Consider the following 72,089-nt stretch of genomic DNA (forward strand, 5'->3'; position numbering starts at 1 on the left):
AAATTGATTTCTAAGGCTTGGGACCTCGGAATTCATCTCCGACCGGCCCAAGTCCCATATTTTACTGCGGACCTCCCGGGATCGTCGAAACACAGATCCAGGTCTATTTGCTCAAAATGTTGACCAAAGTCAACCAAAAATCAAAATTTTTAACTCCAGAAATTTTTATTTCTCATTTTTTTTCACATAGAGGGCTTTCCGGATATAGGTCCGGACCACGCACACAAATCAAGGTGAGGTAAAAGGGAGGGTTTTAGGCCTCAGAACACTGAATTTGTTTCTAAAACAAGTGATGGCCTTTTGGGTCATCACATCCTCCACCTCTAAAACAACCGTTCGTCCTCGAACGGACATAAGAAGGAAGTACCTGAGTCGGGAAAAATATGGGGATAAAAGCTCTGCATATCGGACTCGGACTCCCAGGTCGATGCCTTAGTAGTCTGACCTCTCCACTGAACACGAACAGAAGGGAAACTCTTTGACCTCAACTGACGAACCTGCTGGTCTAGAATAGCTACCAGTCCTCCTCATATGACAAGTCCTTGTCCAACTAGACATGCTAAAATCTAACATGTGGGATGGATCGCCGTGATACTTCCGTAGCATGGACACATGAAATACTGGATGTACGGCTGATAAGCTCAGCGGTAACGCAAGTATGAAAGCCACCCCCTACTCGATCAAGAATCTCAAATGGGCCAATGAACCTAGGGCTAAGCTTGCCCCTCTTCCCAAATCTCATCACGCCCTTCATAGGCGATACCCGGAGCAATACCCGCTCACCGACCATGAATGCCAAATCACGAACGGTCGGCATAACTCTTTTGCTTGGACTGAGCTGTACGAAGCCTATCCTGAATGATCCTGACCTTGTCCAAGGCATCCTGCACCAGATCCGTACCCAACAACCGAGCCTCTCCCGGCTCAAACCATCCAACTAGAGACCGACACCGTCTACCATATAAAGCCTCATAAGGAGCTATCTGAATACTCGACTGGTAACTGTTGTTGTAGGCAAACTCGGCTAAAGGCAAAAACTGATCCCACGAGCCTCCAAAGTCAATGACACAAGCTCGGAGCATATCCTCCAAAATCTGAATAGTCCACTCGGACTGCCTGTTTGTCTGAGGATGAAACGTTGTGCTCAACTCAACCCGTGTGCCCAACTCTCGCTGAACTGCTCTCCAGAAATGTGAGGTAAACTGCGTACCTCGGTCCAAAATGATAGACATGAGCACACCATGAAGATGTACAATCTCCCGGATATAAATCTCAGCTAACCTCTCAGAAGAATAAGAGACTGCCACAGGAATGAAATGTGCTGACTTGGTCAGCCTATCAACAATAACCCACACTGCATCGAACTTCCTCTGAGTCTGTGGGAGTCCAACAATGAAGTCCATAGCGATACGCTCCCACTTCCACTCAGGAATCTCAATCTTCTGGAATAAACCACCAGGCCTCTGATGCTCGTACTTAACCTGCTGACAATTCAAACACCGAGCCACATATGCAACGATATCCTTCTTCATTCTCCGCCACCAATAATGATGCAGCAAATCCTGATACATCTTCGCGGTGCCCGGATGAATAGAGTACCAGGAGCTATGGGCCTCCTCTAAAATCAACTCTCGGAGTCCATCCATATTAGGCATACAAACTCGACCCTGCAATCTCAAAACTCCATCTTCTCCTAAGGTAACCTGCTTGGCACCTCCGTGCTGCACTGTGTCTCTAAGGACACACAAATGGGGATCATCATACTGCCAATCTAGGATACGCTCCAATAAAGAAGAACGAGCGACTGTGCAAGCTAACACACGACTGGGCTCAGAAACATCCAACCTCACGAACTAATTGGCCAAAGCCTGAACATCCAAAGCAAACGGCCTCTCACCGACCAAAATATAAGCAAGACTGCCCATACTGGCTGACTTCCTACTCAAAGCATCGGCCACCATATTGGCCTTTCCGGGATGATATAAGATGGTGATATCATAGTCCTTTAATAGCTCCAACCACCTTCTCTGCCTCAAATTTAACTCCTTCTGCTTGAATAAGTACTGCAGACTCTTGTGATCCGTGAACACCTCACATGCCACGCCATATAGATAATGCCTCCAAATCTTCAATGCGTGAACAATGACTGCTAAATCCAAATCATGGACCGGATAGTTCTTCTCATGAATCTTCAACTTCCGCGAAGCATAAGCAATGACCTTGCATCCTGCATCAACATCGCACCAAGTCCAATACGAGATGCATCACAATAAACTGTATATGGCCCTGAACCTGTGGGAAAAACCAACACTGGTGCCGTAGTCAAGGCTGTCTTGAGCTTCTGAAAGCTCGCCTCACACTCGTTCGACCACCTAAACTGGGCACCCTTCTGGGTCAACCTGGTCATCGGGGCTGCGATAGATGAAAACCCTTCCACAAACCGACGATAGTAGTTTGCCAATCCCAAGAAACTCCAGATCTCTATAGCTGATGCTGGTCTAGGCCAGTTCTTGACTGCCTCGATCTTCTTCGGATCAACTTGAATACCCTCTGCTGATACAACATGACCCAGGAATGCAACTGAACTCAACCAAAACTCACACTTCGAAAACTTAACATACAACTGACTATCCCTCAGAGTCTGAAGAACCACTCTAAGATGCTGCTCGTGCTCTTCCCGGCTGCGGGAATAGATCAAAATATCATCAATGAAGACTATCACGAATGAATTCAAGTAAGGCCTGAACACTTGGTTCATAAAATCCATAAAAGCTGTTGGGGCATTTGTCAACCCGAATGACATCACCAAGAACTCATAATGCCCGTACCGAGTGCGGAAAGCTGTCTTAGGGACGTCGGATGCCCTAATCCTCAGCTGACGGTAGCCAGATCTCAAGTCAATCTTTGAAAATACCTTGGCACCCTGAAGCTGATCAAACAAATCATCAATCCTCGACAATGGATACTTATTCTTGATTGTAACCTTGTTCAACTGCCAGTAATCTATACACATTCACATCGATCCATCCTTCTTTTTAACAAACAACACTGGCACACCTCAAGGCGAAACACTAGGTCTAATGAAACCCTTTTCAAGCAAGTCATGCAATAGCTCCTTCAACTCTTTCAACTCAGGTGGGGTCATATGATACGTCGGGATAGAAATGGGCTGAGTGCCCAGAGCCAAATCAATGCAGAAGTCAATATCCATGTCGGGTGGCATACCCCGCAGGTCTGAAGGAAATACCTCAGGGAACTCACGAACAACAGGCACAAAATCAATAGTAGGAACCTTGGCACTAAAATTACGAACATATGCCAAATAGGCCAAACACCCCTTCTCAACCATATGCCGAGCCTTCACATAAGAGATAACACTAAGGGTAGAATGACCAGGAGTCCCTCTCCACTCTAAAAGAGGTAAACCCGGCAAGGCTAAGGTCACAGTCTTGGCATTACAGTCCAAGATAGCGTGGTAAGGTGATAACTAGTCCATCCCCAATATGACATCGAAATCAACCATGTCCAAAAGTAACAAATCTACATGAGTCTCAAGACCCCCAGTCACAACTACACACGAACGATGGACTCGATCTACCATAATAGAATCACCCACCGGTGTAGACACACAAAAAGGAGCACTCAAAGAATCACTAGGCATGGCTAGATACAGTGCAAAATAAGATGACACATAGGAGTATGTAGATCTTAGATCAAATAAAACTGAAGCATCTCTGCTACAAACCTGAACAGTACCTATGATAACTACTTAGAAGCCTCAGCCTCAGGCCTGGCTGGTAGAGCATAACATCGTGGCTGGGCCCCACCACCCTGAACGACATCTTTGGGACGACCTGCTGCAGGCTGGACTCTACTTCTAGCTGCCTGACCTCCACCTCTAATACCTCTACCTCCATCTCTAGCATCTCTACCCCCACCACTAGCTGGCGGAGTGGGCGGCGGACCACCTGGTGCCTGAACCATAGCACGAGAACCCTACTGCTGCGACTAAGTACCCACCAATCTCGGACAAGCCCTCCAGACATGACCATACTCACCACACTCAAAGCATCCACCTGAGTGTTGCGGCTAAGGAAACTGAGACCGACCCTGGTGACCTAAATGACCACCTCGAAGACTCTATAGCGGTGGTGCACTGATAGGAGCTGGTGGTGCACTGTAGGACTGCTGATCAGAGTATTGCATATGAGAACCATGGCCATTTAAAGCACCGTGAGAAACCTGAAGTGCTGACTGAAAAGGCCTAGGAGGATGGCCCCTACCATACAAATCCCTGCCTCCAGATGAGGCACCACTGAATTTGCCTGAATGACGAGGCCTCTTGTCTGACCCATGACCACCTCCCTGCGACAGAACCATCTCCACTTTCCTGGCCATATTGGCCACCTCCTAGAAAGAAATCTCACTCCCTGTCTCCCTAGCCATCTGAAGTCGAATCGTCTTAATAAGCCCCTCAATGAACCTCCTCACACTCTCTCTCTCTCTGTGGGAAGTGTGATAAGAGCATGACGATCCAAGTCGATGAATCTGGTCTCATACTGAGTAACAATCATAGAACCCTGCTGGAGACACTCAAACTGCCTCTGATAGGCCTCTCTCTGAGTGATAGGGAGAAACTTTTCCAAAAATAGCTGAGTAAACTGCTCCCAAGTCAAAGCTGGTGTTCTGGCTGGTCTAGCCAAACAGTAGTCTCTCCACCAAGTCTTGGCCGATCTCGATATGCGAAAAGTAGCAAAATTGACCCTATTGGTCTCCACTATCCCCATGTTCCTGAGAACCTCATGACAACTGTCTAGATAATCTTGGGGATCCTCAGAAGATGCACCCCTGGATGTAGTAGTGAAGAGATTGGTGAACCTGTCCATTCTCCACAAAGCATCGGCAGACATAACTGCTCTATCACCGGTCTGGGCTACCACACCCGACTGAACTGCTCCAACTGGTTGAGCTGCTGGATTCTGAAACTGGGGAGCCATATGCTCCGGAGTGCGAGTAGCAGGAGTCTGGGCTCCTCCTCTAGCCTGAGAGACAGTTGGTGCTACAGGAAGCAAGCCTGCCCGGGTGACACTCTCCATAAGGCCCACTAGACAGACTAGAGCATCCTGGAGTACTGGGGTAGCAATAAACCCCTCTGGGACCTGAGCTGGGCCCACTGGAACTGTCTGGACCGGAACCTCATCATCAAAGTCAACTTGAGGCTCCGCCACTAGTGTTGCTGCTCTAGGCTGAGCTTTGCCCCTGCCTCGGCCTTGCCTTCTGCCCCTCATGGGAGCTGCTGCTGGGGGCTCGAGCTGCTGATCGGTGGATAAGGAAGCACGTGTTCTCGCCATCTGCGAAAGAACAGAGTAGAAATTCAATTAGCATTGAGAAACCAAACCGCACGATAAGAAAGAATAAATATGAAGTTTTTCCTAACTCTATAGCCTCTGAGGGATAAATACAGACGTCTCTATACCGATCCCTCAGATTCTACTAAGCTTGTCCGTGAATTGTGAGACCTATGTAACCTAGAGCTCTAATACCAACTTGTCACGACCCGGATTTCCCACCCTTGGGAGTCGTGATGGCACCTACTCGTGAAAGCTAGGCAAGCCACGTATTATAGAATCATTAACTCTTTTATTTAGCCCTTTTAACAATTTAAATTAACATGCGATCAATAGTGAAATATTAACGGTAAATAAATACATGCGGAAGACTTAATCTGAAAACTTAGCCAAAACCAGTATGGCAATACCAAAATACATCTCTACCCGGAATACGGTGTCACAATATCACAAACTATCTACGAATACTACATACAAATGTCTGGAAAGAAAAGTACAATCTGTCTCGGAAGAAAATGAAAACAGGATACATATAAAGATAGAAGAGAACGTCGGGCCTGCGGACGCCTGCACGACTACCTCGGGATCTCTAGCTGGACTGAAGGCAGCCACCCAAAGCTACGGTCCAAAAGCTGCCGCTCTGGGATCTGCACATAGTGCAGAGTGTAGTATCAGCACAACCGACCCCATATGCTGGTATGTGCCTGGACTAACCTCGGCGAAATAGTGACGAGGCTAAGACCAGACTACCAAATAAACTTATGCAGTTATATAATATGCAACGGAAAATAAAACAGAAATAAACAAGTAAAGATGGGAGGGAGTACATGCTATGAGGAAATATCAATACCAACAGTAAATTGAGAGAAAGGCATAAGGACAATTTATAATTTACAGCAAAACAATAAGGAACTCGCAACCAATCTATAAACACTTCGTATTATCAATTGTTGTGGTGCGCAACCCGATAAAAAATATAATAACACTATAGCGGCGTGCAACCCGATCCATATCATTTATCACTGTTGTAGCGTGCAACCCGATCCAATTATATTATTGTTGCGGCGTGCAACCCGATCCAATTATATCTTTGTTGCGGCGTGCAACCCGATCCAATTATATCATTGTTGAGGCGTGCAACCCAATCCAATTATATCATTTTTGCGGCGTGCAACCCGATCCAATTATCTAGTCCAATACCAAATCACAAATAGAGTCCTGGCAAGGGATCAATAAAGAAACAACACTATCCCGGCAGGGGAATTGACAGTATAAGTAAATACATCCCGACAAGGGAAAATCATCTATAACCAAACTTGTTCCAACCTATAACTACCTCAACTAGCACCAATACTCAATCATAAGTAATTTTCACGAGAATAATCATAATCCTTGATCAACACAGAGAACCAACAACTTAGGCATTCGCAGTGATTATTAAGAATACAACAATTTCAATTTAAGACTCACGGTCATGCTTGACACCAACGTATAGATACTTGTCACCATGCTTATACGTCATACTCAACAAGTAACACGTAGCAAATAGGACACAACGCCTAATCCCTCAAGCTAAGGTTAGACCAAGCACTTACCTCGATGCCACGAACACAATTCAAGCCTCAACTATTGCTTTACCTCTTGAGTCCACCACCAACTCGCTTGTATCTAGCCACAAGTTACTTAATAATATAAATGAGTTCTAAATGAATCAATTCTAATGCATGGAAATAAGTTTTCTAAAGTTTTTCCCAAAAAGTCAAAATTCGACCCCGGGCCCGCTTGGTCCAAACCCGAAATTCGGACCAAAACCCGATTACCCATTCACCCCCGATCCCGGATATATAATTGGTTTTGGAATCCGACCTCGATTTGAGGTCTAAATCCCTAAATTTCAATATTCTTAGGTTTTACCTAAAATTCCCAATTCCACCATGAAAACTCTAGATTCTAGGATGAAATCTTGTAAAAAAAAGTTGAGTGATGAAAATTAGTTAGAAATCATTTACTAATGTTTTGGAGAAGAAAGGTTGTTTGAAAAATCGCCTCTTATGTTTTTGGGGGTTTTGAAAAATGAAAAATAACTAAAAATCTCGTTTAAATATATCCCTCTCAGACCCCCCTGTGCGGACCACACAAAAAGGAGTGTGGCCACGAAGCTCACAAGGTTGACTGCAGTGATCGACTTTAGTATTTTGGTAATAACTTTCTTTACAGATCTCCAAATTGTGTTTTCTTTAACTTTATGGAAACTAGACACGAAGGGCTACAACTTTTGTTTTTGAATTATCTCATAATTCCTTGTAAATCAAAAGATATAAGCTTACGAACTCAGACCAGTGAACTTGTGCGGACCGAACAAAATCGAGTGCGGCTGCAAAGCCCCCACCGCGGACAACACAAATTCAATGCGGACCGCACTGGCGGGTTAAGAGATTTGCACTTCTCTGAACCTGAAACATCCATATTTTAAGCCTAAGATATCCCGGAACCTACCCGAAACTCACCCGAGCTCTTGGGACTCCAAACCAAATGTGCATACTAACTCAAAAATATTATATGGACCTACTCGTGCGATCACATCATAAACATCATAAAAATAACATGTAAAACCATGGATTAAACCTCAAAACTCATCATTTTCATCAAGAACACTTAAAGTTCATAACTCTTCAACCGGAAGTCCAACTCAAGTTAAATAGACTCCATTTTTCACCAAATTTTATAGTTATCATTCAAATACTATAACAAGTTTGTATCGGGCTCCGGAACCAAAATACGTGCCCGATACCAATGGTTTCAAACATTAATTCTTTTCTTCATTTCTTGGATAATTCGGCAAAACAATTTCTTTCATAAATTGATTTCTAAGGCTTGGGACCTCGGAATTCATCTCCGACCGGCCCAAGTCCCATATTTTACTGCGGACCTCCCGGGATCGTCGAAACACAGATCCAGGTCTATTTGCTCAAAATGTTGACCAAAGTCAACCAAAAATCAAAATTTTTAACTCCAGAAATTTTTATTTCTCATTTTTTTTCACATAGAGGGCTTTCCGGATATAGGTCCGGACCACGCACACAAATCAAGGTGAGGTAAAAGGGAGGGTTTTAGGCCTCAGAACACTGAATTTGTTTCTAAAACAAGTGATGGCCTTTTGGGTCATCACATCCTCCACCTCTAAAACAACCGTTCGTCCTCGAACGGACATAAGAAGGAAGTACCTGAGTCGGGAAAAATATGGGGATAAAAGCTCTGCATATCGGACTCGGACTCCCAGGTCGATGCCTTAGTAGTCTGACCTCTCCACTGAACACGAACAGAAGGGAAACTCTTTGACCTCAACTGACGAACCTGCTGGTCTAGAATAGCTACCAGTCCTCCTCATATGACAAGTCCTTGTCCAACTAGACATGCTAAAATCTAACATGTGGGATGGATCGCCGTGATACTTCCGTAGCATGGACACATGAAATACTGGATGTACGGCTGATAAGCTCAGCGGTAACGCAAGTATGAAAGCCACCCCCTACTCGATCAAGAATCTCAAATGGGCCAATGAACCTAGGGCTAAGCTTGCCCCTCTTCCCAAATCTCATCACGCCCTTCATAGGCGATACCCGGAGCAATACCCGCTCACCGACCATGAATGCCAAATCACGAACGGTCGGCATAACTCTTTTGCTTGGACTGAGCTGTACGAAGCCTATCCTGAATGATCCTGACCTTGTCCAAGGCATCCTGCACCAGATCCGTACCCAACAACCGAGCCTCTCCCGGCTCAAACCATCCAACTAGAGACCGACACCGTCTACCATATAAAGCCTCATAAGGAGCTATCTGAATACTCGACTGGTAACTGTTGTTGTAGGCAAACTCGGCTAAAGGCAAAAACTGATCCCACGAGCCTCCAAAGTCAATGACACAAGCTCGGAGCATATCCTCCAAAATCTGAATAGTCCACTCGGACTGCCTGTTTGTCTGAGGATGAAACGTTGTGCTCAACTCAACCCGTGTGCCCAACTCTCGCTGAACTGCTCTCCAGAAATGTGAGGTAAACTGCGTACCTCGGTCCAAAATGATAGACATGAGCACACCATGAAGATGTACAATCTCCCGGATATAAATCTCAGCTAACCTCTCAGAAGAATAAGAGACTGCCACAGGAATGAAATGTGCTGACTTGGTCAGCCTATCAACAATAACCCACACTGCATCGAACTTCCTCTGAGTCTGTGGGAGTCCAACAATGAAGTCCATAGCGATACGCTCCCACTTCCACTCAGGAATCTCAATCTTCTGGAATAAACCACCAGGCCTCTGATGCTCGTACTTAACCTGCTGACAATTCAAACACCGAGCCACATATGCAACGATATCCTTCTTCATTCTCCGCCACCAATAATGATGCAGCAAATCCTGATACATCTTCGCGGTGCCCGGATGAATAGAGTACCAGGAGCTATGGGCCTCCTCTAAAATCAACTCTCGGAGTCCATCCATATTAGGCATACAAACTCGACCCTGCAATCTCAAAACTCCATCTTCTCCTAAGGTAACCTGCTTGGCACCTCCGTGCTGCACTGTGTCTCTAAGGACACACAAATGGGGATCATCATACTGCCAATCTAGGATACGCTCCAATAAAGAAGAACGAGCGACTGTGCAAGCTAACACACGACTGGGCTCAGAAACATCCAACCTCACGAACTAATTGGCCAAAGCCTGAACATCCAAAGCAAACGGCCTCTCACCGACCAAAATATAAGCAAGACTGCCCATACTGGCTGACTTCCTACTCAAAGCATCGGCCACCATATTGGCCTTTCCGGGATGATATAAGATGGTGATATCATAGTCCTTTAATAGCTCCAACCACCTTCTCTGCCTCAAATTTAACTCCTTCTGCTTGAATAAGTACTGCAGACTCTTGTGATCCGTGAACACCTCACATGCCACGCCATATAGATAATGCCTCCAAATCTTCAATGCGTGAACAATGACTGCTAAATCCAAATCATGGACCGGATAGTTCTTCTCATGAATCTTCAACTTCCGCGAAGCATAAGCAATGACCTTGCATCCTGCATCAACATCGCACCAAGTCCAATACGAGATGCATCACAATAAACTGTATATGGCCCTGAACCTGTGGGAAAAACCAACACTGGTGCCGTAGTCAAGGCTGTCTTGAGCTTCTGAAAGCTCGCCTCACACTCGTTCGACCACCTAAACTGGGCACCCTTCTGGGTCAACCTGGTCATCGGGGCTGCGATAGATGAAAACCCTTCCACAAACCGACGATAGTAGTTTGCCAATCCCAAGAAACTCCAGATCTCTATAGCTGATGCTGGTCTAGGCCAGTTCTTGACTGCCTCGATCTTCTTCGGATCAACTTGAATACCCTCTGCTGATACAACATGACCCAGGAATGCAACTGAACTCAACCAAAACTCACACTTCGAAAACTTAACATACAACTGACTATCCCTCAGAGTCTGAAGAACCACTCTAAGATGCTGCTCGTGCTCTTCCCGGCTGCGGGAATAGATCAAAATATCATCAATTAAGACTATCACGAATGAATTCAAGTAAGGCCTGAACACTTGGTTCATAAAATCCATAAAAGCTGTTGGGGCATTTGTCAACCCGAATGACATCACCAAGAACTCATAATGCCCGTACCGAGTGCGGAAAGCTGTCTTAGGGACGTCGGATGCCCTAATCCTCAGCTGACGGTAGCCAGATCTCAAGTCAATCTTTGAAAATACCTTGGCACCCTGAAGCTGATCAAACAAATCATCAATCCTCGACAATGGATACTTATTCTTGATTGTAACCTTGTTCAACTGCCAGTAATCTATACACATTCACATCGATCCATCCTTCTTTTTAACAAACAACACTGGCACACCTCAAGGCGAAACACTAGGTCTAATGAAACCCTTTTCAAGCAAGTCATGCAATAGCTCCTTCAACTCTTTCAACTCAGGTGGGGTCATATGATACGTCGGGATAGAAATGGGCTGAGTGCCCAGAGCCAAATCAATGCAGAAGTCAATATCCATGTCGGGTGGCATACCCCGCAGGTCTGAAGGAAATACCTCAGGGAACTCACGAACAACAGGCACAAAATCAATAGTAGGAACCTTGGCACTAAAATTACGAACATATGCCAAATAGGCCAAACACCCCTTCTCAACCATATGCCGAGCCTTCACATAAGAGATAACACTAAGGGTAGAATGACCAGGAGTCCCTCTCCACTCTAAAAGAGGTAAACCCGGCAAGGCTAAGGTCACAGTCTTGGCATTACAGTCCAAGATAGCGTGGTAAGGTGATAACTAGTCCATCCCCAATATGACATCGAAATCAACCATGTCCAAAAGTAACAAATCTACATGAGTCTCAAGACCCCCAGTCACAACTACACACGAACGATGGACTCGATCTACCATAATAGAATCACCCACCGGTGTAGACACACAAAAAGGAGCACTCAAAGAATCACTAGGCATGGCTAGATACAGTGCAAAATAAGATGACACATAGGAGTATGTAGATCTTAGATCAAATAAAACTGAAGCATCTCTGCTACAAACCTGAACAGTACCTATGATAACTACTTAGAAGCCTCAGCCTCAGGCCTGGCTGGTAGAGCATAACATCGTGGCTGGGCCCCACCACCCTGAACGACATCTTTGGGACGACCTGCTGCAGGCTGGACTCTACTTCTAGCTGCCTGACCTCCACCTCTAATACCTCTACCTCCATCTCTAGCATCTCTACCCCCACCACTAGCTGGCGGAGTGGGCGGCGGACCACCTGGTGCCTGAACCATAGCACGAGAACCCTACTGCTGCGACTAAGTACCCACCAATCTCGGACAAGCCCTCCAGACATGACCATACTCACCACACTCAAAGCATCCACCTGAGTGTTGCGGCTAAGGAAACTGAGACCGACCCTGGTGACCTAAATGACCACCTCGAAGACTCTATAGCGGTGGTGCACTGATAGGAGCTGGTGGTGCACTGTAGGACTGCTGATCAGAGTATTGCATATGAGAACCATGGCCATTTAAAGCACCGTGAGAAACCTGAAGTGCTGACTGAAAAGGCCTAGGAGGATGGCCCCTACCATACAAATCCCTGCCTCCAGATGAGGCACCACTGAATTTGCCTGAATGACGAGGCCTCTTGTCTGACCCATGACCACCTCCCTGCGACAGAACCATCTCCACTTTCCTGGCCATATTGGCCACCTCCTAGAAAGAAATCTCACTCCCTGTCTCCCTAGCCATCTGAAGTCGAATCGTCTTAATAAGCCCCTCAATGAACCTCCTCACACTCTCTCTCTCTCTGTGGGAAGTGTGATAAGAGCATGACGATCCAAGTCGATGAATCTGGTCTCATACTGAGTAACAATCATAGAACCCTGCTGGAGACACTCAAACTGCCTCTGATAGGCCTCTCTCTGAGTGATAGGGAGAAACTTTTCCAAAAATAGCTGAGTAAACTGCTCCCAAGTCAAAGCTGGTGATCTGGCTGGTCTAGCCAAACAGTAGTCTCTCCACCAAGTCTTGGCCGATCTCGATATGCGAAAAGTAGCAAAATTGACCCTATTGGTCTCCACTATCCCCATGTTCCTGAGAACCTCATGACAACTGTCTAGATAATCTTGGGGATCCTCAGAAGATGCACCCCTGGATGTAGTAGTGAAGAGATTGGTGAACCTGTCCATTCTCCACAAAGCATCGGCAGACATAACTGCTCTATCACCGGTTTGGGCTACCACACCCGACTGAACTGCTCCAACTGGTTGAGCTGCTGGATTCTGAAACTGGGGAGCCATATGCTCCGGAGTGCGAGTAGCAGGAGTCTGGGCTCCTCCTCTAGCCTGAGAGACAGTTGGTGCTACAGGAAGCAAGCCTGCCCGGGTGACACTCTCCATAAGGCCCACTAGACAGACTAGAGCATCCTGGAGTACTGGGGTAGCAATAAACCCCTCTGGGACCTGAGCTGGGCCCACTGGAACTGTCTGGACCGGAACCTCATCATCAAAGTCAACTTGAGGCTCCGCCACTAGTGTTGCTGCTCTAGGCTGAGCTTTGCCCCTGCCTCGGCCTTGCCTTCTGCCCCTCATGGGAGCTGCTGCTGGGGGCTCGAGCTGCTGATCGGTGGATAAGGAAGCACGTGTTCTCGCCATCTGCGAAAGAACAGAGTAGAAATTCAATTAGCATTGAGAAACCAAACCGCACGATAAGAAAGAATAAATATGAAGTTTTTCCTAACTCTATAGCCTCTGAGGGATAAATACAGACGTCTCTATACCGATCCCTCAGATTCTACTAAGCTTGTCCGTGAATTGTGAGACCTATGTAACCTAGAGCTCTAATACCAACTTGTCACGACCCGGATTTCCCACCCTTGGGAGTCGTGATGGCACCTACTCGTGAAAGCTAGGCAAGCCACGTATTATAGAATCATTAACTCTTTTATTTAGCCCTTTTAACAATTTAAATTAACATGCGATCAATAGTGAAATATTAACGGTAAATAAATACATGCGGAAGACTTAATCTGAAAACTTAGCCAAAACCAGTATGGCAATACCAAAATACATCTCTACCCGGAATACGGTGTCACAATATCACAAACTATCTACGAATACTACATACAAATGTCTGGAAAGAAAAGTACAATCTGTCTCGGAAGAAAATGAAAACAGGATACATATAAAGATAGAAGAGAACGTCGGGCCTGCGGACGCCTGCACGACTACCTCGGGATCTCTAGCTGGACTGAAGGCAGCCACCCAAAGCTACGGTCCAAAAGCTGCCGCTCTGGGATCTGCACATAGTGCAGAGTGTAGTATCAGCACAACCGACCCCATATGCTGGTATGTGCCTGGACTAACCTCGGCGAAATAGTGACGAGGCTAAGACCAGACTACCAAATAAACTTATGCAGTTATATAATATGCAACGGAAAATAAAACAGAAATAAACAAGTAAAGATGGGAGGGAGTACATGCTATGAGGAAATATCAATACCAACAGTAAATTGAGAGAAAGGCATAAGGACAATTTATAATTTACAGCAAAACAATAAGGAACTCGCAACCAATCTATAAACACTTCGTATTATCAATTGTTGTGGTGCGCAACCCGATAAAAAATATAATAACACTATAGCGGCGTGCAACCCGATCCATATCATTTATCACTGTTGTAGCGTGCAACCCGATCCAATTATATTATTGTTGCGGCGTGCAACCCGATCCAATTATATCTTTGTTGCGGCGTGCAACCCGATCCAATTATATCATTGTTGAGGCGTGCAACCCAATCCAATTATATCATTTTTGCGGCGTGCAACCCGATCCAATTATCTAGTCCAATACCAAATCACAAATAGAGTCCTGGCAAGGGATCAATAAAGAAACAACACTATCCCGGCAGGGGAATTGACAGTATAAGTAAATACATCCCGACAAGGGAAAATCATCTATAACCAAACTTGTTCCAACCTATAACTACCTCAACTAGCACCAATACTCAATCATAAGTAATTTTCACGAGAATAATCATAATCCTTGATCAACACAGAGAACCAACAACTTAGGCATTCGCAGTGATTATTAAGAATACAACAATTTCAATTTAAGACTCACGGTCATGCTTGACACCAACGTATAGATACTTGTCACCATGCTTATACGTCATACTCAACAAGTAACACGTAGCAAATAGGACACAACGCCTAATCCCTCAAGCTAAGGTTAGACCAAGCACTTACCTCGATGCCACGAACACAATTCAAGCCTCAACTATTGCTTTACCTCTTGAGTCCACCACCAACTCGCTTGTATCTAGCCACAAGTTACTTAATAATATAAATGAGTTCTAAATGAATCAATTCTAATGCATGGAAATAAGTTTTCTAAAGTTTTTCCCAAAAAGTCAAAATTCGACCCCGGGCCCGCTTGGTCCAAACCCGAAATTCGGACCAAAACCCGATTACCCATTCACCCCCGATCCCGGATATATAATTGGTTTTGGAATCCGACCTAGATTTGAGGTCTAAATCCCCAAATTTCAATATTCTTAGGTTTTACCCAAAATTCTCAATTCCACCATGAAAACCCTAGATTATAGGATGAAATCTTGTAAAAAGAAGTTAAGGAGTAAAGAAAATAAGTTAGAAATCACTTACTAATGTTTTGGAGAAGAAAGGTTGTTTGAAAAATTGCCTCTTATGTTTTGGGGGTTTTGAAAAATTAAAAATAACTAAAATCCCTTTTAAATATACCCCTCTCAGACCCCTTGTGCGGACCGCACAAAAAGGAGTGCAACCGCGGAGCTCACATGGTTGACTGCAGTGACCTTCTTTAGTATTCTGGCCATAAATTTCTCTACAAATGTCCAAATTGTGATTTCTTTACCTTTTTGGAAACTAGATACGAAGGGCTACAATTTTTGTTTTTGAATCATCTCAAAATTCCTTGTAGATCAAAAGATATAGGCTTCCGAAGTTGGACCAGCGAACCTGTGCGGATCGCACAAAATCGAGTGCGGCCGCAAAGCCCCCACCGCGGACAGCACAAATTCAATGCGGACCGCACTGGCGGGTTCAGAGATTTGCACTTCTCTGAACCTGCAACATCCATATTTTAAGCCTAAGACATCCCGGAACCTACCCGAAACTCACCCGAGCCCTCGGGACTCCAAATCGAATGTGCATCTAACTCAAAAACATTATATGGACCTACTCGTGTAATCACATCATAAAAATAACATGTAAAATCATGGATTAAACCTCAAAACTCATTCATTTTCATCAAGAACACTTAAAGTTCATAACTCTTCAACAGGAAGTCCAACTCACGTCAAATAGACTCCATTTTTCACCAAACTTCACAGTTATCATTCAAATACTATAACATGTTTGTACCGGTCTCTGAAACCAAAATACGGGCCCGATACCAATGGTTTCAAACATTAATTTTTTTCTTCATTTCTTGAATAATTTCGCAAAACAATTTCTTTCAAAAATTGATTTCTAAGGCTTGGGACCTCGGAATTTATCTTCGGGCATACGCCCAAGTCCCATATTTTACTGCGGACCTCCCGGGATTGTTGAAACACAGATCCAGGTCCGTTTGCTAAAAATGTTGACCAAAATCAACCAAAAATCAAATTTTTAACTCTAGGAATTTCTATTTATCATTTTTTTTTCACATAGAGGGCTTTCCGGATATAGGTCCGAACCACACACACAAATCTAGATGAGGTAAAAGGGAGGTTTTTAGACCTCGGAACACTGAATTTATTTCTAAAACAAGTGATAGCATTTTGGGTCATCGCATACCCCCGGATTTTAGTAATTAAGTGTCACAACTGCGTCACGGGAACCGTACCCGTAGCTATGACAATTAATTAATTAACGCGCCTAAAGCAAACTACGAAAGTTCAAGGCAATTTCTATACTAATTTTGTATTTATGTGAGGGCCATAGATTATAGGATTTTATTTGTGTATGACACACCTCAAATTATTTTCTAAAAGGATTAGCTCTTGATCTAATTTTGTGAGGGCCATGTATTATACTCCCTCTGTTCCAATTTATGTGAACCTGTTTGACTGGGCACGAAGTTTAAGTAAAAAATGAAGACTTTTGGAATTTGTGGTCCTAAACAAGTCCAAATGGGGCCCAGAGTATTTATGTGGTTATAAAAGCTTCTCATTAAGGGTAAAGTTGTAACTTTAAGGTAAATTGTTACCAAATTTAGAAAGGGTTCATTCTTTTTGGAACGGACCAAAAAGGAAATAGGTTCACATAAACTGGAACAGAGGGAGTAAGTTTTAAGCATCAAATTGTTTTTAAGAAAAAGGTTATATATTCTTAAAGGCAAACTAAAGGTGCTCCTATTTTCAATATAATTTAAAACTAGATATCACAACCACGTCACGGGAACCCATAAATGGTAAATGGTTGTTCAAGAAGAAGTTAAAAGTCGATGGTACCATGGATAAATACAAAGCTCGCTTTGTGGTAAGGGGTTTTACCCAAAAACACGACATTGACTACTTTGATACTTATACTCCTGTGGCTAGAATAGTCATGATAAGGGTGCTTATTGCACTGGCCTCCATTTACAATCTAGTAATTCACCAAATGGATGTCAAAACAACATTTTTGAATGGTGAATTAGAAGAGGAAATCTATATGAGACAACCCGAGGGGTTTGTAGTTAAAGGACAAGAGAAGAAAGTTTGCAAACTTGTACGATCATTGTATGGGCTAAAACAAGCCCCTAAGCAATGGCATCAAAAATTTGATGAAGTAGTTTTATCTAATGGTTTTAAAATCAATGAATCAGACAAGTGTGTTTACTCAAAACTTGAAAAAGGAAAAGGAGTTTTCATTTGCTTGTATGTAGATGATATGTTAATTTTTGGGACCGACATGGAATAGATCATGACCACCAAAAGATTCCTATCCGCTCAGTTCTCCATGAAAGACTTGGGAGAAACGGATGTTATTCTTGGCATAAGAATTATTAGAAATGGTGGGGGGGTTTCTTAACACAATCTCATTATATTGAGAAAGTGTTAAAGAAATTCAATCATTTTGATTGTAATCCTGTTTCTACATCATATGATCCATGTTTTAAATTGGAAAGAAATGGTGGAAGGCCAATTGCTCAACCTGAGTATGCTAAGTTGATCGGATGCTTGATGTACGCTATGACTAGTACGGGACCCGATATTGCATATGCAGTGGGTAAGTTGAGCAGATATACTTGCAATCCGAGTGAGCATCATTGGCATGCTATCAGAAGAGTACTAAAGTATCTCAAGAAAACTCTAGATTATGGCATCTATTATAGTGGTGATCTCGCTATACTAGAAGGGTATTCAGATGCAAGTTGGATAACTGATCAAGAGGATTATTCCTCAACAAGTGGGTGGGTATACCTCCTTGGTGGGGGTAAATATCTTGGGGATCTAAGAAGCAAACATGTCTTACAGATTCAACTATGGCGGCAGAATTTGTAGCCTTGTCATCCGCTTCTAAAGAAGGGGAATGGTTGAGAAATTTGCTTTTTGATATTCCATTATGGCCTAAGCCCATGCCACCGTTTTCTATCCATTGTGATAGTGAGGTCACCTTAGCTCGAGCGTACAGTCATATATATAACGGAAAGTCTAGGCATATTGGCCTTAGACATAGTTATATAAATCAATTAATTAAAGATGCGGTGATCACTGTTGACTATGTACGCTCACTCAATAATCTTGCCGACCCAATGACTAAGGGATTGAAAAGGGACTTGGTGTTGAGAACATCACAGGGGATGGGGTTAAAACCTATAAAGAAAGACCATTAAGGGTGAAGCCTCAACTTGACGCTTGATACAACATCCAGTCTCGAGTTCAATGAATGACAACATTCTTTATTGGTTGATAGTACTTGGTATTACCGTCCTAAAGTAAGTGCTTTGTCCTGTAATTTGTTAAAAGGAGGTTGAGTTTATAAATTCTTAATAGACCTATTGGTGGGTGTTCTTGCAGGAGCACGTTAATAAGGGTCTACCTATGTGGATGCGAAGTGGGCCGCTTCAAGAAGCTCGGGTTTGGCTTCTATGCATTCGCGAGAGGATTAGAACACAAGGCCTTATGGTATTGGTTATAAAAGAATAATGTAATAGAATTCATGTGTGAGATACATCCTATTTTACAATATGGTGGTCGGTTCAAAAGACTTGTCTTACCTGACTATTCCGTTTAATAGAAATTGTATTCCGCTAATTTGAAGTTCAATTGCTAGATACTTCATTTATGTATGGATTCACTTGTCTCTTGTTTTCTAAAGGAATTGTTGAGTTGTTATTTTCACTTGAAAATGGTGGGGGGTTGTTGGAATTTTCAAGAGAAAATAGCAGGAATAAACAAAAGGGAAAACGGTTATTTGGCTTAAAGTTCTGATACAACATGTTGCTTTGCGAAACGTTGTGTCGCTTTGAGTATCACTTAGGCTGATTCGTTGCACCTTTTTGGTTAGTGTTTTCTGGTGCTTTTCCGGTAGTTTTGAGAAATAGACATCCTCTATAAATAGGGGAACACTCCTTGGCATAAGATATCCCGCGATATATCTCAAGTACCAACATTCTTCCTTAAGAAAAACTGCATAAGTTTGGTAACTGCAGTACTGATACTTGTGTGTTTGGAGATCTGATTTATTATTTCTTCTTGGCTTTACTTCATTCTATCCCGAGAGAGTATTTGTAAGGGACAAATAATTCTCTTTGGAAAGTGTTCCTAACAAGGTATACGGCTTGAAGTATATACAGATTTTTCACCACAAACACACTGATTTCTTTAACAAGGAATTCTCCAAATAATAATGGAAGGAAGTTGATGGCTGATGATGTTGACGAGGAACTGGATTCTCCACCTCCGAGATGCTCTATAAGGGACAATTTTGATATTACAAAGATCAACAAAGCTGGATTCAAGCTTGAATATGTTGCTCCTGATGTGCATGTTAAGTCCTCTATCACACACATAGAATTAGAGGACATTACCTCAGAAATTAAGTAATGTAATTCTGCTGTAGTATGCTATGTATGGGAAGCTCATCCCCCTTTTGCAGTGATAAAAGGATATATTCAGAGACTCTGGAACAACATGGCATAAGTAAGATAGCAATGCTTAAGAATGGCATTATTTTGGTTCGATTTGAGACTGTTGCAGGGAAAAATAATGTTCTCCCAAGGAATATCTTCCATTTTTATAATAAGCCATTTATTGTCAAAGTCTGGAATCCTGATATGGAGTTGTCTAAGGAGGAAATACAAACCGTACCTATATGGATTAAACTTCCTGGATTGGATTTTAAGTATTGTAGTCCAAAGGGATTGAGCAAGATTGGCAGCCTTGTTGGTAGGCCTCTCATGGTGGATCAGAACACAAAGTGGAAGATTGGATTGAATTTTGCTAGGTTATTGTTGAAAGTAGGAATGGATACTAAACTAGCAGATTCTGTGGCATTTAGGAATGAGAAAGGTTACCTTATGAAGCAGAAGGTACTATATGATTGGAGGTCCACCTTGTGCAAGTTGTCTTCAATTCCTGAGGCAAGATGTTACAGATTGTAGAAAGAAGATTGTCAAAACTGTCCCTCATCTAACATGTTTCACCACAAGAGCAACTAGGTATACCCCCAAATGTAGCTCAACAAGAGAAGCATGGGACTGGGATGATGCAAGACACTGGACCAACTGAGGAAAAACAACATGTTCATAAAGAAAAATGAACCCAGCCACCAGGGCAGCCAACAATAAGGACTCAGAAAGGGCAAGCAAATACTGGTTGGGTCACACCTATGAGAGAATCAAGGAATCAGTCTAAAGTACAGCGACTGGAAGGGAGCAACTCCTTTCAAGTATTACAAAAACCAAATGTAAAGGGCCCAATACTGAACATGGGAGCAACAAGGGTAGTCAAGCTATTCCCACATCTGGGAATGATTAGGCTCCTATATTGGAATGTGAGGGGGCTTATGGCCCAAATAAGCAGCAGGAGATTCAAGTCCTCTGCAATAATAAAAATATAGGATTTGTGGAATTGCTGGAAATAAAAGTAAAGAGATAGTTAATAAGATGTTTGGAGGGTAGAAGTATGTCACTAATTTGGAGGCACACTAGTGATAATTGTTTGGAGGCCAGACTAGTATAACGTAGTACCTACCTCTATTGTTTGGATGCTCCAGTAGTGACATGTGAAGTGTATAATATTCCTTCACAGGTTACTTGTATGATTTCTTTTGTGTATGCTTTTAACACAAATGTACTTGGTTGAGTGTAGTGGTGATAATTGCTCTATCAAAGTCACCTTTCAAGTTCAAGACAATGGTGAAGGGAATGGATACTTTGAGGGTAAAAGAGGCGGATCCCAAATTTCATCTTATGCGTAAGCATCTTAAACTTGGCGTTTGCCGACCACCTAATGATTTTTTATAAAGAAAGAAAAAGAGCAGTCTATTAGAAAAGTCATGGAGGTATTGGATCATTTCACAAAAGTCACTGGTATGATAGCAAATATGAAAAAATCAAATATATTTATTGCAAGGGTGGATGAACATACTAAGAAGAATCTACTAAACATCGCAAGGTTCTCAATAGGGACCTTTTCTATTAGATACCTGGGATTACCACTCTCTTTTAAAAAGTAGAGTAAGTTGGAGTGTCACCAGCTACTGACAAGATTACTTAAAAGGATTAAGAATGGTTATGCTAAACCACTTTTCTATACTGGGAGTTTACAAATTATTAATGCAATATTATCTTCTACACATAACTTCTGGTGGCTATTTTTATTCTTCCACTAAATGTGCTAAAAGAAGTTGACAAACTATGCAGGGAGTATTTATACGAGTGTCAACGCCAAGATTTTCAATTCATTTATGCTGTATGGAAGCCCGTTAATTCATAACAAAATACATACATAAACTAGGTCGAGAAAACCAGAATGAATTAAAAAAACAAAATTATCAGAAAACAAATGAAACTAGGTCAAGAAAACTAGAACGAAAAGAACAATAAACAAAACTATCAGAAAACAAATCATCATCATCTGTCCCTTGACGCTGGCCTTCTTCATTACCATGGCTACCTTTTTCTGCACCAAATTGTGGTTTCCACATGATCAGAATACTATAACAGTGATTAACATTCATACGGATGTTGCTAAGGCGGAGAGAATTCTGAGAAGTAGAGAAGCACTAGTGATCACCTGAACGAATTCAAGACGATTAGATGTACTTTCCATCTCCGTGCCCAATTCATTAATGATCTTGTCCTGCAAGGAAAATATACTGATTTTAACTATATTTCGCCTTTAAAGACGTTGAGTAGAAGCTTGAGAAAATTATTAGAAGTGGTGCATTTGTTAAGTGACTAGAAATTCAAGGAACTGATAATAACCTGTTGAAGAAGTTCATCATGTATGGTGAGCCCAACATCTCCGATTCTAACTACGCTAGCACTAAGCTCGTCTAGCTCTTCATCCTGTTGCCTGCACAGGGCATCCAATCCGTTGTCAGATGTAAAAGACGCAGAAAATAGTTCCAATCTACTCCAAGACTAAATAACAGGCCTTTTGGAAGATTACAGAATGACTGAACTAAATAGATGTGACAACCATAATAATGCCATAGTACCATATCAACAGATCCAAGATTCTGCTACATCCTCTAAATTTTGAAGTTAATTAAGGTTTTCCTGACACAATTTAAGGAAGTGCGATATAAGTTGGCAGAAGTAGACTGCTAACCTTTTAATAGGTACTAAAGCTAATAAAGACTATTCCACTTAGGGGCGCCTATGGTTCGGTTTGGATCAGATTTCATTTAAACCGAAATCAAACCAACTATGTCGGTTTGTCAAACATACAAACCAAAACAAAACAAATAGAATCGGTATTTTTTTATTTGGCTTTCTTTTCACACGAAATACAAATTCATTTCATTCAATCTACAGAAACTAAAGACATAATTTCTCATATGTTGATGTTACGTGTAGCAAGAATCGAGAAAATTAATTAATCTATTATCTATTGAAACATCTATATGTGAGAAATTTTACTGCAAAACATGACAATTATTTACTTTCGTAGATCAAAAAGCAATAGTTTCTCCATATAAATCTTACCATAATGATTAAGATAAGAGACAAATTACTCCTAAATAACTTCAACAGAAGAATAGAAAACTCAAGAAAGCACCATGAATATGTCTATACAGCTTTTTCATGGCTAAAAATATATAAAGTATCTTTATAAAAGTAAATATTTATGGTCATAAAAATTTATAAACTAGTATACTTACAGTGTCGATTTGATTTGTTTTTTAAACTTAAATACGAACCGAACCGGAAAAACTATTGTTGGGCTTTTAAAATTGAAAGCAAACTAAACCAAGTCAAAAAATACGTCGGTTTGGTTTGGTTTGGTTTTTCCCTTTTTCTTGAACACCCCTAGTTACAGTATAAATGAAGTTGAGTAGACAAAATCAGAAAGCCAAAAAGACATAGCAGAATGGTTATGACTAGGACATAAAAATCTTGGGGAAGTTGATATTACACATATCGTCCTTCCATAAATATAAAAATCAAGGGTTACGGATTCCATTAAGCAGGTTTCTCTATAAATGGATCAAGTGCGTGCAACATTTCCACTGAGATTGGATATAAAATCGATCAGTCTAAGAAACATGACAAACGAAGAGTAGATGCAAAGAAATGGAAGGAAGATACCTCATAAGAAGTAATTGCCTATCTGATTCTGATGATATGAAATCATCATTATCTCGGGCAGAGTATGCATTGGATCTCTCTTTCTGATCAGAATCTGGCAGTCTCAACAGTTCTCGCCGCATCCCATTGAGATTAGATGTACTTGTCCCATAAGACTCCTTTCCAGTTACTATTGACTTCTTCACGCTTCCCACCTGGTTAAAGGCAATTGATTTAGCTCTTTTACTTTAAGGAACTAAGGACCAAAAGAATATACATGTGGCATCAACAGAATCAGCTATACTTGAGCTCGGGCATTGCTGGTCCATCTTCTTCTTCTATCAAGCTCACTTTCATTAATACCATACCAAGAGGGATCTTTTGCTGCAACAGCGATTGTTTTGTCCAATTCATCCACCTTCTCAACAAGAACACAGGAATTCAGCATTGAAAGGATATGAAGTTAGTCAAAGCTGCAGAAGGTCAATTTCAAATCACATTGACAGAAGAAAGATCATTTTCTTAAGTGAAAAGATCGACATATCTGACAGTACAAATCATAACATGAATTAAGACACGTGCAACGCATCAAACAAGAAATTGCATCTGGCTCTGAAATCATCATTATTCATTCATGTACAGGCAATCAGGAAGACATACAATGAGAATTTAATAAAACAAACAGCAGTAAATATCAATTACTCATGTTTAAAGGAGCTATGTTTTGGCCCAAACCTGCCACTCAATGCTCTCACATGCAGCAAGAAGTTCCTTTGTAAGATGTACTTGCTCATCATTATTTGCAGGAGTTTCCTCCCATTGATGAAACGTGGACAAGAGCTTGTCAATCTAACCAAGCAGGCATTTCAAGAATTAGATTCTGCAGTCAACAAACTACAGCAGTAATGAGAAATTGAAGAACAAATAGATTCTAACAGTGGGAAAATTCTTGGTTAATCTGTTTTTTTTAACAGTAAAAAGAGATAGAAAATCTTTTTTTGTCTTGCCCGCTAATTGATTTTTCTACGAAAATACCAAAATTAGCTTGCTTACTTTTTCTTCTTTTTCCTCTATCATCATTTAGGATCTGTTTGGAAAGCCACCAGGTAATTGGAATTGATGTAATTACTAGGGTAGTAATTACACAGCCTAGTAATTACATAGTTGTATAATTACGACGACCTGTTTGTTTGTCATAACATTACTAATTTACTGTTTGGTTGCACAAGTATAATTACACAGTTAGATAAAAATTTAAATGAAATAATTATCAAAATTAAAAATTAATATAATAAATATATGCCTTTAAATTTTTGTAAGTATAAATGATATTATATTTGGTATTTAAGATGTATATTTTTCGTGAATATACATTAATTAGTAATCATATATTTATAACTAATATTGTAAAAATAATTTATATATATATATATATTCCAAATTAATAATATTTAATTTAGATACTTACAAAAACTAAAAATATATGTACTAAAAACAAATGTTTTGTAAAATATCATGGAATTCATGTTTGATAAAATAAATTAATATTTATAAATATAATGTCATAACCTTATTCAAATAAACAACATGCAATATGAGCCAATACTACTAAAATAAGTAAAGTGGAACCATGAATATAACATAATTTTAAAATCCAAAAAAATAATTTAACATGTCAAATTCCAACATAATAGTAAGTTCCACTACAACTTAAGATTAGGAAACATAATAAGTTTATTACCACATTCAACAACGAAATTCCACTTTAATTGCATCACTCATTATATACCAAGTTTATTAATGACTCATTATTTCTAATATTAGGAGGTGTAGTTTCAAAAAATAGAATAATAAAATAAATAAAAAATAAAACATAAGCAATTTCATGGAATCACTAGAAGTAAATAAATAATATACAAAGAAAATATATTTTAAAATTTAAAAAAAAAAAGTAAAAATAAAATTTAAAAAATTAAAAAATAGAAATAAAAAGTTATAAAGAAAGAAAAATAAAAATAAAAATAAAAATAAAAATAAAAGGAAAATAAACTGAAAGGCAACCTTGTAATTATTACCACCAATTTTCACTTCCCCTTGAAAATTGGAGAGTGTAATTACACCCCTCGAATTACACCAAATTCCCTGCTGACCAAGTAATTACTTGGCCAAACAAACATGCCAAACTATGTAATTACACTCAATTACACCCAAATCCAATTCCTAGGTGGCTTTCCAAACAGGCTCTTATTCTCCTTTTCAATAGGAGATGGACTTACAAGAAAAACACAAGAGTTACATTTTGCAGGTTTTCTTTTTTTGATAAGGGACAACTATATTTTGATAGTGAAACAAAGCTAAGCAGGTTTCTCAAATGTTTTTCATCAATTACTAATTTACCATGTAAACAATAGCGAAGCATGTTTAAAAAAATTATTGTGCATATAAAGAGAACTACAATAAACATAGCCGAAATACAACATGATCTTCTCAAATCAAAACCAGATGCAGATGAACAACACTTGAGGCCTTTCCTACCACAGAACACACCTCAAAAGTTTTACCTAATAGAAATTACTTTGCATTTTTTTTTGTGTGTGTGGTGGTTGGGGGGGGGGGGGAGCAGATTACTTTGCATTCTTCAATAAAACAAAACAAACAATAGATTGAGCCTTCTAATTATGTTTTGTAATCACAGGATCACTCAGCCAAGAAAAATCTGGTCTAATGATTCAGCAGTTGCAGGAATCTATGAGGCAAAAAGTGAAAGAAACCAAGGAAATCAGGGGCACCAACGGGTTGGGGATATAAGGGAAAGAAGAAATTTTTGATTAATATTTGAAAGATTTAGAGTCTGACTTCTGCTTCTGGAAGTGGCAACTTAGTAAGACGCAAGATCAGTCTTCCTGCAATTTAATCTCTAATCTTCATCTCACATTCACATTGATTCTAACATATTCCGAGTATAAAAGCATGTAATCATGAAGAAATTATTTTAGGATTTCCAGTGGCTTATACATATCAGTGAAGGATATACACAGAATAACAGCCAATGTGAATGAATGCCTGAAAGGCATAGTGGCATACTTAGAAAATAATGTTATTAGACACTCCTTTGTTAGTGAACTAGACAGTTTGAAAATGTTCTATGCATATCCTGGTTTGTACAACTATTTACATCCCCCCGATGCTTCTATAAATAATATTGCATTCCTTGATTAAAAAAAATCTCTATACATATCCAGACACTATAGATCTCATCGCTCTAGAGAGTTGAGGCCAGAATCTATTTTTAGGCTTTTAGCTAACTGTTGGATGCTCCTCTGGGTTTACCTTATAAAAGGATCCCAGTGATACTCGCAATATTAATCTCACCTACATTGACAGTACAACTTCCTATAAAATTTTACTAACGACACGCATTAATTTGGCCATGCCTGAAATAACATAATTTGAAGTGGAAAACTAAACAATACAAGTATTCTATATCTTATCTCATGTATTATCTTCTTGAATGACAGAATTTTGAGCTCAACCAAGTTCAAAATGTAAATATCTTGATATGTTGTTTGGTTTCCTTTGCTCATGACAGTAATATGATTAGTTTCTTCTGCAGTTAACTCATCTCTTATGATGTGTTAAGTAAAGCAGGCAGAGGAAGGAAAGTATAATGCATGTCGAGGCTAACTTCCAAGTATCACTACACCAAGTGATCATGCAACTGATCCATCACTGGAGTAGTTTAATTTAATCCATAGTTTATAAGAACTCTACATTGTCCCATAAACACACTAGCTCACACACGCTAATTAAAAAGGAAAATGTTAAACAAATGAGATTTACTTAACTTAACTTCAAGATTATTAGAACATTACTAGAAAGTGGTAGATGAGCTTACAGACTCTTGAATTTCCTCCTTGACAATATAAAAGGGATCTTGAGCTGAAGACATCTTTAACACCAATTCTAGAACGTTTACCTGCACACATCACATAATTGCACCAAATATCTCAAATTGCTTAAACCGTATTATGACTATAGAGACACAATAGTAATTTAGCAAGTAGTTTTTCCAGAAAAATATGAAAATTATCTAAAGGATGAATTCCAAAAAAAATACACTTATTACAGGACCTGGTCCAAATACAAACGAGATCTGAAGAAATAATCAAAAAGAAGAAAGCTTTACCCACTAAAACTTTATATTCAGCGATCCGTTTGAGTTTATCAGAATTCAAACTAAATTGATCCACAACGTGGAAGATAACTTACAATGGTTTTTATTTCGGGAGAGAAAGACAAGGAATCTAAATCAGAGAGAGAGAGAGAGAGGAACCTGCTGCTTGATTTCGTCGGAGTGGCCGGAGAATAGACCGGAGAGAGCAGGAGACGGTGAGAGTAGTAGTTCTGAATAGGCCACCAACCTGGGCTGGTATCCATTAAAGGATGATGCGCACTACATAGCTGGGCCTCTCTAGCCCAAATACAAAAAGTCAATGGGCCCCTTGATTGCATTCAGGATTCGTCAAAACAGCGTGGGTTGACCAGTTTTCCGACTGGTAACCCATCTATGAGGTAGTTAAGAAATAACTATTACTCCATATTTAATGCGAAAATAAAATCTATATAAAAATATTTGTGCTAAAACATGAATTTTTTTAGAATATATGTTGTATTATGGAGCTCCTATCTATAAACTCCAGCAGATTGTGCTATTAAAAAAGTACACTGTATGTGAATTCCAATAAATTATGCTGGAATTCGAACTTTTAGAAGTTAATTTCAGCATTCTGAGAATCCTAGTTTCTTTGATTTCAAAACCTTAAGGTTAGGAAACTCCCCATCGTTAACGTCGCATTTTCAAAACCCTAAACCCTAACTCACACATATATAAAGGGATACATATTCCCTTGAAGAATTGTCTCAAAAATCCCATAAACTCTTGGGATATTCACAAAGAGATCAAAATATGGCCGGATACTTCTTGACAATCAAAAAGTTCAAAAAGTTGGAGATCAAATACATCCCCAGGAGGTCTGCATTATCCTACATTCGAGAAATATGTGGCCTCAACCCTCGAATCACGGAGATAATCAGGAAAGAGGAATCAAAGGAGAAACAGAAGTGTACTCACAATTGATTAGTAAATATATTTTTCTCTTATTTTGTGGTTGCAGTTTATTTTTCATATGTTGAAAAATTATTGCAAACAAATTGGCATGCCCAGTGGGACCAGTTCTACCCTTCATCTCTTACTCCTGTAAATCGTAAACTCCAAGTTTCAAAATCATTTGTTGTGGTGGTCGAGTACTTCAAGTCTCGTCTTAAAGTTTCGGCAAGCCTACACCCCGACAAACCTTGAAGTAGGGGGCATTTGTAGACATCAAAATTTTAAGGGATCAAGCCAAGTCCTAAATTAAAGATATTAAAAGACTCTTGAAATCCTAGGAGTCTATTAGGGTTTCTTGGAGGTTACTCTACCCTAAACCCTAACTCACACCTATATAAAGGGATACAAATTCCCTTAAATAGGTGTCTCAAAAATTCCGTAAACTCTTGGGATATTCACAAAAAGATCAAAATATGGCCGGATACTTCTTGACAATCAAATAATTCAAAAAGCTAGAGATCAAATACATCTCCAAGAGGTCTGCATCATCCTACATTCGATAAATATGTGGCGTCAGCCTTCGAATCACGAAAATAATTAGGAAAGAGGAATCAAGGGAGAAACAGAAGTGTACTCACAATTGATTAGTAAATATATTTTTCTCTTATTTTGTGGTTGCAGTTTATTTTTCATATGTTGAAAATTTATTACAAACAAATTGGCACGCCTAGTGGGACTAGTTCTGCCCTTCATCTCTTACTCGTGTAAATCGAAAACTCCAAGTTTCAAAACCATTTGTTGTGGTGGTCGAGTACTTCAAGTCTCGTCTTAAAGTTTCGGCAAGCCTACACCCCGATAAACCTTGAAGTAGGGGGCATTTGTAGACATCGAAATTTTAAGGGATCAAGTCAAATCCTAAATTAAAGATATTACAGGACTCTTGAAATCCTAGGAGTCTATTAGGGTTTCTTGGAGGTTACTCTACCCTAAATCCTAGCTCACGCCTATATAAAAGGGTACATATTCCCTTGAAGAGGTGTCTGAAAAATTCCATAAACTCTTGGGATATTCACAAAGAGATCAAAATATGGCCGGATACTTCTTGACAATGAAATAGTTCAAAAAGCTGGAGATCAAATACATCCCCAGGAGATTTGCATCATCCTACATTCGAGAAATATGTGGCGTCGGCCCTCGAATCACGGATAATTAGGAAAGAGGAATCAAGGAAGAAACAAAAATGTACTCACAATTGATTAGTAAGTATATTTTTCTCTTATTTTGTGGTTGTAATTTATTTTTCATATGTTGAAAATTTATTACAAACACCAAATATTAATGAGATGTTAGTAATACTGAAATCAAATCTTAATTACCCTAATTACAATCAATAAAAGTATTTACATTATAGAACTCTCTAGAAGAAGACGAATCTCTTTCAAATTCTAGGACTAGTTTAATGGTAACCACATGTCTACTTTTAAGCTTATGGAACACATAGGAATATTTAATATAGTTTGCAAAAAAATAAAATATGGCCTAATATTCTCTCTCTATGCTTGGGCTCTTCACATGAACTTGGGCCATAATCCTTAAATATCATTTGAATGCAATTGTAGGCTCTATTAGGCTTCTAAAGGGGAAGTTACATGATATACCTATTTGTAAAACTTACTTTCATGATATACCTAAGTTTTGAAATTACATCAAATATTTCAAAAATATTACACGCTATACCTCCATATATTCTAAAACATATAACGATATCCTATTTTGGAATACAATCCAAACCTAACTTACCATATATTTTAATTTGGAATACAATATTCTAACTAAACAGACCATAATGTTTTAATTTTGAATATATTATTCAAACTAAAGATACCACAATATTTTAATTTGAAAAACCCAAACCTAGCTTACCATAATATTCTAATGAAGAATATAATATCCAAACTAAATATACTATAATATTCTAACAAAACATGTTATAGTATTCTAATTTGGAATACAGTATCCAAACCAAATATACTACAACGTTTTAATTTGGAATACAATATCCAATGCAAATATACAATAATTGTTAATTTGGAATACAATATTCAAACTAAACATGCTATAATATTCTTATTTGGAATACAATATCCAAATTAAATATATCACAATATTTTAATTTGGAATGTACAATATTATATTTTAGAACACAATAGGTATACATGGTAAAATAATTTTATAAAGTAGGTATACAGAGTAAAATAAATATTTTAATGGTATATGGTGTTAACTAATGTTTTCAATGGGCATATCGCGTAGAATATCCTTCTCTAAAAGATCATTCAAATCTACTCACTTCATCAAATGCATCCCAATAGTTTGAAGGTTCTTGACTTGGCTCCTAGTAATAGGTATGGTGTTATCATCCAAGAAATCAAAAAAGATAAAGAAGCAAGTCTTTGCTCTCTTTTAAGTTAAACTTCTTGTCCAAATATTGCTCTTACATGAAAAAGTGACTAAATTTTAATTAATTTTGAAATTATGACTAATTTTTGTTTACCTATTTTAAATGAGGCTAATCTTGAATTTCTTCCGCTCTTAAAATTTTGAAGAATTAACCTAAATAGTCGCCTATCCAACCGCTTAAATTAAAAACTAATCAATAGATATATAATATATGTAAAATTCATGCATAACATGTGTATATATATATATATATATATATATATATATATATATATGTATACCGAATATGAATAGCAAAAAGTAAACTGGGACTAGTTAGGTAAAGATTCTAAACTTTTTTGATCGACATTATGGAAATGCTAGTCCCTGTTTAGAGTAATTAATGAGCATTTTCAAAACTTTTTCATGTTTTACCCTTATTATTAATCAGTATTATTACCCGCACGATGCGCGGATACAAACCTGTGATTTGAGTTATTTGATTTATGTGCAAATAACTTTAAAATATTAATCTTTCAGATAAAATTTATATATAATCATTAAACAAATGTTAATAAAAAATAGAAATTTCTCAAATCTCTTAAAATTACTCATAATTTCTTGTCCATAATGCATTACCCATAACTTAAAATTATCATAGTCTTGTCCGTTACTTCCATTATAATACATTATAAATAAAAATATGTTTTTTTTTCTTGTAGTAAAATGTTTTATTTACTTTTATTCTTTTGATCTATTGTTCATATTAATTTTTAAATTTATCATATTTTTTATAATACCTATATTCTTATCTTTATAATTAATTAAGATAAAGGCGTTATTTTTATCTTTCAATTTATTTATTTTTTAGATTTTATTAATTAAGATAGGGCAGACAATATTTTTACAAAAATATTCACTTTCTTTTCATTCAGATTCAAAAAAAATTAAATTTAAATTAAGTATTAGTATTAATATTATCTAAATTGCCAAGTGATTTTATAGTAGTTTGTCACGTGGCTTAACCACAATGCAAATTTTATTCATAATTATTTAAAATACTTTCTCTTCTCAAAATTCAAATAAGTCTTATTCTTCCAAATATTTCTACGTTAAAATTATTTATTTATATATATTTTTCTCTTTTTCTTTTAATTTTTAAAATTATGTTGTCCATATTAATGTTTAAATTTATCATATTTTTTATAATACCTATATTTTTATCTTTATAATTAATTAAGATAGAGGCGTTTTTTTAATCTTCCAATGTAATTTTTTTTAAAATTTTATTAATTAAGATACATCAGACAATATCTTTACAAAAATATTTACTTTCTTTTCATTGAGATTCGAAAAAATATGTTTTAATTTAAATTAAGTATTAGTATTAATACTATCCTAAATTGCCAAGTGGCTCTATAATAGTTTGTCACTTGGCTTAATATAATATATATAAACACTCACACACACACTTTCTCTTTTCAAAAATCAAATAAGTCTTATCCTTCCATATATTTCTACATTGAAATTTTATATATATATATATATATATATATATATTCTCTTTTCTTTTAATTTCTTGTAATAATTTATACACACATATATTCTCTTGGAATTTGGTTTATAAATTTTTTGATTTTCCCAGAAGTTAACAATATTACAAAAACTCAATGTCAAATTAGGAAAAAGAATGTAGTCTTCAAAAAAAAAATTCTTTCGATGTTACCCTTTCAAATATATATATTTCTTGCAAATAACCCTTTTAAATGCCTAAAATTAAAGCGACAAAGTAGTTTTAATAGGATTTGCAATATCCCATAACTTTAGGCATTTATTAGTCCAATTAAAAATGAAGATTTTTCAAATCTTCGAATGTGATACAAAATTAATACATTATATTTTCTTCTTATCCTTTTAACTTTATCCTAAGTCTTTCCTAAATTATTATTTATTTTGTCTTACTTTGCTATGTGTCTTATTCTTAAGACGCCACTTTATTTTATATTTTAACACACTCCAAAGTATAAATAGTCATAAATTGTCTCAATTACGTCTTTTTATATTTTTTATTTAGTTTCTATTATAGCTTTTCAATTAATTTTTCACCTCCATATTTCCAGCTAATAAATAAAATCTATGTGTTGTTCAATATATAGATACAAAATATAGATATAGATGTAGATATCAATATACATATAAATATAAATATAGATATATAAATAAAATTTGTCTAAGATCTATTTAGATTATGTATAAGATTAATTCAACCACTTTCATTAATTATGTTTCCATCTATAATTTTTAATTATTAATGTTGTCTTAAAATTGCCAAGTGGCTTCATTTTATCTTGCCACTTGGCTTAACCACAATGCATACTACTCTCCTTTTAATATAATATAGATTACTCATTTCCCAAATTATTTTCAAGACTTTTGGAAATGCTATCATTATTATGGGTAGAATTGTAAAATATATATTTCATTTATTATTTTTTAAAGGGCATGAAAAGTATAAAGTGAACAACTAAAAGTGAACAACTAAAAGTGAACGGAGAGAGTAATAATTGGGGAATTTTGTGTAAAGATTTCTGGTATAATCAAAGCGCACTGAGAGAACCTACATGCTATCTACGGATAATTTCTGTCATAAAAATATCATTACTGGACAGTTTTGATCATCAATATTTAAACATTAATTATAATTATTTTTTAACCCAACATGAAATGTAGCTTAATGTAGTTGCCAAAAGGTATATGTCAAACATTTTGTTTTAGGCTTCATTTATAATATTATAAAGGTAACAAATAATATAATTATTTTGCAACGTGATTACATTGGTGATAGTATTTGCGATTGATTGGTTTACATCTAGCAATCAATCCTTAAATGTGAAGAAATTGGGACGTCCTGAAATTATTTGGTTACATAGCTTGTCATTCTAGTATCATATTAGAATATTTCAAACTATCCAAAACAATCTTGAAAATTATCACAAAATCTCTTTTTTGATATGCTTTAGATTTAGGTGTTCTGCACAATTGATCGTTCATGTTCAGAGGTAACCCCTAAGGGTCGTTTGGTTAGAAACAAGTTATCCCGAAATTATTATTTTTAGATTAGTTATTCAACCTTTCTATAGGGATAAATAAATATTACAATCTCGGAATTAGTTATACCGTAATTTTATTCCAACCGGACATGAAATAAGCTCGTTTCAAATTTAATCTCAAAATTAGTTATACTTTATACCTTATACCAAATGAGCCCTTACATTTTCCAGTATTCATATATCATATTTTGTTTTATATGCATGTGTTTAGATTTAAAATTTTAAAAATTGGGAGAATAGGAGTAAAAATATAATGTAAGAAGGAAAAGGAAAACAAATGCTACTCCATATTGTAACCGAGATTATTGTTCTCATAAACTATAGTAAATGTATGGATATACATTTCCCAATACTTTTGCAGTATTACAATTTAATTAAACTTTACCAATGTTCTTTAAGAACATCCCTTATAACCAAACCCTAATTGCCCACCAGCAACATCGTATACTACCTCCAATGTCTGTTGTTGTATATTCCCAAAAATACCAATAGTATCATCATCTCCATTTCCAGCAAAAGCCAAACAAACCTGAGATGCACCGTTTGTTATAAGAATACCATTCGGCTCCAAATCCACATTCGCATTGCCGTTGAAGTTGAAGCTGATCTTCGGAATACTAATTGAAGTGTAATTGCTTAAATCATAGCAAGTGTCCAGCAAAGAAAGTGCCGGCGCCGTTGGGTATTTCGACATGAACTGCTTGAAAGTTGACTTCAAACTGCCGTACGCCGTCGACGGCAACCGTGTAATCACCGTACCGGAATCTATAATCGTTCCGGCGTTCTGGAACAACATCGGACTGATCGATAAAGCTTTTCCACCGACGGAAATACCTAGTACGTCAATGAAGTAAAATGTCGCCCCCTGTGACGAAGCAAACGGCGTGAACGTGATGCCGTTTTTTACTGCTTTTGAAGTTTTTACTCCGTTACCGTTGCCGAATGTTAAATGACCATTTGACCCTCGGGAAGTGGGAAGGCAGTAAGAGAAGTATTTTCCGAATTTCTGAGCTGTTTGTTGAACAATGGACAATGGATCGCGACCTAAACCGATTAATCCAGCAGTTTTTCCGAACAATCCCCTGTTGTTTTGCCCACAACCGAACATGAACCCATCGAAAACATCATTTTGTGTTAAGGTTAATGTATCCTTGGCGAAAAACCCCACTGTGAATGAGGAATCACCGTACTGAATACCGTACACGCAATTCGATGAAGAACAACCTGGGCTATTTCCAGTAGCTGATTTGAGACCAGAACAAGCAGTGGAAGTGCACGAAATGTTGGAATATGTTTTTGAAGCTGATGGGTCGAAAATTGGTTGTTGTTGAGCGTAGCAAGATTTGACACAAGGTTGGCATTGAGTCCATGTTAGATCACTGCCGGTGTCGAAAATGAGTGAAAGGTCTTTTTTGGGGGTTCCAAGTCCGACGTTGACAATGTAGTTTCCGGTGCCGAGAGGAAGGCCGGATTGTGCAGGGAGGTTGGCTTTTGAGTCTTTTACGCTCTTCTTTTTGTTGGAAGATTTTTTGTCTTTTTTCTTGAAGAGGTCGTAGCTTTGGTCTGTGACGCGGGCTTGTATTGAGTCCACTCGGGCTTGATCGTGGGCTAAGATTTCGGTCAAAGTTGGGGCTTTTGCTCCCTTTTGGTTGAGTTGGGTACATGGGCCTTGCCTGTTGACGACCTCCAATGATGCCCCTCTTCTTTTACCTGAAATTATTTAAGAAATGTATAATTTATATTTTTTTGCTAGAAAAAGTAAATCGTGGATTTGACCGGCTATTTATGAAACAATCCAAAAAAGAAAAAGGGTAATTATTTGAATCAAAAGATATATACTAAATATTTATATATCGGAAATAGCCTCTCTACTTTAATAAGGTAAGGGCTAAAGTGTGCATACACACTATCCTTCACAGACCCCACTTGTAAAATTACACTTGGTATGTTTTTGTTGTTGTATTTATTTATAATCTATACTAATTTTTGCTTTGTTTCACTTTAGATGACATTTTTTTAAAGGATAATATCTTTTTATATTTTAAAAATTATTTAAATTTAGATTTCTCAATTAACTCTTAATGAGACACTTATATTCATAAAAATGCTATGAAATGATGTCCTAATGGTATATTTTTAGGGAGACGGAGGAAGTATCTTTTTCTTGTGTAAAAGAAAAGTTCAAAAACAATGTCCAATAATAACTAAAGAAAAAGTACGTACATAAAAATTTTAAGTTGGAATTATTGCATCTATACATTTTAACAAGTCCTTAATGATGAAGCCCTTTTTTAAAATCTATACTATATTTAAAGCACGAAGCCCCTTAGCGAAATGTCGTTCGCCTTTTTTATCCTTCAAAGTGCACTCTATAATGGATAACATTGTAAATACACATATAATACTCTTTTGGAAAAAACAAAATTGACGTACAATAAAGAGAAATATAGTTAAGAAAAGAAGAAGTAAACTCTTTTAATTAGAATCCCTAATTTTACTCTAGCAAAGAGTGTAGAAACGGTCCCTTCATATCATAGCTTAGCGGGAAAATCTAAATTTTCGTAGATTAAAAAGGAACAAATTAAGACAATATATAATTAGAAAACTCATTATTTAATATCTTATTAAAGAGGTCAAAATTTCCATACTTAAAAGGGAAAAAGGAATAAAACAATAAATACGAAACTCATTATTTTATTTTTATTAAAGAGGTCAAAATTTTCGTACATTAAAAAGGAAAAAGGAAAAATACACCACATAGGAAATTCATTCTTTAATATGCCTATGAAAGAGTGTAAAACAAAATCCCTTAATATCCCAATTTTTTTTATTTTTCAGGACACTTTTTATTAATTTCTTGCTTGGTCAAGGTTGGCAGACATGAATGAAGAAAGATACAAATTAAAAAAGAAGAAGAGATTTTTACTTATTTATACTAATTTTAAAACTTATTTACCTTCACTATTGAGGTTTTAACTCAATTACAAGTGCATATACAAATTAAGAATTTTATATAAAATAATGTGTTATATTCTAATCTTCCATATTTTCTCTCCCTCTTTCACCCCAAAGCTAAAATTATAAATTAACAGATCAATATTTGACCTCTTTCTCCTCAACTTCAGCCATACTTTAACTAGAACAAAGAGATTTGGCATCAAGCAAATCTATTATGTTTTCTCTTTCTTTTTATTTTCTGTTTTTTTTTTATGTTAAACAATATTATCACTTTTGAATGAGAGAAGATCATTATTTCTTTTAGCTTTTAGGAATCAATAAACAAAATAGTATTAATCAGAAGCAAGTAGATTGAATTGAAAACTAAGTTAATCCATTGGAAAGCGCGGAAGCTTTGAATTCGAAAAACGAAATTTGCAAAATTACTTTTTGATATAATTAAGTGTTGTTACAAATGATTGGGAATATTCTTTGGAGTTTATATCTCAATTTGAGAGAATTTGATAAAGATTCGAGGTGATTTTGGTTGAAATTTCATATTAAAACTAGAAAAATAAGACATAAACAAGTTGTATATATTTTGTATGTGAGTGTAGAAACGATATACAAAATATCTACAAGTTACATAATTGTATATAAGTTGTATGTAAATTGTAGTTTTTAATACAAAAAATATGTATTTAATTTGTAGATAAATTATAGATTTTGACCGAATTTGTATATATTATGTAAAAAAAATTAGTTACTTTATATAAATATAAAAACTTAGACAAAAATTGGATAAATAAGTTTAAAATCTCTCTCTCATATATATATAGTTTAAAATCTCTCATATATATATATATACGAAAAAGTCCCCCAAAAAAATATAAATATATATGGGTAGCCTAAATCTAATAATTATAGACATGAATGATAAATATATGATAAAGAAAGTGACAAAAGATTAGAAAGTAAAATATTAATTATTTAGTAATGCCTCTTTAGTATTACGCTCATTAGCTGGGAAAAGTGTATCCTTAAACCCTTGATGAGGATATTGAAGCGCTTGCTAAGCAAGACAAAGCGCTCAATATGTTTTTGCTCCATGCTTCAGGGCTTAAGCGTGGCTTTGACTACTCTATGCTCAACACCCCTATCAGTCTAATACGAGCCTATTTGACTAAATTCTAAACAAAAAAAAATGAGCTGGTTTATGCTGCTATAGTATTTCTTATTGATTATTAAAGAAATAAAATCATTTATATTTTGCTTGCGAGAAAAACTTGTGAAATTGTAGTAACGAAAGTATATATCTCAAATAAATTTTAAGTTAAAAATATTGACTAAGATGGTCGAGGATTTCTATTATTATTGCTTCTTCTTTTATTGAGTTAGCTAAATAGGATAAACAAGTATCATTTCTTAGGAACTTATACTTTTTCTTTGACTTTTATTTATAACTCAAACACAAATTTTTAATGTAATATTTATGTGATTTTTAAAATTACGTACTTACTAAGATATAATACACGTGTAACGCGCGTATTCTAAGACTAGCGAAATAATATATTAAGGGCACAAGGTCCTTAGCGAAATGTCGTTCGTCTTTTTTACCCTTTAAAAATAAGTATCATATTGGATAAAATATGTAATTTAACTTACTTTCCTAATAAAATCAAGTAAAATTTTAATTATTACCTAATATTTAGGAGTTCGAAATCAACTAAATAAGGATAAAATATATTAAGAAAAAAGAAGAGAATATAAAAAAGTAAAGGGTAAGTTTCTTTTCAACCAAGGACAAAAAATATTGTATAATTTTTGTGTAAAATTTTGGTGGCTATACAAGGAAATTTTTATCGTGCAAGATCAATTTTGATCCTTTATTTAACTTGTCATACGAAAATAATTCTTGGTTGTTTAAGTTATATTTTATTAAATTGTTTCACAACTATAATTAATTCATGTGTTAATTTTCCTAAAATTTACTTATTTAGAACTTTAAAGTCAATTGTATTTATCGAATATGCATTATTTGAACCATATAGAAGTTTTCATATATAAAATTTAAAATCAATAAAAAAATTATTATCTTTTACTAATTATTTTCTTAAGCAAAATTTTGATATAAATTGCTCTTTTTCAATAATTTGGTTTTTCTTATATATATATATATATATATATATTAATTGAGGCGGCACACACGTGCAACTCACATACACTAAAACTAGTAGATTAAAATATAAAAGGTGGTCAAAGAAAATTCAGGGAACATAAGCAATAATTTTCCCTTAAAGAGTTTTAGTAGACCCGAGTCATACTTCATTAATCAAAGTATTTTGAAGTAATCATTTGGTAAATAAAGACAAGACAATGGTTTTCAGCTCTAATCATTTGCCTCAAAGTAAAGTTTTACAGCTGTCTCTCACTCGTAAGGATAATGTTTGGTTTTGAGAACTATAGGCTAAAATAGTTGTGCTTTTGTGTTTATGGTGGATAGATTAATGTATATGATACGAATGTTTTCTGAAATCAAACTACTTAGTTTTTTTTATGTGAATTTAGATAGAGATTTTTCAAGTTTTCTGAAATTAAAATTTGTATATTTAAAAATAAAAGGTATTATAAGTCACAATAATAAGTACTTTAAAATATTTTAAAGAAGTTTAAGAAAGTCGTGATAACTTTGACTAATTGCACATAAAAATATTGATTCCATTTGACTGGTTGTTAGGTTGCAAGCTTGGAGAAATCTTCACCAAATTCTTTTCTTCTTCTTCTTTTATTATAATCTTCACTATTAGTGAGTTATAGTACTCTATTCTAATTTCTTTCTCTTTTCTACTTTATTTACCAAAATATTCAATTTGATTATTAATTTTCCAGAAACTTGCATGACAGGCTGGAGCTAGAAATGCATATGAAAGTGAGACAAGAAATGAAATAAAGTAGCAAATAGCGAATATGAAAACATCGTCAATAATTGCAAACTAACGTGAAATGCAGGTACAAAGTATAGTGCTGATGATAGCAAGATCATCTTAAAGCGGTATTACATCAGTAGGATTTTAATTTTAAACTTATCATCATTTTGCACCTTTTTCGGATACTATCCTAAATTTGTTAGAAAATTCACATTTATTCGGTCCATTAAAAATCTATACTGACAAAACTTTGGTCCCAATAATATAAAATGTAATATCTTAGGGTAAAAGTAATGTTAGTTCGAACCATGCTGATGGTTACATTTTTTCTCTCTTTTTTCTTGTTAAAGTTCTTCTATATAGTGAAAACACTATGTTCAATCATGTGGATTATTGCGTTACTTTCACCTCACAACTTTTTGAAAAGCAAATAGGAGTATCAAAGAATTCGTTGACCTGCTTTTTCTCACCACAATCCACACCATCGTCCCAATCACACAACCAAGTAACAAACAAGCAAAACTAAAAAGGAAAAAAAAAAGCAGTTTATGTAATATATATTTCGTTCATTTCATTTTATAAGACAGACAAAAACTAAATAAAGCTTTTAATATGTACCTAAAGTGTTATTTAAACTTGTATTTTTAACCATGTTATGACATTTTTATGACTATAAGACCATCTATCTAATTAAAAATAACATGAAAAATCTAAACTGAAGTGCTTTTAAATATAAAAAGATTTCCTTTTTGAGCTAAAAAGAAAAAAATGTTACGTTAAATACAGATAATACAAAATAATCCCCTCCCCTTCTCCACTCATTCAACCTCAGGCCACCCCACCCCACCAAAGAAAATTAAGGATGAAGATTTAAAATGAAAATGGTGATAGCAATATAAAACAAATTAAAAATACACAAACATATGCCGACATACTATATTCACACACCCACACCAAATATAATCTACATACGTGAATTACGTTATCTATTTGAGTTAGTGGTAAATATTATGATGATAATTTAGGGAGAGTTAATTAATTACCTTTGGTTGCAGTGTTGCAAGAAGAGGAAGGAAGCAGAGAGGTGAGTTGGAGAGTGTGAAAATGGGATTCAATGGTTTCTTTTGCTTCCAAAGCATGGCTTTTCTCCACAGGGAATGAAAGCAAAATGAGAAGAAAAGTAAAAGAAGAGAAGAGCAAAAAGTAACTTCGAGTGGCCATTAGTGAATGTTCCATCTCTAACAATAAATTGGTTTTGGCAACAACTCCTTTCATCCTATGGTTATTATATAGATTTTGGACCTTCCTCGTCATCCACTACACAACTCGTTTTTTTATCTATATTCTCGGTAGGGGTGTACAAACCGAACCGGAAAACTGTACCAAACCGAAAAGTCAAATCAAACCGATTAAAAAACTCGAGTACGTTTGATTTAATTTGATTTGGTATTGAGTAAAAAGTCCGAACCAAACTGATGTATAAATATATAATTTTTTATATATATATTTTTAAGACTTTATATAGAATTTTGTTTAAAAGATATCTAGAAATATTTGAAATCCTCTCATGAGATATAATATTTAATAGAATTAGAAAGTGCATTCATCTTTATTTACTTTAAATAATAGATTCTATCACTTTCTTGTTCTTGAAATGCGTCAATCATCTCTTTTTTCTTTCATATTCATATGCCAAGATTTCTTATATCTTTTTCAAATTTAAAGTAGTATTTCGATAAACTAAAATTACATAGAATATATCATTATTTAAGTATCATATTGATCTTTATGTTTAATTATAAATTCGGTTAACCTTGAAAGCGTACATCAACCAAAAATTATTTAGTAGATGCCTAAGAAAATAAACTATTATGTGTTACTAAAAAAATTCTCCCATAAGGACACTTTAATAGATCATATGTTTGTTATTTTTTTTCCAATAAATATATATTCACTTATCAAAATTTTATCTATAAATTTAATAAAGCAAGATTAAAACAATATTCATGTAACAAAAAATCCAAAAAAATCCGATAAAATCGAACCAATCTAAACCGATATAATCGATTTAATTTGGTTTTAATAAAATCCGAACCAACCCGGTCCATGCATACTCCTAATTCTGGGATAGCGTATAGGGGGTGATGGGTGAGTGGGTAGGTGATGCTAGGGTGGGTTGGTGGACAGTGGTAGAGTCAGAAATATTAATAAGGGGTATTAAAATATAAAAGAATAAAATACATGAAGAAAATAAGAAAAGTCAACATATAGTATATGTTGGACCTAGCTAGACAATGTAAATTTTTGGCGAAGGAGTGTCAATTATTAGTGGCTCCGCCACGGGTGGTGGGGTTGTTTATCTTTTTAGGAAATTAGTATAGAATGAGAAGTGAAAAAAATCCCGGTAATTTAGCATGTAATAAGACAACAAGGATCTTCAACAATAACATATCCAGTATAATTTTATAATTTTATAAATAGCGTCTGAGAAGAATGGGGTATATGCAAACCTTATTTCTACCTTACGAGAGGTACCGAGGATCTTAATGATATGAAAAAGAAATTAAATTCTTAATTATATGATTCAAATAATTATTAGGTTGATTAATTAAAATCATATGCATGTTATATTTTGGAAAGGACTTATTTTAGCTATTTTACTTGCGTGTTGACTACATAAATAATTCTAAAGTGGGGAAAAAAATACTAGGTAATGAAGTTTCCTTGCTAGGTACAATCAATTTATAATTTTGTACCCACGTGCAAGGACTTCTCTATAATCTATTCTTAACGTGTTGTACCGTTCGAAATTAATTAAAATGAATATCTTAGCTAATTACAATGAAGAGAAAATGAGTTTTCCTTGATGATCATAACAGCTCCTTGTCACAACTCAAAATAGAAACTTTACTATCACTTAATGAGGTTGTTCCCACTAAGTGAACCAATTCAATTATAACCAAACAACTTATTTATAACTCAAAGCTTAACATATAATTTTAACTTCCTCCATTAATTAATATGGGAATTTCATTAACCATAGTTACTAGTTAGAAAATGAAATAACAGTTTGGAATGTTGGGCAAATGTGAAAGCTTTTCTAAAGAATGTACAAGTCATATACCCACCAACCAATAATAGATATCCGACAACTCAATGTCTTTGTTTCATGTTTGCTCTTTCTTACATTCTTTCTTTTTTCATTTATGATGCGTGGAGGTGGAAGGTCAGGGTGCACACTTTATTTTTTTCCTTTTTAGTAGAATTATTATATGAATAAAAATTAAAAAGAATTATTTTAGAAACCTCTCTCAAGATCTACCTTTGTAATATTTACTTAATTTCCTTATGTTTTGACAATCATCTCATTCAAAGTTTTTGATGTATATATGATGATTGTGCTTCAATTCTTACTTGGGTTGCTTCCTAAAGATATTTTCTTGCTTCCACAAAAGGGTGTATGGGCGCGCGGGGTGGGGGGTGGGGGTGGGGGGGTCCTTCTTATAATTAAAGCAAGAGCTACATTATGCATGTGCATATAATTGGTATAGGAATAATTGGTATAATATATTGCCCTCTTTTATCTGAGTCTACTTCTCTTTTTTCTCTTCTTTACGTTTCTTGATCATGTTTACCCTAAAAAATGAGTAACAATAAAATTGTACGCGATTTAAAGAATATGTAATTTAATTAGTCTAAGAAAAATAAGTAATTAAGTTAAAGATAAAATAAAATATCAAACCAATCGTAATGCGATGATCTAGCCTGGTTTTAGGTTGAACAGTAAAATTTGACCTTGACCGGACCCTCGATAAGAGCTCGGTTGCGAATAAAGAAGAGAACAAATGAAGAACACTTTGAATAATAGCTAGAAGACAAAAATAAACTTTAATTGCTTTGATTTGCCTGTCACACTGTGTCAAAATAAAAGAAAACTTCTCCTCTATATAGTAGGGGAATTGCAGTCCTAGTACAAGTCTAAATAAGGTAAAAATCTCTTTTTTCGGTAAATATCGATCTGCTATTGATATCGTACGTGATTCACGTCGTAATATCCAGTTGAAAGCGAATATTACGGCTCCCTACTCATCATGCATAACCGTTATCCGCGTTTTCCGTGGTCCAGAAACCTTATTTGGTCTGGGTCCGTTATTTTACCATTCCCGATCCCAGATGCATCGTTCACTCCTCACAAGTTTCGATATGAGGGTTCCTTCGGCCTCGCTTATAGTCGTGTCGAGCCATGCTTCCCCTTTATTTCCTCACTGGGGAATCGGGAAATATTCTGCCCCTGATTTTACCAGTACACAGATAGTCCCCTCGCTTCAGAGAGCAGATTTTTTAAAGCGATGTGAAGCGATGAATTAACCTGGTTCCTTCTTCCGCATGCTACAACCGAGATCTCGGGTCAGTGAAACGTCCCATTAGCCGCGTCATTCTGACTTCGGACACGTGTCAGCCACCGGTTGATTAGTCACGAATGCGAAACGTCATGCATTGATTACCTTTTCCTTATAAAAGCTTCGGTCCCTTTTTCACTTTTTTACTTTCCGATTTTAGAGCTCCTTAATTTACCCTCGAGCTCTCACTTATTCTTAACCCCTACAAATCTTCATACATTGTTTCTTATATCATCATAGTTTCATCTCCCTATCTTTAAATCTGGCCTTCATACCTTCATCCTTATGTTTAAATCTTTATCCTCACGTTCAAATCTTCATCCCCGCCTTCAAATATTCATATTTTCCAGAATTTGATGGCGAAGACTTTGAAACCTGTGCCTCAACAGACCGTCCCTTCAACTTTTAACCCGCCCATGGATGCCGATGTGGTTGTGCATGAGGTAGCCCTGTAACCTCCCCTGAAAAGCTTCATCCCCAGAGGCTGCTCCATTGAGAACGACTTCAAAGTCGAAAAAGCCTCCAGTCAACAAGACTGAGGCGAGGGGGTATGAAGGTACATATGCTCCATTAACGAGGATACACTCCCTATAGCTGGGGAGGACTGCAACTAGGAGGGCAAGGAAGTGGTCGTCCCGAGCCCAATGAGGACATTACCACTCACGTGGAGGGGTATCTAAGTGTTTACACTTACCTCTTCACACTTGCTCCGATGGACCCTTTAATCCTTAGCTTTTGCAAAAGGTACGAGGTCTGCCTTGGGCAGATTCACCCGTCCTTTTGGAGGATCGTAATCCTCCTCCGTCATTTTGTCAACAACACCGAAGCACTTCAATTTACCATCGACTACCTACTTCATCTCTACAGCCCCCGAGTTTTCTGAGGGGGGTTCATCTAGCTCGTTCGCCAAGCAAGTAAAGCTCTATTCTCGAGTATCGATGAAGATCGGGATCGAGGTTGGCAGGGGAGATTTGTTTGGGTGAAAACCGAAGATCTCATTCCCCCTGAATTTTTGTCGTTCCCTGAAAAGTGAAACTCAGTCCATAAGTTCCTTTCCTTCCTGAGTACTTGGAATTTCTTTTGTTCCTTTTTTCTTATTGCTTGTTTCTCTCATCGTGTAGTGATCTCCCAAGTTCCCAACATAGTCCCTCGCTTCAAGGAGTGGATCGAGGGGATCTGCAAACAAATATCATATTTTGAGCGCGAATGATGCAAACTTTCAAAGGGCAAGTGGGAGACCCGTTCCCATGGTGAGTGCTATTGTCGAACAAGTCTACTTTCATACTAAACCTATATTACTACTAAGCTCTTTTTCTTTTACAAGTTTTCTCAAGACCACTAAGCTTCAGCCATTGGATTAGGACGAGCTCCGTCCTTACTTGCTAAACCCTCTACATCGAGATACTCTGGAGCTGCTACACAGGAGGAGAAAAAGAGAAAAAAGAGGAAATCTCCTGGCTCCTCGGACTCCGAAGCCAAGAAGAAGAGGGTAATTGTTCGGGTCCGAAAAAGAAACAAGAAGAGTACCCAAGCCAGGGTATCAGACCCCGACTCCCTCTACTGGCTCAAGGATTACCCTGAAGATGATGAACTAGAGTTCATCGCCCATGGGTCGACCATTGACGAAGAAGAACATGAGGAAACTGGGGAAAAGTGGACGATATGTCGATCTCTCTTTATATCGGGAGCCAAAAGGAAAATCAGAGACTACGATCTATTGAGAAACTATCCTTGACCCGAGGGAAATAGTCGGTGTCATTGACATCATGGAATTGTTGTACAACAACAACAACAACAACGACCCAGTATAATCCCACAAGTGGGGTCTGGGGAGGGTAATATGTACGCAGACCTTACCCTTACCCCGAAGGGTAGAGAGGCTGTTTCCAGGAGACCCTTGGCTCAAAAAAAGCAATAGGAGATGATATATTAGATGACATCATGGAATTGTCGTCTCATACAGAATCCATGTTCGACAAGGCTCAGGCCGTCAAGGAGAAGCCAAATGAGACGACACGAGCCGCAGACGAGGCCCTCAACATGTTCTTAGACGGTATGGACATGGGCGCGCTGGAGGATTATTCCAGGTTTTGTCACCTGGAGATCCCGAAAAAAGATGTTCTATCAGGATCAAGCTATCCGAGCTCGATCCCAAAGATGTTGAGGCAGTTCCCCGCTCCGAGCATGGATCTGAGCCATAAAAAATAATCGTGTTTACTATCTCGGCGGACACCCGAGTGTTGTCCGCTCCGGTGGGCATGACCAGCTATCTTCACTGCCTAGTGCCTGAAGAGTATCAGGCGAAGATGAACGAATCTTCGCTGCCTTGTGATCGAAGAGTATCATGCAAAGATGAACGAAGTGAGCACATCGAGCCTCTTCAACGAGGCACAACAGGCACTGAACCAGGTAAGTTTCCCCATCTTTGTGCTCTTCGTGCATTTTAACTTCAGCGCATCCTCATGATCTTATCGATTTGTTTTTTAGGCTTCGGTGCTCCACCATGAAAGCTCCCATCGATCTCGGATGGAAGTCAGCTAGCTCGAATTCGAGCTCATGGAGCAAGTCCGTCAGAAGGACATGTACAGGGTGCTCAGTGAGTAAAAAGATGAGGCACTTAAAGATCTCCCCATTCTTCGAGCCGAGTTGGAGAAAGCTCAAAATGAGGCTTTGTCCACGAAACGGGAGCATGCCAAACTAGTCGAGAAGGTAAGGATTTTTTAGGTTAAAAATGAGAGGTAATGAGTAGTGACTAGCGATGCAACCTCATAGGTAAAAGAGAAGATAGACCTGATTGACCAGCTCCGGGCCGAGATGAACAAGCTCAAAACTTCAGCTGAGACGCTGAGGAGCAGGATGGACCTTCTGGCCTCGGAAAAGGAGGCTACGAAAGAGGAGTTGGTGTCGTTCAAGGAACAGCTCCGGGTGGTGAAGGACAAGGTGATGTCTGGCTATAATTATATATTTTTAGTACATTATTTACCTTAAATTTTGGTATTTTAATGCCAAATTGTGCTATATTTGTGCTTAATTGAGTTTATTTTATGTATAGGTACTTTGGAGATAAAATTAGGAGCAAAGTATAGATTTTATGTGTATTTTATACACTATAAGAATGTATTCATAATAATATAATTATTAGATATATAATGATTAAAGTTTAACGTTACAAAAGAAGACAAAAGAAAAAAAACAAAGAATTGAAAAGTTATGGAAAAGAAAGAGAAACGTAGCAGAAGTTATGCAACAATTGTAAGAACGCCCAAGAAGGCGTGAAATGTTTCTAGTTTTAGCGTCAGGGCCAGCTCGCACTGGCATGGACCCTACGTGCGGGATTTTTCCTATTTCGCCTGGGACTTGATTATTTCGGCCTACACACCCTCAATTTGAATAAAAGGGGTTCTAAACCTATTTTGGAGGGGGAGAACGTTTTTGAGAGTAACTTTTGACGAAGGGAGAGTAGAGAGCAGCCGTGCAGGCCGAGTTTCACCTTTCTTCCGCCAAACTTAGTAAATTTTATGTTTCTTTGTATAATTTGTTATTTGGCTACCATGTCTATGTGGAGCTAAACGTTACGTTCTAGGGTTGTGGTTCTTTTATGACTATTGTTATTCGGATATTAGTTTTGCTTTCTTGATTTATAATATTGGTTTATTTATGTATTCCTATACGCAATTATTTGATTGCTTGATAACCAATTAAATACTATCTATGAATCTAGAGTTGAACTCGAAAGTGGCAATCCTAGAATGCACATAGAATTGAGTAGAACATGTTCTTGAACCTGGGCATGGGAGAATGGATTCGCAGTTAGGATAGACATATACCTAATTGCCTTGCTTGGTTGATGTACATGAATTATAAATGTGTTCTTGTTAGTTCTAATTCCATAGACATATAGGCATTAGGTTTGCTTGAATAGGCGAGTTAGAACTCGACATATTCTTATAAGCAATATTAACCCTGTCAACCAATGAACTAGATGAATTAGTTAGTCAATTCAATTGAAGAATACAATAGGAATTTTAGATAATCCATAACCCTGGATCGTTTTCATTATATTGATAACATAAAAATCTAATATTCCTTTGTTCAGAGTTCATTATTTATTTTCTTTTTAGTTTAATTGCTTATCATCACTACTTTTGGGTTCAATTCTTGTTTAGATGATTGAGATAGTTTAATTTAGTTAATAGTTGATAACAGGTCCTCATAGGTTCGATACTCTATCTTATCACTTTATTACTTGACGACCGCGTATACTTGCGTGTGCGTTTGGCCACAACAAGTTTTTGGCGCCGTTATCGGGGACTTAGAAATAACTATTTTTTCTAGCTTAACCTTTTACTTTTATCTTTACAAATCTTTTTTTTCTTCTTCTCTTTTTGTAAATATTTTATTTTTTTATAACTATTTGATTTTTCTCTTAGTGTGTTTATAATTCTTTAGCATGACATATGGGGATAAAATATACGAAGGTAAGGTTATTGAAGAAGACGCTTGGTTGACGGAAGGCTTTTACGGCCCGTATTTTTAGGCTTGTCATGGCCTGACCTCTTGGAGATCTGAATTTGAATATGGGAGTAAGGGTTGGTATTGGGACGAATATTCTTGATTAGGGGAATATGCGGAACGATGTTGTCTTCTAACAATGTCGGTAAATGATTGGTCTAAGAAGAGAGTTTATCTATTACATCAAATTGATAGATTTGGCTTGGCTATGCATAACACAGATGCATATTTGAGAGCAAATGTTGATGCGGGTAATGTCCAACAATTTAATGATGAGTTGTGCGAAGGTAAAAAACTATTCTAGACCAAATTGAGGAACTAAAACGAGAATACCAATCATTAGACCATATTTTTCTTGAGGATGCCAATATTGTAAAGAGTGCTTTAGAGTCATATGAGAGAATAAATAATATTACTTTGGGAGACTTGAGTGTGTGTACATATATGGGAATGTAAATAGTAGTACAATTCATGAGTTATGACGCATTAGACCCCATTCCAATCATTTTTCGACATTGTGTTTAGATAGTAAGATAGTAATCGAGCCATCTGAGACTATGAGGGAGTCAAAGGGTGAGGATGAGAGTGCCTATGTTCTTGGATTTGTTGTGCCAAAAAGCAAAAATTACATTCCTCATCTAAAGGCCAAGAAGTGCAGAATGGAAAATTTATTACTTAGCCTGGTTATCTTTGTAACTCTACCACTGGAGCATAACCGCATACTGGATGACATGTTAGGGGTACAATTCATAAGTTCAAGGTGAAGGAAAAAGTGATTCACGTCGTGTCGCGAAGTTAAATGATGCACTTGTTGGGAGGCAACCCAACTTTACTTTTTTTTTTTTTTTTTTTTTTTTTAAATTATTATTATGTTGTGATTGTAGTATTTGTTTTGTAGGATTATGAGTATATGAAAAAAATCCACTGGAAGTATGCAAAAGTGAGTCAGACGGTTGGAACTACTGTGAGGTACCCGCACAAAGGACCATCCGTGGGAGAAGTCTGAGTACCCCGTGAGTTGCTATTACTTTGACCTTTGGCCTTTCAGGGAGTTTCTTGTCCACCCTCATTATTTTTTGCTTTATTTGTGCATTGGGGATATTGCACTTTTTTAAGTGTGGGGTGAGAGAATTCTTTTAGATCAATAGTAGTATTTATAGTATGTTAATTTCTTTTTTTTTTTCAGTTTCATATTTTTGTTTTTACGGTATTGTAGTATTTTAGGTGCTTAATTTTCAAATAAAAAAATTAAAATTAGAAAATATTGAAATTTTCCCGACGATGGATCTCCTAGACAGTTTTCTTGATGAATTAAAGTCTAGCAAAAAAAAATTAGAAAATAAAAAAATCCAAAAATATGTCTTTTATTTTTCTTTAGGTAGTAATAATCCCCTGTAGTTTTTCTCTATGCCTCGGTTTTTTTTCATGGGATGTAGTTTGAATCGGGTAGTAGTATTTTTTTATTTTATTTTTAGAGTAGATTAGAATTTAGTGAATAAATGAAGGAAGAAAGATGAGATTCCTAGGCACTTTGACTTGTTTGATAGTAGCATATTTAGGTTTGGCATGTATAGTATCTTCCCTATAGTTTGAAATTGATCATGATGCCTATATATTGGACAATTGTTTTGTGATTTTCTTTACTAATGTTCACTTTGTGCTAAATGCTTAATATCTTGTGGCTTTGTGAATACTTGCATTCTTTGAGGATCGGAATGAGACCGTCCTAAGTGAGTCATGTGCCATATGTGGTGATGTTTTATGTAATTTATGTATTGTACTTATATCTAGAACTTGCCCGGTATGTGAGTTGAAGTGAAATTTTAAGTGATGCTCGGTGTGAAAAATGACATTCCCTTTTTGTTCTTGATTGAAATTGTTTTGATCCTTTTACCTCTTAAAGCACTTCAATTGTGAAATGAGAGCTAAAAAAAGTAAGAAGGGACTAAGTGTGGGGTGACTTTGAGTGGAACCAATGAAAGAAAAAAAAGTGCACTTATGTTGAAAGAGATGCACCGCTGGCGAGAATGGTAAATTAAAAAAATTGAGATCTTGTCTTCTGTAGTGAGTGTGAGTTAAAATAGTGCTTTAAAAAAGAAAATAATTTGGGTGATATTATTTGTGGAATTGAAGTTGGACTGAAGATATATGCGCTTAAAGTTAATTATATGATGTGTTAAAGTGCGTAGGAGGCTGAACTATTTCCTAAATATATGCTACCTATCCCTTAGCCCACATTACAATCATGATAAAGTCATAATTGATTTTAGACCGAGCAACCCTACATTAGTAGAGATCTACATAATGGGAAAACTTATGGAACCTTTTGCATGTATGTGACTTCTTTGTGAGATTCGGATGTGTGGATTCAACTTACTCTCTTTGATTTTATTGTGAGGGCACATGGTTTTACGAGGGATAGGTTACATTATTAGACTTCTCCACTATGTTGAGTGTTCAAGCTATGAGTACATTGTGACATTGAGTTAGTTTTTGAGGCTAGTAATGTTACGAGGATGTTGTCTTTGCTTTGAATATTTGTGAAGTATCGCATAAAGTGAAGGGAAGTGTGTGTTGAATGCATATGATAGAGCTTAATTATTGCTCTCAACTATAGTCATTGGTATAATATGCTTCTATAATTATGTGTAAATTGTTGGTTGACTCGAGGACACGAAAAGTTTAAGTGTGGAGTAGTGATGTCTAGCTATAATTATATATTTTTAATGCATTACTTACCTTATATTTTGGTATTTTAATGCTAAATTGTGCTTAATTGAGTTTATTTTATATGTAGGTACTTTGGAGATAAAATTGAGAGCAAAGTAGAGATTTTATATGTATTTTATACACTACAAAAATGGATTCATGATAATTAATTATTGGATATATAATGATTAAAGTTTAACATTACAAAAGAAGACAAAAGAAACAAATGCAAAGAAATGAAAGTTAAGGAAAAGAAAGAAAAATGAAGCAGAAGTTAGGCAGCAATTGTAAGAACGCCCAAGCAGACGTGAAACGTTTTTGGTTTTAGTGCTAGGGCACCTTACATTTGAGTTTTTTCCTTTTTCTCCCGGGACTTGGTTATTTCGGCCTATACACTCTCAAATTGAATAAAAGAGGTTCTAAATCTATTTTGGAGGGGCGAACATTTTTTGAGAGTAACTTTTGACGAAGGGAGAGCAGAGAGCAGCCGTGGAGGCCGGATTTCATCGTTATTCCGCCAAACTTAGTAATTTTTATATTTTTTTGTATGATTTATTGTTTGGCTACTATGTCTATGTGGAGCTAAATATCACGTTCTAGGGTTGTGGTTCTTTCGTGGCTATTATTATTATTCAGATATTAATTTTGCTTTCTTGATTTATAATATTAGTTTATTTATATAATCATGTGCCTATTTATTTGATTGATTAGTCACCAATTAAATACTATCTACGAATCTAGAGTTGAACTCGAAAGTAAAAATTCTAGATTGTACATAGGATTTAGTAGAGCATGTTCTTGAACTTAGGCATCAGGGAATGGATTCACAGTTAGAATAGACATATACCTAACTACCTTGATTGGTTGACGTGTAGGAATTATAAGTGCATTCTTGTTAGTTCTAATTCCATAGATATATAGGCGTTAGGTTAGCGTGAATAGGCGAGTAAGAACTCGACAGATTCTTATGAGCAATATTAACCTTGTCAACCAATGAACTAGATGAATTAGTTAGCCAATTCAATTGAAGAATACAATAGGAATGTTAGATAGCCCATAACCTTGGATCATTTTCATTACATTGATAACATAAAAATCTAATCTTCCTTTGTTCAGAGTTCATTATTTATTTTCTTTTTAGTTTAATTACTTTAGCATCACTACTTTTGGGTTCAACTCTTATTTAGATAATTGGGATAGTTTAATTCAGTTAATAGTTGATAACAAATCCTCGTGGTCCCGACACTCTATCTTATCACTTTATTACTTGACAATCGCGTATACTTGCGTGTACATTTGGCCGCAACAAGTTATTTGTTCTAAGTAATTCAATGAATGCATCGATGGTGCAAATTGCGTAGTGATAAAATATAAAGGGAAAATTTCTTTCATAGCTTTGTATGTAGAGTACATAATCAGAGGCGCATAAGCCTTATCCCATGGCAAGAGTGGGTTACATGGGTATGGTTCATTTGACTCTTACAATGAATTCTAATTACCAATCCTTGGCTATTCATATTAAGTAATAACACCTTCTAAGGATCCAAACTTAGGGGCTAATGACCCTCAGTGATTGAGGCCGAACTTGTGAGGGCTCGAATATTGTTGGTCTGGTGCAGGTGATCAGCAGCTTCCGGCTTTAGGCCAGCCTTCGAAACTAAAGTAGCACATTTTACTGTTGCCTCATTAAAATTCTTGTCGTAAAATCCACTTTGGGAAAAAATCGGTTCAAGAAAAAGAGAGTACAATATGTGCTTTCAGACCTAATAGCCACATTTGCCCTTGGCCAAGTACGTGCACAAGTTAGTCCGTAATATAACAAATTTCAAAAAGGGAATTGTGCTCGTACCTTAGCAGTAGTACCACTTTAAGTGTGACACGTTCCAGTTTTTCGATAGTTGTACACCGTTTCATGACTAGAGTTTATATGAAAGTTTCCCCATTATTCCGGCAACCCTATACAGTCCTTCCCAATTCGGCCTAAGTTTCCCGTCGTTTGGGTTCCTGGTGTGTAGCGTTACTTTCCTTAACACTAAGTCCCCGACCTGAAAATGTTGAAGGTTAGCTCTTCAATTGTAGTACCTCCATACTCACTGCTTTTAGGTGGCTAACTGGACCAGGGCAGTTTCCCGCCTTTCATCCAATAAGTTCAGACTCGTGGTCATGGCCTCGCCGTTTGACATTTTGGTAGTATATTGGAACCTGAGGCTTGGTTCCCCCACCTCGACCGGGATTAAGTCTTCTGCGCCATAGACTAGGGAGAACGGGGTCGCTCTGGAACTCAACTTCGAAGTCATTAGGTATGCCCACAAGACTTCGGGCAAGATTTCCTTCCACTTTCCTTTCGAATCGGTCAGTCTCTTTTTCAAGTTTTGGATTAAAGTTTTGTTTGTTGATTCTGCTTGTCCATTCCCACTAGGGTGGTAAGGTATTGATAATATCTTTTTGATTTTGTGGTCTTCGAAAAACTTACTTACCTTGCTACCGACGAATTTTTTTATGTTGTCGCAAACGTTCTCGGCTAATATCCCAAATAGACATATTATGTGATCCCAGATGAAGTCGATGACCTCTTTCTCTCGAACCTTCTCGAATGCCTGATCCTCGACCCACTTAGAAAAATAACCGGTCATGAGTAGTATGCATTGGGTTTTACCGGGTGCCCATGGCAGGGTACTGACGATGTCCATCGCCCATTTCATAAATAGTTATGGCGACAAGACCGGGTGAAGCATCTCTCCCGGTTAATGAATCACCAAGGCGTGTTTTTGACACTCATTGCATTTCCGTACAAAGTCTTTTGCTTCTTTCTCCATTTTATTCCAATAGTAGCCGACTCTGATTAATTTTCGAACCAGGGATTCGGCCCCGAGTGGTTCTCACAAATGGCTTCGTGGACCTATCTCATAGCATATTCAGTCTCTCCTGGACCCAAGCACCTAGATAGTGGGCCGAAGAAAGATCTTCTGAACAATTTCCCCTCGATCAAGCTGAACCAGATAGCTTTGGTGCACAGGTCTTTTGATTCCTTGGGATCCGATGGCAACTTTCGTGTCTTCAGGTAGTCTATGTATTTTTTTTTTCCAATACAAAGTCAAATTTATTGAGTTTACCTCAGCATGAACCTTTTCTACTACCGAGTTCATTAGTTGTACCACTGCTCCCAAGTCGAATTCATCGTAGTCGACAGACGACCCCAGGTTGGCCAATGCGTCGGCTTCGCTATTTTGATCTCGAGGTACGTGTTGTAGAATCCATTCCTTGAATTGGTTCAAGGTCACCTGCAAATTATCGAAGTACCTTCGCATCCATTCCTGCTTTACTACAAATGTCCCATTGAGTTGATTTATGACAATGAGGGAGTCACATTTGGCTTCGATCACTTTGGACCCTAGGCTCTTGGCTAGTTCTAGACCTGCAATCATAGCTTCACACTCGGCTTTGTTGTTAGCCAATTTTACAGTTCTAATGGACTGTCTAATTATGCTACCCGCATGTGGCATATGATATCGAGCTCGGACCCTTTTACATTGGAAGCTCTGTCCATGAATAAGGTCTAGATCCCTGAGCTAGTCCCCGAAGTGAGTAGTAATTCCACCTCAATCTCGGGTATCAACGCCGGTGTAAAATCGACCACAAAGTCTGCCAAAATCTTAGATTTTATGGCGGTCCGGGGTTTGTACTCGATATCGTACATGCTAATTTCTACAGCCCATTTGGCCAACCGGCCTGAGAGCTCGGGCTTATGCATGACATTATTCAGCGAGTAAGAGGTCACGACATATATGGGGTGGCATTGAAAGTACGATTTTAATTTCCTAGAAATGCTTAGTAAGGCGAGCGCTAATTTTTCTAGGCGAGGATACCTTGTTTTGGCATAGCATAGGGTTATACTAACATAATAAATAGGAAATGGTGTACCTTCTTCTTCCCAGACCAGGACACCACTTACCGTCACCTTGGAAACCGCCAAGCAGGGGTACAAATGTTCGTCTGCCTTTGGAGTGTGCAGCAAGGGTGGGCTTGATAGGTATCACTTGAGTTTTTCTAGAGCTTGCTGGTATTTCGGGGTCCAATAGAAGTTGTTCTTCTTTATCAATAGTGTAAAGAACCGTGTGCTTTTATCTGATGATTTCGAAATGAATCAGCTCAATGCGGCTATATGGCCGGTCAGTCTTTGTACTGCCTTGACGTTGTCGACTACGGTGATGTCCTCTATGGCCTTTATTTTGTCTGGATTGATCTCTATCCCCAATTAGATACCATAAACCCGAGAAACTTGCCTGAACCGACCCTAAATGCACACTTCTTTAGGTTCATCTTCATGTTATACTTCCCCAATATGTCGAAGGTTTCCTGCAAATGTGTCAAATGGTCCTCTGCTAGTACGGGCTTAACCCGTATGACATTACGTTATAACAGTAGGTGCCGAATTTGGTTATGAAAGACGACTTTTCTTGATCGCCTGGGTCCATCAAAATTTGGTTGTACCAGGAATAGGGTTTGAGAAAACTCAGTATCTCGTGTCCGGCCATAGCGTCGATCATTCGATCAATGTTAGTCAAAAGAAAAGAGTCCTTCAGACACGCCTTGTTTAAATCCTTATAATCTACACACATTCTAAGTTTATTTTCTTTTTTAGGTACGACAACTATGTTAGCTAACCAATTTGGGTATTTAACTTCCCGGGTGGAACCTATTTTCAGAATTTTAGACACCTCGTCCTTGATGAATGCGTGTTTGATCTCGGGATGTGGTCTTCTCCTCTACTTAACCGGATGGAACTTCGGATCCAAGCTGAACTTGTGAGTGGTTGCCTCCGATGGAATCCCTGTCATGTCTAAATGGGACCAGGCGAAACAATTAGTGTTAACTTTACGAAAATCAATAAGTTTTTTCCTGAGCTCGAGGGTTAATCATGTGCCTAGGTATACCTTTCGATCCAAGTAGGTGCTCGATCAATATAACTTGCTCCAACTCCTCGATCAATGATTTGGTAGTGTCAGTATCATCGGGTACTATGGATGATCTCGGGACGATGTAATCATCCTCATCATCTGCTCCGTGCTTTTTCTGTTTTTCCAGCTCGGTTGAGGTTGGTATCATTGTTTGCTATTTAGTTTCTTCTTTTTTGGTCGATTTCCTGCTTTTTGATGTTGAAACTGCGGGCACCGAGATTACTTCATCGACAACAAATATTTCCCTTACGGCCGGCTATTCTTTGTACACTGTTTTGACTCCTCGCGGAGTGGAAAATTTTAGCTCCTGGTGTAAGGTCGAAGGCACCACTCTCATGTTGTGAACCCATGGCCTTCCGAACAAGGCATTGTACCTCATATCCCCTTCGATCACGTAAATCTTTGTTTCTTGGGTGGTCCTGATAGTGTTTACCGGTAAAGTTATCTCACCTATCGTGGTCTCGCATGCTATGTTGAATCCATTCAATACTCGGACCACAAGTATGATTTGATCCAGTAATCCCGGTTGCTCTACGACCCTTGATCTGATGATGTTGGCCGAGCTACCTGGATCAATCGACACATGTTTAACCCGAGATTTATTGATAAGTACGAATATTACTAGTGCATAGTTATGAGGCTATATGATGTCCTCGGCCTCTTCGTCGCAGAACGAGATTGCTCCTTCCAGGACGTAATCCCGGGTGTGTTTTTCTCTCGTGATAGAAACTTTGGTATGTTTTATTACCGGCCCTTGGGGAACATCAACTCCCCCAATGATCATGGTGATTACGTGCTGAGAAGACCTGTTTATTGGTGTCCCTGTTTCTGAAGTGATTTTTGGCTCGCTCGCTTAGGAATTCTCGAAGGTGCCTATTGTTGAACAACTGAGCCACTTCTTCTCTTAGCTGTCGGCAATCTTCGGTCCTATGACCGTGAGTACCATGGTACTTACACACCAAACTAGGATCTCTCTAGGCAGGGTCGGACAGTAATGGTTTTGGCCACTTAGTCTCTTTGATGCGCCCTATGGCCGACACTATACTTGCAGCGTCCACGTTGAAATTACACTTTGATAATCTTGGTGCCTCCCTACTCCCAAGCGACCTTTCAAACCTGCTCTTGCTCATCAGGTCTCAGCTGCTCGGTCCCCGATCATTTCTCTTTTCGTTCCTCGTGGGGTGGCGTTCGAATCTATTTCCCCTTCGATTTGTGTTGTATGGCTGGTATCGATATCGGACTAGCCTCAGATCCTGATCAATGATTCTCTTAGACTTGTCACCAGTTCCGATAGGATAAACAAACCCTGAAGGGGTCCTGAGTAGGTCGTCTTTGACTCTGATCTTCAATTGATACCTGTTGTGGACGTCGCCCTAGGTGACCGCCGGGTACTCCACCAAATTTTGCTTTATCAGTTGAGAGGCCACATAACTTCGGGGGTTGAGTGCTTAAGTAAATGCCTGAATAGCCCAATCATCCACAACCGGTGGCAGATCTATCTATTCCATCTGGAACCCCGATACGAACTCCCTAAGCATCTCGTTATCCCTCTGCTTGACCTTGAAAAGGACTGACTTCCTCGTCTCGACCTTAATGGCACTGGCATGGGCCTTTACAAAAGCATCCGCAAGTATAGCAAACGAGTTGGTAGAATTTGGAGGCAAGTTGTGATGCCATATCATTGCTCCATGGACAAGGTTTCCCAAAAACATTTCAGCAACACCGACTCTATTTCTTCATTTTCCAACTCATTCCCTTTGATCGCTCATGTATAGGAGGTTACATGCTTATTTAGGTCTATGGTCCTATTGTACTTGGGAATGTCGGGCATCCGAAACCTCTTCGGGATTGGCTTCGGTGCCGCTCCGTGGGGGGGGGGGGGAGGCTTTTGAATGAACTTTTTGGAGTCCGGTCCCTTCAATATTGGAGGCAGTCTGGGGTCTGATCTACCGTGGAATTATACGTTTCCACCTACTTGTTGTTGGACTCAATCGTTTTCTCGCCATACTCTACCCGTTTTGTCAATTCTTTGAGCATCTTCATCGCCTCGGAAATTTCCCCGGGCCTGAATTCACTCGGTTCCACGGCAATTTGTTTGTCCCTCCGAGTATTTTCCCGGGACTACCCGGGTTCGACCTTGTTAGGGGCATGGCTCTAGTTCTGCAACTGTGCTATCGCCGCTTGCTGAGCCTGCAACATTTCAAATATCAACCACAGACTCACCCCATTACCTTCACCTTCACCTTCGGGCGCCTCTCGAGCCGCCAGTCGGGGTCCCTTGCAAATGTTGTTTTCGGGATCAGTCGGTAGATTGATGTTGATGGCAACCTGTGAGTTAGCATTAACCGGGTCGACAACTGAACAATTGGGATTGACATGGGGCACGTCATTGCTAGGTATCACGTTATTATTCTCACCATGGAGCTAGCGTCATCGTTCAAGTGAGCAGACTAAGAATTTCACATCCTTAGGATAGCTTGGAATCAAAACTTCAAAGAACAAGCGTAAAATAGGGTGTGTTATGGAGATTCGTATCAAATCACCTCTATTATCCTTTGTCCCACAGTGGGCGCCAAAGTGTTTACCCTAAAAAATGAGTAATCGTTAAATTTTGTACACGGTTTAAAGGATACATGATTTAATTCAATACGAATAGTGTAAGAACAACTAGTAATTAAGTTAAAGATAAAATAAAATATCAAACCAATCATAAAGCGATGATCTTGCCTAGTCTTAGGTTGAACTTTAGTGAAATTTGACCTCGATCGGACCCACGATATGAGCTTGGTTGCGAATAAAGAAGAGAACAAATGAAGAAAACTTTGATTAATAGCTAGAAGACAAAAATAAACGTTTATTTTTGTGATTTGCATGTCACGCTGTATCAAAATAAAAAAAACCTTCTCCTTTATATAGTAGGGGAATTTCAATCATAGTACAAGTCTAAATAAGGTAAAAATCTCCTTTTTCCGATAAATATCGATCCCCAGTTGATATCGGACGGGATTCGCTCCGTAATATCTGAAGGAGATTATTATGGCTCCCTACTCGTTATTTATAACCGTTCTCTGTGCTTCCCTGGTCCAGAAACCATATTTGGTCTCGGTCCGTTATTTCACCGTGCCCGATCCCAGATGCATCAGTCATTCCTCCTGGGTTCCGATACGAGGAGTCCTTCGGCCTTGCTTGTAGTCGGGTCGAGCCGTGCTTCCCTTTTGTTTCCTCATCGGGAAATCGGGGAAAACTTTTCCCTCGATTTTACCTTTACACATATCAAAATGAGTTTTTTCTTTTCTTTTCTAGAGACAAATATATCTTAAGTTTTTTTAGTCTCGTATTTTTAATTTTTCTCGCTCGTAAATATATTGCAATCTGCAAGTAATATTTAGTTTTATTAGATTTCATCACCTGATGCAGTATCTCTTTAAGAATAATATAACTTTTTAGTCCTCTGCAGTCTCCTGACTGCATATACAATTAATAAGAAATTAAATATGATAGCTGATTTTTTAAAATTCATATATTCTAGTTTGGTTAAATACCTTATTTTATTTTAAAAAGTGTCATTAGAGGACCAACCATTTTTTTAGAAATCTTATTAATCAAAGTTAGTTTGTTACAAAAAAAAATCAAAATCAAAATTAGGGACGTAAATATTACAAAGGAAAATTTAGAAGCGATTTTTGAAATTATCCCAAATTTAAAAAGTTATCGAGAATTTTTTATTCCTGAATAATCATAATAAATTTAGCAGAAACTATAGGGGAAATTTGATTCCAAACATTCTACTATTCCTTATCAATCTATTAATTTCATGAATACTCTCAAGAGAATTCATACTACCAAATTTCTTGTTTCGAGTCCCCAAATTTCTTTTTTATTTTTCTAACTTCTTGTTTAAATCTTTTCTTTTTGGCTCAAAAAGTTCTGAATCAATTTATCCGAAATTATTTGTCCTTATCTTTTATGCTTTCAATTTTACTCAAATAACGAAGACTTGAAATCGTTGCGAGGTGCTGTATTTCATCTATATAACTCTAGTTCGTATATAAAGAAGGAAATATAAAAAATATTATTTCCTCCGGTTCGATTTTTGGCCTCTTTTTTTGTGGTCCATAATATTTAATTTTTTCAAATATAAAAAAAGAATTAACTTCTTTTTTCTAAAGTTGTCCTTGGAATAAAGAGCTTAGGAGTATTTGTTGTATTTCCAATGAACATATTAAAGTTAATATGATTAATATATTATTAATTAATGATAAAAGGTGAATTTCTTAATATGTGTAAAAATAACGAAAAATATCATTTAAAATAGATCAGCGGAAGAGGTTGAAGTCGTTGCAATAAATATAAAAGCCTTTTCATTTATTTTTAGAACCCTTCCCTCCTTGTACTAAAGTTTGCAAATAAATCATTCCGATGACGCTTACTCTGCTGACATCAAGTCAAAGTCTAAATGCAATTCCCAGTCTTTTACGAGAAAAATTCGTTCAGTGTTAGGGTGTGTTTGGTAAAACGGAAAATATTTTTTGTGGAAAATATTTTTCAAGAAAATATTTTTTTGGAAAACAAGTAGTAATTTTATTCATTTTCCTGTGTTTGGTATGCAAATTAGGAAAAATGACTTTTCAAGAGTATTCATAAATAATTTAGATATAATAAACATGAAGTCACAAACTTTCAAACCAACAACCCACAATTTCATAAACTTTCGAACCGCTAAACTTTCAAAATCGCGAAATTTCGAACCCGTAAACTTCCAAACACATAAACCTCCGAACTCATAATTTTGGAACTCGTAAAATTTTGAACCTTTAAACCGATAAATAAAAAAATTAAAACTGAAAAATATATTTAAAAAATATTTTTTTTCGGGGTGGGGGGGGGGAAGGTGAGGGGGGGGGGGGGGGGGGGGGGGGGTGGTGCAGAAAAACGAAAAAACAGAAATTTGAAATTGCAAAAATAAAATAAAATAATAAATATATTTTTTTTGCGGTGGGGGGTGGGGGTGGGGGTGGGGGTAAGGTGGAGTGGAGGGGTAGTAGGATGGGTGGTAACGAAAAATTGAAATTTAAAAAAAAAAACCCTTTTTTTGGAGAGGAGGTGGGGTGGGTTGGTGAGGGTGGGGAAGTTTGAAAATGTGTTTTGGAAAATGTTTTCCCTTCTCTTGATAAGGAAAATATTCCCCTTCGATTGGAGAAAAATGAGTTCATAAGTCCAAAACATTTAAGCCAACCAAACATGTGAAAATTAGAAAATATTTTTCGAAAAATATTTTCCTTCATACCAAACACACCCTTAATTTCGCTTTGTTTTTTAATCTTGTTCTTTCAGAAAAATTAATGAGTCTTAGATTAGTTCTGTAAATCGATTAATTCTATTCTTATGTTACAGTATTAGTAAAAAAATATATTTTGTTTTAAGTTTCTTTACCTCTTCCTGACTTAAATAAGGCATTTTTACTTACTTTCAATTACAAATTATTCTTTGAAACAGTCAAAAGTTAAGGGCAAGTCTTGGTCAAAGGCACGGATTTTTCCATTCTACATAAAGTAAGAGCCTTTTTCATTCATTACATAAAAACAGTTGATTACGCCCAACTCTAGTTCTAAAAAGGATAATCAGTCACTGCAAATATATTTGGTCTAAGAGTTCAGAGTCGAATCCCACAGAGAACTAAGGTTTAGCTATAACTGTTCACTATCACTAGGAAGACAAGCTTGAACAATTTCTAAGTTATAAATATTAAGATTCTTATGTCTAACTAATTAACTAGCAAATTAAAATAGTAATTTAACAATTAAAGATATTAAGGGTTGGAGACAAGATTAAGGAGGTCTAGAGTTATGATTTTTCCAATTGTCGGAATCATTCCTGCTACGTCTCCTATAATTTCGCCTAATAATTCTCTACTGATCATGAGAACTTCAGGTGTCGTAATCCTCTCCCGAACAACTACAACAATTTACTAGACATATTCTCCCGAACTACGCTAGCTGGCACAATCTTACCGCTCACTATGACCACGTCGAGACTTTGTTATTCCTAAACCCACTTTTAAACCTGCCGTATTGATTCCTCATATACGTTAGGACTGACGTTGTTCAACAACTACCTAAATATGTACCCTTTCCCAAACAATACATAAACAGTCGACTGATGACCATTCAATCAATAGAAATAAGCACGTAGTTGAACAAGTAAAGAAATTCAAAGGCTAAATCATAATCAAACTTAACAAGAATTCATCCTCCAAAAGGTTCCATCAAAACCCTAAATAATAAATTAGCTACTCATAGTAGTGTGTGAATATACAATACTAAAATTCATAACCAACAATAGAAAACAGGAAGAAGAAAGGCAAAACTCATAGTTGAATCTTCCTCCTTGCTCCTAGTATATTCTTGCCTCCAGAGGTGTTATGTAACCCTAAAGTAGTGTCTCCTCCTCCAAAGTTATGTAAAAATCATGTTTAGCGTGTATTAATATAACCTAGATAGGGTGGAGGGCGTCCAATACAATTCAATCTCGGTTAGGAGAGCTGGAATCCGCGTCTGCCTTCGCGCATCGCGCGCCCATGGATGCAGACACAAACTTTTGCAATTTTCCAGTTTGCGAAGCGATCCATGCCTTCGCTTCACTTCGATGTTTTGTGCCTTCACTTTTCTCCTTTTTCGCGTCCGTTTTCGTGCCATGGACGAGATTGGACGAGCTCCCAATTCTTTCCATCTCTTTCTTTTTGTGTCAAATTGTCATCTTTTGATCATTTAACATCCAAACTCGTTCCTACACATAAGAAATACATAATGAGCATATTTCACTTCAAAAACTACGTAATCTCCCACAACTCACACAAGAACTAATGTGCAAAATATGCTAAAAAAATATGCACTTTTTATCATTTATCAACGGTTTTATTCTCATTCAAGAAAAGTTTAATTTGGGGATCTTGTCTTCCTGAATAAAGCTATAAATAGGAGGATCAACATCTATTATAGACACGAAAAACTCTGTACACAAAAAAGCTATACTCTGCTCTCATTTTATAATTCTTAGTCTTTATTCTTGAGTTGTTATCGCTTTTGCCACCGGAAAGGCTAAATTCATAGCCAGGCTCGTATTTCTTTTAATTTCATTTCACAATTTTGTTTTTTCTCTTACTTATTTACTATTTTGGGTCAAATTGATTTTCTTGTCTATTAACCACGTTATAAATTCAATTGTACGTTTTAGGGGTAAACAGTTTGGCGCCCACCGTGGGGCATATACAATTGTGTGACTACTTTGATCCATTCATTTGGTACTAACAAGTTTGATTCTTTCCTTAGTAAAAGAAAAATCAGACATGGCGGCTAATGATGTCAACAATGCCTACAATGTTGGAGCACACAATGGATGGGAAGATGAGTTCCAGAGTGATGATTTAACTAGCGAAACCCGCCACGAAGGAGATAAGGCAACCTAGTACGCGAAGGCCAATATCCTCGACATGTGAGGGGCCCAACTCCTGATGATGTAGAGGATGAGAACATTATTGAAACAGTCAAAATCTTGAGAGAACAACAAAAAACGATTATGGATCACCTCTTAAGGCAGGATCGTGTGATGACAGAATTGAAGTCGACAACGGGCACTTCTAATAATGCTAATGGAAGGGCTCTGGTTCCTCCTAGCATTCCTGCAAATCAAACGGCTCAAAGAACCGATAACAATACTTCAAGGGATGAGGTTGATTTTGACGAGGCCGGAGGGACCAATAGTGGATCTAGGACCAACAACTTAAATGACCCTTTCAAAATGGAACTCATAAGATTTATGAGAGAAATGAATGAACTAATGGATCAAAATACAAAAGGAGTTTCATGCTCGAAAGGATCAGATCACAGGCGTGCCGCCTATGTTAAAGGGTCCAGATTCAAAGAAGTATATGCAGTTACCATTTAAACCAAGTGCGACACAGATTATTTACCTATCTACAAGTTGTTTCCATTAATGAGGAAGCAATGCCAAAGCACACTACGAAGGAAGTGTCATCGGCGAGCAAGACTTCCATTGTTTGAATTCTCATACTTAACATCCGAACACTAGGGGAAATAATACATGACAAGGCACTAAAAGTGTTACTAAGACCGGGGACTGTTAGAACCAGGATCAATATCTTATCAGGATCGAGGACTGCATGATCAACCCCGTAGAAATAAGTTGTACGAGTTAGCCACGTGTATTGGAAACTTTATTTACTTAAGCAAATGGATGTTTATGTAAATGTACTTTTAAGAAGTGTTATGAATATCGATGACTGTTATAACCGAGATCAATATCTTATCAAGACCAGGGATTGCATGATCAGCTCCGTAGAAATAAGTTGTACAAGTTAGCCACGTGTATTGACAACTTTATTTACTTAAGCAAATGGATGTTTACGTAAATTTACTTTTAAAAATAGAGGGAATAAATCAAAGTCCTTTTGTTTTTATCTTATTTCTTGTCCGAATGATAAGTTAATTTATTTTATCATTTGAGAGTTAACAAAAACGTCAAATTCTTGTGCCGGAATGAATAGAAGGCGTTCTCTTCAAGAGCACCGTAAACATAAGGGCACTCTCTTATAAAACTCTCATAGTAAAGGGTAGATTCCGGAAGTGTTTATGCTTGGAATCAAAAGCTATCAGATGAGAAAAGATTCCTGAAGCTTTGTCAGTTAAGTAAACAAGAATATCTTTTGCACAATACATAAGCAAAGGGTTTCTTTTATTATTTAAAATGCCAAACTTAGTAAAATATTATGGCATAATTACAAAAAGTAAAGAAAAATATATACATTAGTTCTTGCCACCGGAACCCGAAAGGAGAAGGATGTCCCACTTCTGGTTCAAGGCCTTCGCCTTCCTCGGTTTCTCCTTCGATTTTTGAATACTCAAAGTTAGTATTCGAAGAATTAGATGACGCGGGACGAGCAAAAATGTTCTCATGAGCGGTCATCTCTAGTTCTCGGGCCTTTGCAATTGATCACACCCAACTATGCCTTATAAAAGGACAATGCAGACGTTGCAAATATAGCCTGCGTATTTATGCCCAGAGTCGAATCCACAGAGAATTAACTTATCAATTACTTTCGTTGGACTTACTAAATTCTTTAGAATCAACTTCCCCAAACGCTGTGAATAACAGTTGATGGTATATTTAATAACTAAGGTTGAAAGTCAATAAACAGTTGTAAACTAAATATGCTTAAGTTGTGAACAATAATGAGAAGGTTCTAAGGTAGTGATTTCCCCTATTGATGGAATCCCTTCTGTTTATGTTTCATATAGATTTACCAACACATCTCTATCAACCATGAACACTCTTTTTACCGTGAATCTCTCCCGAGTAATCACGATAATTTACTAGACGCACTCTCCCGAGATACGCTAGCTGGCTTTGTTTATTACAGTTCACTTTAGATTGCACCCAAGACTTCGTTATCCCTAATCCCACCTTTAAACCCGTAGTTATAGATCCCTCTTATACTTTGGGAGTGATATTGTTCAACAATTACCTAAATATGCACTCTCTCCCGAGTTATGCATACTAATTAGGCACAGCTAATTGAGGATCCTGTCAATTAACTACAACAAACACGTAGTTGAATAAATAGAGATTAAACTGGCAAACTATATTAACATAATCAAGAAGTTCATCCTCCAATAGGTTCCATCAAAACCCTAGACAAAGGATTTAGCTACTCATGACAATGGGTAAATAAACTATGAAAATATTCATGATCAAAATTGCCAGAAAAATAAAGAGAAGAAGAAAATATGATGTTTTGGGTGATCTCTCACACTTGTTTTTCTTGCCAAAGTACTCTAAAAACATTCCATGCCTCCCTTGGACGAGTTCTATTGTTTAGTATAGGGTTTTGGGCTAAAAATCCTGTGTTTCTGCACTTCAGTCCCTCAATTTTCCGCTTCCTATCGCGATCCTACCGCGGTTACGCTAGGACCGCAGCCAACTAGCCTCTCAGAATCCGCAACAGCCTTCTGCCGCGGTCCGACCGCGGTTACGCCAGAACCGCGACAGTCCATCTCCGGTTCTGGTTTTGCTGCCTTCGCGTGGTGCACTTAGCGGATATTGTAAGATTGGCCTCTTTTTCTCCGTAATTGATCCCAAAAGTACTCCATACACTTCTTTTATTGTATATAGCCTGCAAAGCATGAAAAACACTAATCAGAGCATTTTGTTATCACTTTTTACCATAAAAACTGTACAAGAAGGTGGTTCTTTAGGGCCTAATTATAGTCCAATTCACCTATTATCAACACCCCACACTTAAATCTTTACTCGTCCTCGAGCAAGTTGAACCACTCTTCTAGGCCTAATCGTTCGATGCATTACCCAGTTTATGTCATACCCGCCATTATGAAAGAACAATCTAAGCAGTGCAACAGCCACACCTCAGATGAAGACTCTAATGCCATGCCACACTCGTGCTTACTCTAGTTACTCTAAACAGAGCTGAAAACTTGCTTTTTTCTTCCTGAGTCACATGACCTCACATCACATTTCTGAGAGAAGTTCCACACACATAAAATCAAGCAACAAGGAACTATAGATAGAACGAATCCACTCACTCTCAGCAAAGAACATTCACATGCCACACAGATACACCATAAGCTTGCCCTTAGTGTAATACTCTACTAATCGAGTTGTTCAGTCCAAGATCAAGAGGTCTTTATTTGGTTATAATGTAGGCTAAGGGACGGGTAGGATATATTTGGATATAGTGACTAACCTCCCTAAGCACTTTTAATACAATCGTTCCCTTTATTCCAATTTCCATGTTCAACCCAATCATTCTTCCACACTTGTTTCATAGGCTACCCCCACTTTTCTTTAGGTGCAATTGGCCTCTTTTTTATTTTTATTTTTTTAACAGCCATTTCACCATTCAAGTATTTTCTTGATTTTCCTTTTCCCACTCCATTACTATCCCACACTTTGACTTTTATATGCTCTTTAATGATTCAAGTGCTTCTAGGAGGTACAAGTTCAAACAGTCAAACTATTCAAACACAGGGATGTAGGTTGTTGTAAGGTTATCAAAGAACAAGCTTCAGGCTCGAAGGGGTTAACTATGGCAATATGTACAGGTGGATTCATAATTATACAGGCTACAAAAGGAAATGCCTCAATCATCTCTAAGACCAAACAACTTCTATTTCGCTTTGCAAACACACAGGGCAAGTTCTAGGTATCGCATGCAAGCACAGAATACAAGTATTATCTCACACACACTTGGCATGTAACTCATTCTGAATTAGTGTGTCAACACACTCACGTGAGCGTTCAAGAAAGACAAGGTGTGCAGAATTAAGGCATAAAGTTACGAGTCTACAAACGAGCCTAGACGTCGCACCCTCAAGTTCGTTTTAGTTATTTGCAGGTGTGTACATTACGGGTTGCATTCTTGCCTTCACCCATCTTGGTCCAATAGAGTCCTAAGGGTCCTAAAAATATTAAAGAAAAATCTACCTAACCCGGTTCAAGAAAAGCCATTGGAAAAGAACCGTGGTCAAAAGAAAAACCAAGGAGTAATTACTACACTACATAAAAAGAAAAATAAAATAAAATAATCTAAATAGACTACACTACTTATTTTTTTTAAACCCGACTTTGACCCTCAAGAGACCCGTCGACAAGTGTCCGTCGTTGGGCCAAGTCAGTCACTTCTAAGGTGAGTACAACCAATTATACACAACAACAAAGATACAGAACTACAACATACTCAATGTATATGTACACTAACAATACACCACTAAAGCAAGTCTCCCACCCCACACAAAAAGAATATGGCATGTCCCCATGTCATAACACAAATAAAGTGCAGAAGGGTAAGAAGACTTCCCTGAGCATCACTCAGAGTCAGAGACGGTGCTGGGATCCACATGACAAGCCCTCCCCAAAGCACGGAACCAAGCTATCATCCGGCTCTCAGACTTGGCCTGCCTCTGAGACATGGCATCCATACGCACATGCAGGCCATCCACCAAGGAGCGAAGATCTGCCACCTCTTCCTCCAAAAAATGCAACATGGGTCGGCTGGACTGTGATCTAGAGAATCCTGCCCCAGTATGGGATCGCCGAGAGGATCCAGCTCTATCATAGGATCTCCTAGATGGTGCCATGGGTACTGGGGCGTCATCCTCATCATCAAGCTTAATGGTTGTGGGTGCATCTCTGCCCACTGTGATCTTTGAAGCTCTGAATGTCGCTTTTGCGGGCAAAGCTCCATCTGTAAGATTGGTGGGGACACCATCCAGCAGACACAACCTCGTCACAAGTGAGGGGAAGTAAAACCCCTTAGATAGTAGAGGTGACCGAAGGATCATTTCATCTCCAATAATTCTTGCCACATCAAAGTCTTTCTTGGTGACGAAGCACCATACCAATAGAGCCCGTAGGTGGTTCACATCTGCCGTGTTGCCCGTGGGCAATAATCGGCTGCAAATAATGGTGAACCAGCACTTAGCCCCATGTGTGAACGACTTGGAGTGAAGGGTAATGTTTTTCTGTAGCCAGATTGGTCGACCCTCTGCGTAGATTGTCTCAATCATAGTGTCCCAAGTGACCCCTTGGGCGTCGTGGTAATGATCAATGTCACCAGTGAACTGGGGAAGCTGCAAGACCTAGCAAATCTTCAGAATTGAGGCATCTACCACCCTGCCCCGCACAATCACAGATCGACACAAATTTTCTAGGCAGTTCGCGTAGAACTCCCGGACTATTATTGGGTTTGCCATCTCAGGTTCATCAAACAAGAAATCCATCTCCCTCCGTCTGATATCCTCATACATGTCTGCTTTTTCCATACAGAGGGCAGTCCTATCAATAGGAATCTCAGGGACAAAGCTTTTGGTGCCTCCTATGACTGGATCTGGTGGCATTATATATTGGCATTTAGGAAGTGCTTGCCGAGCTCTTTCGCCTTTTTCGGGCCATATTACCTGCAGACAATTCAGGGTAACAATAAGATGCATCCTAACACGTGCCAGTCGGATGGGTACTCAGACTTCGCCACCTGATGGCACCAAACAGTTTCCTTTTGTCAATCAATGCCAGTATACCCAATTAGTAAGGTGCCCAAAGTTGACAACCTCCACTATTGCCCTCACACCACTATTAATTCTACAATTTCGCCATATAATACCCCACACAATCTCCCACAAGTGAATCATGTCAAATGCTACCACCACCACAAACTAAGAAGGGCACAAAGTGCTCCAAAATTTTACAACACACCCCAATTTTCGGCCATTTAGGCCCCTCCACCAAGCTTCACCCTAAAAATTTGTTTAGGCCTCCAAACATTCTAAAAAATCGCCCCCAAGTTAAGCACAATGAAAACCCAACAATTTAAGCATCAATCATGGCCAAAAGAAGCAAATAATGGAGAAAAGGAAAGAAAAGAAAGAAAAAAATAAAAAAATTTACACTAAAACACTACCTAGGGTTTAATTGAAACCAATTTAGACTACTCATTACACTAAGTTATGGAAAAGAAAGAGAAAAGAATAGAAGAGCTGACCTTGAGGATGAATGGAAGGGATAGGTTGTGGAGAGAGAGAGATGGAGAAGAATAGAGGGGCAACAATGGTGGTTTGAGGGATAGGAGATGGTGTGAAAGAGGGAAGAGAAGAGAGAAGGGGATGGGGGTTACGGGTGGTTTGAAGAAAAGAAGGGTTTGGGGGAATAGTGGGGGGTTAGGTTTATTAAAAGGGGGGAAAAAAGGAAAAAAAAATTCTGCACTTACCTGGCCCGCGCTGGTCTGCCGCGGTCCTACCGCGGTTACGCTGAGACCGTGGTAAACCTCTTTCAGAGGGGGTATTTGACCGCGGTCCTACCGCAGTTACGTTGGGACCGCGGTAGACCTCTTTCAGAGGGGGTATTTGACCGCGGTCCGACCGCGGTTACGCTGGGACCGCGGTCTGGGCGTGTTCCTGCTACTACTTTTTTTTATGCATTACACTTACAATACATTCCTGGGTTGCCTCCCACGTAGCGCCTGATTTAACGTCGCGGCACGACGCAGATGAGCGCATTTAAGGCTCGCTCGACCTCTGTGGTTCAGTCAGGTGTAGCTTAGACACTTCCTTTGGTTCGCTCATGCCCACATATAGTTTCAATCTCTGCCCATTGACTCTAAATGTACGAGAGTCTTTCTCTGTGGAAATCTCGACAACACCTGAAGGGAAAACTTCGACCACTCTAAATGGTCCAAACCATCGTGACATGAGTTTACCCGGAAATAGCCTTAATCGTGAGTTATAAAGCAACACCATATCTCTAGGATTGAAATTTTGCTCCACAATGTTCTTGTCATGCAACCTCTTCATTCTTTTCTTGTACAACCTTGTGCTCTCAAAAGCAAGATGTCTGAACTCGTCAAGCTCATGAAATTCTGTGATTCTCGTTGTGCCCGCAGCCGCGATGTCTAGATTCAGTTGTTTCAGTGCCCACCACGCTCTACGTTCAAGTTCCACTGGCAAATGGCAGGCCTTCCCGAACACTAACTTATATGGTGACAAACCAATCAGTGTTTTAAAAGCAGTTCTATAGGCCCAGAGTGCATCATCTAACTTTTTTGCCTAATCAGTTCTTGTGGCGTTCACAGTCTTGGTTAGCGCACTCTTTATCTCTCTGTTGGACACTTCAACCTGCCCACTAGTTTGCGGGTGATAAGGGGTAGCCACCTTGTGGCGTACATCATACTTTGCAAGCAGCTTCTCGAAAGCTCTATTACAGAAGTGAGTGCCTCCGTCACTGATAATCGCTCTTGGTGTCCCAAATCTGGTGAATATGTTCTTCTTCAAAAACCCCACCACCACTCTTGCATCATTAGTGGGCAACGCTGTAGCTTCTACCCATTTGGACACGTAATCCGCAGCAACAAGTATGTACTTATTGCCATAGGAGCTGACGAAGGGACCCATGAAGTCAATCCCCCAGACATCAAACACTTCCACCTCTTGAATTGGGTTTATGGGCATCTCATGGCGACGGGAAATGTTCCCGGTCCGCTGACATTCATTGCAGCCCTTCACCCATTGGTGCACATCTTTAAACACTGTTGGCCAAAAGAATCTGGCCTCAAGCACTTTCGCAGCTGTCCTGACCCCTCCGAAACGTCCTCCATAAGCCGATGCATGACAAGCCTGCAAAATAGAAGATTGTTCTATCTCGGGGACACACCTCCGGATCATATTGTCAACACAAATTCTAAACAGGTAAGGCTCATCCCAATAATACATGCGGCAGTCACGATAAAACCTTTTCTTTTGTACATATGAAAGGTCATAG

At 37.9% G+C, this 72,089-nt stretch overlaps 3 protein-coding genes across 3 annotated transcripts; 1 reads left to right on the forward strand and 2 right to left on the reverse strand.

Moving 5' to 3' along the window:
* Positions 1-19,773: 19,773 nt before the first annotated feature.
* Positions 19,774-20,513, forward strand: LOC142162827 (uncharacterized). Its single transcript, XM_075219792.1, has 2 exons — positions 19,774-19,952; positions 20,009-20,513. Exons 1-2 carry the CDS (start codon positions 19,774-19,776, stop codon positions 20,511-20,513), a joined length of 684 nt encoding a protein of 227 aa, XP_075075893.1.
* Positions 20,514-21,792: 1,279 nt separating this feature from the next.
* On the reverse strand, positions 21,793-28,121 carry LOC107763439 (syntaxin-61). Its single transcript, XM_016581927.2, has 8 exons — positions 27,982-28,121; positions 27,544-27,624; positions 24,384-24,497; positions 23,953-24,066; positions 23,670-23,863; positions 22,341-22,431; positions 22,150-22,215; positions 21,793-22,035 (listed from the first exon to the last, which is right to left on the reverse strand). Exons 2-8 carry the CDS (start codon positions 27,595-27,597, stop codon positions 21,925-21,927), a joined length of 744 nt encoding a protein of 247 aa, XP_016437413.1. The 5' UTR covers positions 27,598-27,624; positions 27,982-28,121; the 3' UTR covers positions 21,793-21,924.
* Positions 28,122-34,592: 6,471 nt separating this feature from the next.
* On the reverse strand, positions 34,593-41,438 carry LOC107763440 (aspartyl protease family protein At5g10770-like). The gene is made up of 2 exons (XM_016581928.1): positions 41,212-41,438; positions 34,593-36,014 (listed from the first exon to the last, which is right to left on the reverse strand). The coding sequence occupies exons 1-2, from the start codon at positions 41,402-41,404 to the stop codon at positions 34,699-34,701; spliced, it is 1,509 nt and encodes a 502-aa protein (XP_016437414.1). The 5' UTR covers positions 41,405-41,438; the 3' UTR covers positions 34,593-34,698.
* Between the last annotated feature and the right edge of the window lie 30,651 nt (positions 41,439-72,089).

The sequence above is a fragment of the Nicotiana tabacum genome, chromosome 1, assembly GCF_000715075.1.
Source record: "Nicotiana tabacum cultivar K326 chromosome 1, ASM71507v2, whole genome shotgun sequence".
NCBI lineage: Eukaryota > Viridiplantae > Streptophyta > Magnoliopsida > Solanales > Solanaceae > Nicotiana > Nicotiana tabacum.

Bases quoted from the DNA above. Each gene is read 5' to 3' on its own strand.
- LOC107763439 (XM_016581927.2), bottom strand. From the start codon at position 27,597: ATGTCTTCAGCTCAAGATCCCTTTTATATTGTCAAGGAGGAAATTCAA. The intron at 24,067-24,383 runs GTTTGGGCCAAA...CTTGTTGAGAAG, and splicing joins GTGAGAGCATTGAGTGGCAG to GTGGATGAATTGGACAAAAC. The intron at 22,216-22,340 runs GTTATTATCAGT...TTTTCCTTGCAG, and splicing joins ATGATGAACTTCTTCAACAG to GACAAGATCATTAATGAATT.
- LOC107763440 (XM_016581928.1), bottom strand. From the start codon at position 41,404: ATGGAACATTCACTAATGGCCACTCGAAGTTACTTTTTGCTCTTCTCT. The intron at 36,015-41,211 runs GTAATTAATTAA...AAATAATTTCAG, and splicing joins TTGCAACACTGCAACCAAAG to GTAAAAGAAGAGGGGCATCA.
- LOC142162827 (XM_075219792.1), top strand. From the start codon at position 19,774: ATGGCTGATGATGTTGACGAGGAACTGGATTCTCCACCTCCGAGATGC. The intron at 19,953-20,008 runs GTAATGTAATTC...CCCCTTTTGCAG, and splicing joins GACATTACCTCAGAAATTAA to TGATAAAAGGATATATTCAG.